We start from the raw sequence: 72,089 nt of genomic DNA on the forward strand, positions 1-72,089 counted from the left end.
GTAATAAATTAGTACTTGAGATATGGTACTACATACCAAACCGTTGCCTTTATAGTATCCCAATAAATCATTCCATTCCAACTCTATTTTTTATTGTTTAAGGTTTAAGCGCATGTGTTTTGGTAAGTATCCTTATAATCATAGGTAATTTTGTAAATACTCACAATATACAAAACCATAGCTTATTAATGAATCCTGGATTCTTTTCCTGGAAGCACATTCTGCCTTAAATTACCTACACACTCCATTTACTTTCTCACTTGAAATCCTGTGAATGCTACGTTATTTTATGATTATCTCACCTGTTTGCTAAATAAATTTCGTAGTAATTTCCTATAATCTATCCTTACTTCCACAAACTTTTAAATTCTTTTTCCTTTCTAGCATGCAGTACTTTCTAAACCTCCTTATTTTACTGCTACAGTACATTGGATTTTCACCATTCCTTTCCTTCCACTCCATTTAGCATTTGCCCTCGATTATATTTACTTTGTAAAACTTCCTCATTGCACTTATATCAAATATATAGTGCTGCTTAATAGTCCTATTTCTACAGCCTTCTTTTCCGTCATATTTATTTTCAACTACGACGAAAACTTCTTCGTGAACAAACATCTCATTATCTCTACAGAACTAATCTGATTCTACCAACACCACGTCCAGAATATTCTCTCAATAGAGCTGGTTCCATCGCTTCTTGATTCATTTACTTTTCACGGACGATTTGTTTACTATTTGTTGGATGATTGTGCTATTATATAAACTTTATTGTGCACAAGTTGTGCAATATTAGGATACATTAATCAATACAGAGGTCTATGATTGATTTCACACGATTTTTAAACGACAGTATGTGATATCGGTCACAATGTTTACCACAGAGTTCACATATGCACATCGAGTCCGGGTCGTGGTATGTCTTCGACCTACAGATTATGTGATGTTAGCCATGGACTGCCATGGAATTTACAAAGTGTCTCAGCTCCTGGTGTGTGCCTGTCCATTCTCTGTTCATCATGGCCTCTGAAGAGTAGAACTATGGCCATATCTCCTTATTTTTCTTCTCCCTCTCTAACCGCAGTTTCTTCCAGTTCTCTGTACAGGGCAGATTGAATTTCCATCTCAGGTCCTCTATTAGAAATGTTTCTCTCGCGAGTTCGTACGCTAGTCTTCACTTGGTGTACTTTGAAATTCCGAGGGCTGCTTTCAAGAATCTGGCTTTCACTTTTTCCATTCGTATTAGGTCCTTATAGCTTAACTTTTCCCATGTTATCTCTATTCGGTATGTTAGAATAGGAACGATTTTGGCTTCAAAGAGGGCTATTGCTATATCCAGGGAATGTTTGCTCAAAGACATGAAGTCGTAGATGGCTTTGGTTGCGGCAGCTGCTCGTTGTGTTGTGTGAATTCTGAATGACTGTGCTGTTGTCTGGACCGTTACGCCCAGATATTTGAAGCTGTTCGTAGTTTGTAGAGGTTCATGTTTGAGGTAAATTTTGTCCCTTGCGGAGAGGCGTCCTCCTTTCCTGAAGACCATGTGTACAGTATTTTCTGTGTTTATTTGCAGTCCGTTGTATTCAGCCCATATTCCTAGAGCATTTATTCCTTTCTGGAGTTCGTTAGTATCGTGAGAACCCATCACCATGTCGTCTGCATATATATAAATCTTGAGGGACGGAACGGAAGTTCTTATTGCTTTTACCATGTCATGTGTGGCTGCGTTGAACCGAAGGGGACTAAGGGGGTCTCCTTGTAAAACTCCGTTTGACTGTATAATTTCTTGCGGGTTTGTTACGTTGTCTGAAATTATGATGGCGTTTTTACTCAGGATGTTGTGTATCAAGACGCTTAGTTCCTTGTTTTGTTCCACCATCTGTTCTAGTTTGGCGCATGTTAAGGTCCTGTTGAGATTGTCGAACACTTTTGTATAATCGACGAATACTGCGTGGAATTTTTCTTTAGGGAATTTTATTTCCTCCTCGATGTCGTCTATGAGGTTCTTGACTGCATGTAGGGTGCTTCGGCTTTTCCTGAAACCAAATTGTTCCTCTGGGATCTTGTTGTCGATTTCTTCAGTTAGTCTTATCTTCACTAGATTCGTCAGAATTTTGAGAATGTTGTTCTCTAGAGCGATTCCCCGGTACAGGTTGGGGTCAAGTAGCTCTCCTTTTCCCTTGTTTAGCATTCTAATTTTCGAGGTTTTTCAGCTCACCGGGATTTGTCCAGTATACAGACATAAGTTCATCATGTTCATGATTGCTGGGAGTTAAACTTCCGAGGCTGCTTTGATGTGCTCGTTAAATATCCCATCCGGACCTTCAGCCTTCTTGTTTTTCAATGTTGATATAGTGTTTCTAATTTCCTCTGTTGTGAATCTTCTGAAGTCATCGTATTGTCTTGTTATTTCATGAGCTTCGTTGACCTTTGTTGGTTTAGAATGTTCGTGAAGTGAGCCTCCCAGATTGGTATCTCTATTTTCCCCATTGCCTGTGACTGTCGTGGCTTTAGAACAATCTAGGGGTTTTATTTTGCTTCTTCCACCATTCTTCTAGCCTCGAGTTCTGTGAAATCTTCTCGTTTCTTCTTTAGAAGGTTTTTATATTCTTTACTGAGTCTGCTATATGTGATCAGGTCGTCCTGATTTTGAGTGCGTTTGGCCACGTGAAGGGCTGATATGACTCTCTTTCTCTCTGTGTAGCATTGTTGATCGAACCATTTATTTGCCTTTCTCTTGTTTACTGTGGAGTTTGAGGCTTTGATTATGTCTTCTAGCGCTGTTGCAGCAGCATTTATGTCCTTTCCCTGAATCTTGTTTTCAAAGATTGTAAGCTTGTCTTTCTGCAAGTTCTTTTCGTATGGTTTGTTTCCTGTCGTGTGCCTATAGACTCTTTCAATTTGAAAGTAGTTGTCACTGGACTATGTTTCTTTATTGGTGTCACGGCGTCGGAATATAACACCTTATGGTCCGTTACTTCTAGATCGTTGCATTTGTGCAGGATTATGTCTATGGTACTACTACCATTATGTGCGAAGTATGTGTTGTCTTCTCTCTTACTAACCAGTGTAAATCCCTCTTCAGCCATCATCTGTAGTAGTTCCCTACTTCTGTAATCATACTTATCTAGCCTACAGTTTAGGTCGCCCGCTACAATGATACTTTTTCCCGTGGCCGTCTTTCCTAGCGCGGTCATCACGATTGCTCTGATGTCTTCAATCGGGGTCAGCGGTTCGATGTATAGGCCTACGAAAGTCACTCTCTCGGACTCCATTATTATGGTGTCTTCTTGTTCACAGACGCAAGATGTTCTTCCTATCGTTGGTTTGTAGGAGCAGGATATTCCTTTTGTAGGTCTTCCCCTCGGTCCTTTTTTTTTCAGGAATATGTTTTGAGTAGAAACCGGGGATTTCTATATTGTCCGTCGCGAAAGTTTCTGTCAAGATGAGTATGTCATGGCTTCTTAGGAGCTCGCCTTCAGTTAATTCTAAGGCGCTTTTAACTCCTTCAACGTTCCAGAGTAGTAGGTTAAGCTTAGAGTTCTGCACCTCTGCTTTGGGGACGAAAAAACCTGTACCTTCTAATTATGGCCTCTTCAGGCCATTCTTCTGGATCTGTGGTTATTTGAAGCTCGTTGAATGGTATGCCTACTTTGTATGCTTTTGGAGTTCCTTTGGATTTCATTTCCTCACATTCTATTATTTCCGTCACCTTTAGTTTCCGGAGGTGTCGGATAAGTTTCTCCGGAGTGGAGTTACAGTGGAGGCGTCCTATATAGAGCCACCCTTTGCGTACGGCTGCCTGAAGTGGGCCGTCTGTTGCGTCCGTTTCTTGTTGGGGTTGTTGCTGCGTGCCCACTAATATTGGGGTCATCTTCTGTTGATTCCCTCGGTGCTTCCTTCTTGCGGTCCATGTTTGGTTGTTTTCGTCGCTGGTTGATTCGTCGAGGTCTACTTCCTTTTTGTCGTTGTTTACTGAGATCTCCTCGTCTCTCTTGTCGTTAATTAAGGCTCTTTGTGTAGTTAGCGGGTTGGGAGATTTTCGCGTTATTTCTTTCGGTTTAGTTCCGCTTGGTACATTCTCAGTTGTTTTTGCTGTAATCACGGACCCAGTTAAGTGTGTCATTTAGGTTCTGATTTTCTCATCTATTAAATTTCTTAGATTTTTGGTGAGATGTTCTATCATGGCTTCCATTTTTTATATTAATTTTTGGGAATTTTTTCTTCCAGTTTATTTTCAACGACTATTTCCAACACACTTGTTACCGCGGTTGTTGAGTATCGTGTCGTAACTTCTTACTGTCTATGCTGAAAGAGTTGGCCCAGAGGCAGCTAGGTATCGGTTCTGTTATGTTCCTGCCAGAGTAGTGGGGAGAATGAATTCTCGGTGTCGCCTCCTGACAGCTGTGAGTGCTCCATTGTCCAACAGGAGTTGCTAGCGTCTTGTTCCGACATGCTGTTTCTTGCTTCGTGTCGCTAAATGTGGCTGGTTGTCCTGTTGAGTAGCTGTCGTCCACTTCTATATTTGTACTTATATCTGTTCTAACCTCATTTCGAGTTTTCTTTGCTGCCTTTTCACTTGCCTCTAAGGCTGATTGTAGTTCTGAAAATAAGTTTCGGATGTTACTTACGATTCTGTGCAGAGTTTCCTTGGCTTCCTTTTTCAGATAACTGCCTCCTTCCGCTATATTCAAAAGATGTGTTAGGGCCTTGTCGAGACGAGTTTTAGACTTCTCCGTCATCTTTTGGACTCAATATGGCGGATTTATTTTTCTGTATTCTCCGCTACACGTTAGCGCTTGGATCACTCAACGTACTCCAAAAGTGAAGTGCGACCTTACTTTGTTTAAAATCTTTGACAAGATAGCTTCTGACAACAAACAAGAATATTTTGACACTACTTGATTAAACCTACCACGTCGATTCATTCTGTAATTCACTTTCTTCGTCAATTTTTGTAGCCACGATGAACTCGCACGCAATTAGCCATGGTATTACCTTCCCAGTTAAAATGAGGAAAATCGACATCATCTGCTAGAATACAGTTCATTTCTTTGTCGTTCACCTCATGGCTGATTATCTTATCAAATAATCCGCGTCAGCGTCAAACTTTCCTGTTTTCTGTTAACTTTAGAAATTAGCTTTGTAGCAGAATTTTGTGTTTCTCATCCTTAAATTTCCATAGCTTACAAATTCCTCCTTGATCAGTATGAATGCTCCCCTTCCTATCGAGTTTGTTCCGTCTCTGGGAAAATATTAATGTTCCGGGAGAAACATTACTGGGGAGGTATTAAAGACAATGAGGTGCTACATAGTGCCTTATTTAAAATTTCTCTTTGACTATACCATATATTAAAGTGTAATACCAAAGGAATGGAAGGAATCTATGATAATACAATTTATAAAGGAAATAGTGATAAAAAGAAATCTGAGAACAAGAGACCAATCAGCCTGACCAGTGTAGTTTGTTAAATACTGGAGAGTTTAATAGCAAAGTACATCAGAGGGATATGTGATGATAAAAATTGGTTCATTAGGAGCCAGTATGGATTTATAAAGAAATTGTCTTGTGAGGCACAACTGGTAGGATTTCCGCAGGACATATCAGATCAGTTGGATTCAGGAGTTTAGTTAGATTGCATATAGCAATAGATATTTCCAAAGCCTTTGATAGAGTGGAACATGGAATGTTATTAAAGAAATTCGACGGAATAGGATTGGACGTAAGGGTTATACATTGGATGAGAACATTTCTGAATTCGAGGGTTCAGAATGTCAAAGTAGGAAATAATGTACCACAGGAAGAGAAAGTTTGAAAGGGAATTGCACACGGTAGTATAATCGGTCCGTTACTTTTCTTGTCCGACTTGTTGGCTGAATGGTCAGCGTACTGGCCTTCGGTTCAAAGGTTCTGGATTCGATTCCCGGCCGGGTGGGGATTTTCACCTTCATTGTTTAATTCTAATGACCCGGGGGCTGCTTCTTTCCCACTCCTAGCCCTTTCCTGTCCCATCGTCCCCATAAGACCTATCTGCGTCGGTGCCAGGTAAAACATGTTGTAAAAAAAGAAATAATATTAATTTGCCAAGTGAATAATCTCACAGACCGGAGTTCTTGTTCGTAGAAATTGAAGTTCGTGGTACGAACTGTTTACTCGGTGTAGTGTATCGCCCATCGAAAACTGGAAACATCACGGATGAAGGGCTACAGGATTTAATATCCAGGTATCAACATGCGATTTTAATTTTTTAATTTCGTGTGGCTATTTCTAGCCGAGTGCAGCCCTTGTAAGGCAGACCCACCGGTGAGGGTGGCGGAATCTGCCATGTGTAGGTAACTGCGTGTTATTGTGGTGGAGGATAGTGTTATGTGTGGTGTGTGAGTTGCAGGGATGTTGGGGACAGCACAAACACCCAGCAGACCTTGAGAGTATCCAACAATGGGTTGAAGAAAATAATATGAAGGTTAATGGAGGCAAGTCAACTGTTACAACATTTACAAACAGGAGATTAAAACGGAATCTAAATATACTTTGGATAAGGTAGCTTTCCCTAAAGATGGGAAGTGCAAATACTTAGGTGTGAGATTTGAAAGTAATTTGTACTGGAAGGGTCATGTTGATGACATTGTTGGGAAAGCATAGACATCGTTACATGTCATAATGAGGCTACTTAAAGGATGCAACAAAGAATTAAAAGAGAAAAGTTACTTAAGTATGGTTCGTCCATTATTGGAATATGCAAACAGTGTTTGGGATCCTCACCAAGAATACCTAATAAAATAAATAGATAGTGTGCAGAGTAAAGCAGCAGATTTGTAACAGAGGATTTCAGGAGAAGAAGTAGTGTATCAGAAATGTTAGAGGAACTTGGGTGGGAAACGTCAAGTAAGAGAAGGGAGAAAACTAGACTTATAGGATTATATAGAGCCTATACGGGAGAAGAAGCATGGGGAGAAATCCGTGAGAGTCTTCAGTTGGAAAATAATTATATCGGCAGGATTGACTACAGTATAAAATTGGAAGCAATTTTAGCAGAAGCGTTTGGGGTAAATTTTCATTCATTGGGAAGGGTGTGAAGAAGTGGAACAGTTTACTAGGGGTAGTGTTTGATCGTTTACCAAAATCTGTACAGATATCCAAGAAGAGAATAAACAGCAACAGAGAAAATAAATGAAAATATTAGAGGAAATTCGTCCAGTGCAGGCTATTTTAAGTAAGAAATCTGTGTGAATAAATTAATTCTATCCGCCGGTCTATGGAGATTGGACAGCCGAAGTAGGGGTCTGCCTGTAGGGGTGAAGTACAATGGGGACATTGAGGGCCTTGGGACCGTTACGGTAGCTGTAAATGCCCTTCAGGAACTCTGCAAAGCGGCATCCAAAGGGGCTCTGCTTAAGACGCAGCAGGTCGTTATGCTACTTAGGTTCCAAAATGGGCAAAATAAATAAATAAATAAATAAATAAATAAATAAATAAATAAATAAATAAATAAATAAATAAATAAATAAATAAATAAATAAATAAATAAATAAATAAATAAATAAATAAATAAATGCAATAAAAATTGTAATCTTATACAAGTTGTATAGTATTATTTGAAGTAATTCCACTGTATATGAGTTGATTATGTTTGTAAGTAGTACAGGGGATATTATAAGTAGAATTTTGTAAACAATGTAAATTAATTAAGGATGAGCTGTGTGTTTAATAGAAAAAAATGTCGGTGTAAATTGTATAATATTGTATTCTAGGAAAATGTCTTCTTCTCTTGTTAATTTAAAATTTAGTCCTTGACAATAATATATTTTAGTGTACCATTTTCCACCGAGATATACACCCCAGTTTCAAATAAAGTGGATTTTAATTTTGATTTTAAAAACTTTCACGTCCATAATATCACATCTCAGCTACGATTCAATTCCTCTCACACTCTTTCTTCCTTTCTTAATCTGTTTACTCTCCAGGGTTGGTATTTCCCTCGTACACAGCAAGGGATCCCACCTCTACCACCTGAACGGCAGTGTCTTGGAGCGTTAGACACATTGGGACGGAGATACAACTGGAGAGGAGGATCAGTACATCTCCCAAGCGGCCTCACCTGCTATGCTGAACAGGGGCGTTGTAGGGGGATGGGAAGTTTGGAAAGAATAGACAAGGAAGAGGGAAGGGATTGGCCGTGGCCTTAGGTTAGGTACCATTCCGGCAATTGCCTGGAGAAGAAGTGGGAAACCACGGAAAATCACTTCGAGGATGGCTAAGGTGAGAATAGAACCCCCACTACTCAATTGACCTCCCGAGGCTGAGTGGTCCGCGTTCTAGCCCTCGTGTCACTTTTCAAATTTCGTGGCAGAGCCGGGAATCGAACCCGGTCCTCCGGGGCTTGCAGGTAATCACGCTAACCACTACACCACAGAGTCGGACCTCATATCACAATACCTGGTAAAATTTTTATATTATTCTTTGCTTCTCTCCGGACATTTTGCAAGTAATTCAGGGTCAGCACCAGAGTGGTTTAAGCCTAGTTTTAATATCGAATGCTCTTCCTGGCGCAAATCCTATGTGGTTAAATTGGAGGATGGATGTGGTGCGCGCGGTGAAAAAGTATGTTCAATCGTATGAGATCATCCGGCCATGCCTTCTCCTGTATGTCCAAGAATTTGCTCATGGATTACCTGGCATTGTGTCAACTTTCTGGTTAACCTCCGATCCGAGCAGAAATAAAAAAGGTGCACATAGTTGAAAACGAGAAAGTTTCTCTGAACTAATTTCGGACATAAAGCATATCGCAGTAGAGTCAAAAAGCAATCGGAATTTTAGATTGATATACGATTTGGAATAACAATATTCAAAACAAAATTTAAAGTTACTTTAACGTAATGAAATGAAGTAACACTAAGTAAAGCTTCCTCCAAAATTGAAATATTTTAAAGATCTTACGATTATGCTAAAGTGTCTCAAATTTTGAAGGGAAGCTAAGGGATATCAGAAGAGGAGGGGAACTTACGAACTTCTGCTCATGGGCTACCCTATTGTTAGGAATGTCGGAAAAGTGAGTGGTGTAAAGGGAACGAGGATAGTGTGTCATCCAGGAATTAGATTAAGGCAGACGTTGAGAAAAGTATATGAGAATCATGAGGGAAATCAGAAGGTCAATTTTGAGCTCGGTGTACAAACAACGAAGGCACGCAGTATAAAGTACTGACTTGGTTGGCAATGTATGACGTCTGGTTACGACAGCGTAGGAGGAGTTTAAAGGAAAAGATATTGTTATCAGTAGAATATTGTGTAGTATGATAACTGACTGGAGGGTAATCGTGGATATAAATGAAGTTCTGGAAGGGATATGTAGGAAACTGGGAGTGATATTTATAGATCCAAATGAATGGATAGGAGATGGGGATCTAAGATCAGATGGTCTTCACGGGAACTGCAATGGTGCGTATAAGTTAGGAGGTTGGTTTGCAGAGTGGATACACGGGAAAGATAAGATAAAGTTAAACTGTAGAAGAACTGTAATTAAAGGAATAGATTTAAGTAATATAATAGAGATATATTAACCCGCGGTTACTCGCGCTGTTAGAATATACAAATTTGAGTTCTTTGTTTTGCTTCCACCGGTTGTCTAATCCTCAACAAGGTATCTGAGGGCATGTTTTAGTTGCGCTTTGGCGGCAAGGGAGTGGGGTACGGTGCTGGGGTGGGGGAATGTGAGCGCGCGCAGGCCCGTTAGTTTGGATCTAGCACGAGAGTAAACACGTGGTCTGACTCGTTAGGCGCGTTGCTGTTTTCTGTCACACACATTTTACTTTTATTGAAAAGTTTGTGTCTATTTTAAGTGTTTCGTTTCATATAGCTGCATAGTTTGTGAACTAAAATTAGCGAACCCGACAAGAACAGAATTTTAAGTTGGTTGGATGAATCCGACCAAGAAGACAACTTAGCAAGTGAACCTGGTGCTGTGCGGGGTAATGTTTCGGAGTATAATGGACCGACGGAAGACGAAGGCCATGACAGCAACTCAGAACAGTCTGAATGTGAAGAAGAACCCAACAACCCAGCCACGGCACCTCATGAAGAAAGAAATAACATTGAAAGTGTAAGTGGGATGGGACCTTATTTATTGGGAAGGAATCTTCTTACTAGTTGCAATGTGCATGAGCCTACATTGTAAGGAATTCCAAGGCAAAATATGATAAAACTTTGCCTGTTGTCAAAGCAGTTGCTCGTTACGCTGTAACAGTGTATGAGTCTTGAAAATTACTTTTTCCCGACAATTTAGTAGATGATATTGTACGATGTACAAATGAACAGTTGACGCTGATGAGTCGGAATTGTGCAAATGGCGCTGAGGAATGTCCTCAAACTGGTTTGTGTGAAGTGAAACCTTTTTTGAGTGTTTCATATTTGGCTAGTGTGAAAAAAGCCAACCATTTTACATTGGTTGAGTTATGGGCAGACGATGGTTCAGCTGCAGAGTTTTTTGTAGCAACAATGTCAAAAAAGCGCTTTCGATCACTTATAATGTTATAAGGTTTGATGAAAAAGGAGCATGACCTGAGCGTCTGGCTAAGGACAACAGAGCACCAATAAGGCAAATTTTTGAAGCGTTTGTAAAACTAATGCCAGGACACTTACAATGTTGGGGAGCTTGTCGCCATAAATGAAATGTTCGAGGCATTTAGGGGGCGATGCAAATTCAGACAGTATATAGCTAAGAAACCTGCCAAAATATTGGATTAAAATCTATGCGCTATTTGATGCACGGACTTTTTTACCAATAATTTAGGAAGATATCCTGGCAAATAGCCACATGGAGAATTGAATGTCTCCAGCGTTGTTGTAAAACGCTTAACCAAGCTAATTGACAAATCTGGACGAAATGTTACCATGGATAACTATTTTATGAATATTCCCCTAGCCAACGATGTATATGTAAACCATGGATTGACTGTTGTCGGTACTCAGCGTGTAAACAAGTCCCAACTGCCACTACAGCTCACTACTAACCTACGTGAACGCCCAGTAAATAGCACTTTGAGTTTTGTAAGGACCCTAACCAATGCATGGTTACATCTTACATCCCAAGAAAGTGAAAAAATGTCTTGCTTGACTCAGCAATGCACAAACAAGGTCTTGTTGACTGGTGGCCATATTAAGCCAGAACTGATCTCGTTCTACAACCTGAAGAAAGGGCGTGTTGATGTGGTCGACCACAAGAAAACTAACTACTGTGTCACCAGAGTCAGCAACAGTGTTGTATACTCTGCTAAATATTGGAGCCATAAAGAGCCAAATAATTTTGAAAGCCAACAAAGACACTCTTTTGGCTAAACGAAAATATTTGTCATGAGCTAGCTATAGAACCTCCTCATAGCCAAGACGCTCATCATTGACAAATTTGTCGGTTACACTACGACAGACGATCAGATATGTTGCCAAGATAAAATACCCCGAACCTCGTCGTGAAGATGGACTTAAAATTAGACGTGCCTACTGTACACTACGGAAAAACCGTTTTTGTCAAGCCAGGTGTGGTAGCTGCAGTCACGCTGTTTGTAAGGAGCACACTGCAATTCCAGTTATCACCTACTTCCAGTGCCGTGAGCAAGAAAATCCACGAGATGCTCAGGAATAAAAGTCCTAAGACTGTTTTATAGGCCTATAACATGTTTGAGAATGATCATCTTTCTTACACTTCATTTTAAAATGTGTTTTCAATGGTCTTTTTCTCAAATTTTTAAGTTGCAAAAAAGACCTATTAAAACTTGTCTTTCTTCATAATATTATCAATCAATCAATCAATCAATCAATCAATCAATCAATCAATCAATCAATCAATCAATCAATCAATCAATCAATCAATCAATCAATCAATCAATCAATCAATCAATCAATCAATCAATCGATCGATCGATCAATCAATCAATCAATCAATCAATCAATCAATCAATCAATCAATCAATCAATCAATCAATCAATCAATCAATCAATCAATCAATCAATCAATCAATCAATCAATCAATCAATCAATCAATCAATCAATCAATCAATCAATCAGTCAATACTGATCTGCATTTAGGGTAGTCGCCCAGGTGGCAGATTCCCTATCTGTTGTTTTCCTAGCCTTTTCTTAAATGATTGCAAAGAAATTGTAAATTTATTGAACATCTCCCCTGGTAAGTAATTCAATTCCTAACTCTCCTTCCTATAAACGAATATTACAGTAGTTGTTCCTAATAGCGTTAGCAACATTATTTATAAAGTGAAATTTGGTTTTTATAAGTTTTAACCTGTTTTTCGTCATTTTTCCATATGTTAGATTGAAGCTAATACGAGATTAACGGTGCAACACCAAACAGCGAGAGTAATCCCGGGTTAAACAGATATGACAATTTGAGTTTAATCGTGGTTGGAAGTGATAATATGAATGCGGAAATTCTCTCACGGATCTGGAGATTTACCTTAGAGACAGGATGGGAACGGTATGGGGAGGAGTGTGAAATTTGTAAGCTATGCTATAAAGATGTTAAATATAACAAATATAAAATTCTAGGCGTATGTCTCATCTCTAAATATAATAGGCAACTGGATATTTTTATGCTTTACAGATCTTGAAATGGCGGCCCTTACGCTGGAGGAGAATTATTTGTAAGACAAATATCAACGTGAGAGGGGGTTTAGAGATCTCAGTTTACCAAATGTCAAGTGGGAAGGAAATGTAGGCGACAAAAATCATTACAAGCAAATGATAAATAAGTTAATCTGGTAAGGACCGCTGAATCAAAAAAGGACCGAACCAACTCGACGGAAAAATAATCTAGACCTGCTTGTCACAAACGAAATGATCTTTACAGAGAAACTGAAGTGTTAAGGGGTATAAGAGATCAAGAAGATATTTTTCCCGAAGTTAAAAAAGAATGCTATTAAAGAGAAGGTTGTGAATGCAGGACTATGGTTGGCCAGACATGCATGGCAGAGTTTTCAATGAGTATTATGTTGGTATAAAATGGTACTTTAACACCTAAACAGCCCGTGGAATGTGTTTACTGATGATGTGGATTAGTGTGAAAATATGAATTTAGCTTTAAATGTAAGGAATAGAGAAGACCATGCATTACAACAGAGGAATAAATAGATAAAGGAGGAGGTCCAGGTTGCAAAGAGATAGTGTTGAGAATGGTTGTGGAAATAAGGAAATACTTTACGAATTTACTAGGAAATTTTTATTTAGCAAGAAATAATAAACTAACATTAACATTATTGCAAACATAATTGGCCGCCATATGAATTTTAGGGGGCAGTTGAATGATATGTATAGAGAAATGTTCCAGGTAGGGTATTTCAAGGATCATTAAGGAAGGAGGGGAGTGTATACGTGAGGACTTACAGAAGACCGAAGTATTCACTCAGCACTGTGGAAATGTAGATGGATATCAGGATAATGTACAGATAGAGAAGCCAACGAACACTGGCCAGTACCTGTGATAATAATGACATTATAGTAATTATATGACCTCAGTCAATACGGATCAACCAAGGACCAAAAATGGTCAAATACGTTGATTCCCAATAAGGATATTTACAAACAATACAAAAGCTGAAAGCTGCAGTGGGGTCTGATCGGCTTTCAGGGGATATATTAATGGCAATGGGTTGGGAAATAGTGCCATATCTGAAATACTTATTGTGTTACTGTTCCAATTCAGGTGCGATACCAAAGGAATGGAGAATTGCAATAGAAACCGAAGTGTGCAGGGGAAAGAGTGAAGAAATCATTACCAACCAGTAAGTTATATGTTAGTCCCTAAAGGAGAACTGGATCAAAAAATTACAGAACCAAGTAGAATGATAAAGTATAAGAAAACAGGGTGATAACATAATGCGGCAGTATTATCGGACCCTTATGTTTTCTTATATATTTAAATGGTATATGTAAAGGAGTGGAATCGGAGGTAAGGCTTTTTGCCGATGATGTTATTCTCTATAGAGTGATAAATAAGTTACAAGATTGTGAGCAACTGCAACGTGACCTCGAAAATGTTGTGAGATGGAGAGCAGGCAATGGTATGTTGATAAACGGGGTTAAAAGTCAGGTTGTGAGTTTCACAAATAGGAAAAGTCCTCTCAGTTTTAATTACTGCGTTGATGGGGTGAAAGTTCCTTTTGGGGATCATTGTAGGTATCTGGGTGTTAATATAAGGAAAGATCTTCATTGGGATAATCACATAAATGGGATTGTAAATAAAGGGTACAGATCTCTGCACATGGTTATGAGGGTGTTTAGGGGTTGTAGTAAGGATGTAAAGGAGAGGCATATAAGTCGCTGGTAAGACCCCAACTAGAGTATGGTTCCAGTGTATGGGACCGTCACTAGGTTTACCTGATTCAAGAACTGGAAAAATCCAAAGAAAAGCAGCTCGATTTGTTCTGGGTGATTTCCGACAAAAGAGTAGCGTTAGAAAAATGTTGCAAAGTTTGGGTTGGGAAGAATTGAGAGAAAGAAGAAGAGCTGCTCGACTAAGTGGTATGTTCCGAGCTGTCGGCGGAGAGATGGCGTGGAATGACATTAGTAGACGAATATGTTTGAGTGGCGTTTATAAAAGTACAAAAGATCACAATATGAAGATAAAGTTGGAATTCAAGAGGACAAACTGGTTCAAATATTCATTTATAGGAAGGGGAGTTAGGGATTGGAATAGCTTACCAAGGGAGACATTAAATTATTTTCCAATTTCTTTGAAATCATTTAGGAAAAGGCTAGGAAAGCAACAGATAAGGAATCTGCCACCTGGGCGACTGCCCTGAATGCAGATCAGTATTCATTGATTGATTGAATACAGGCAGTCATCTTCACCCGTGTTGCAAGTAAGCTCTCGAAGTACATTCTTTCTGATTATATTAAATACGATTACCAAGTTTGTAATTGCGTTAATAGATGACAATGCGGGTTTCAGAAAGTTTATTCCAGTGAGGCTCAACATATAGTATTCCAGATAGATAAAGCAGATACTTCAGATTCAGGCGGTCAACTGGACTGTATCGCTTTTGACGTATCGAACACTTTTGAAGGGGTGGTCACAGGAAACTGCTGACAAAAATGTTAGCTCTTCGACTAGTTAAACGAGTAGTTTAATGGGTGGCTATGTTTACGGAAAAAATGAGAGAATGAAAATAGGCAGGCATTAACTGATCCCGTAACGATTGAAAATGGGAGTTCCCGCGGGGCAGTATTATTGGACCTTTATATTTTCTGATTTGTTAAAAACACTGGAATCACGGATATTACAGGATTATGGGTGAATGCAAAGGGAAGACGTCAATGTTTTTCGTTTGAATGAAGGATGAATCTACCTCATGGGGATCACTGAATTACTTAATATATAGAAATATCTTCTTTGAGGGTTATCACTTTAACGATGTTGTAAGCTTGATATGGACATGATATATTTTGGGGTTGTATTAATGATGTAACCCGAAGTGAAGTATTGTTCCAGTGTATGGGAACCACACCATGAATACTTTATACGGTAACTGGAAGAGATCCAAAGGATAGCAGCACGGTTTGTTCTGTGCGATTTCCGTCAAAATAGTAGAGTTACGTAAACCCTGCATACTTTACGCTGGGAGGACTAGGGATTTAGGAGGAGGCTGCTCGACTAAGAGGGATGTTCCGATCTATCAGTGCGTTAGTGGCACGGAGTAATATCAGTAGATCATTAAGCTTGAGTGCAGCTTTTAATGGTTGGAAAGATCATAATAGAGTTCAAGAGGGCCGATTCGGTCAAATATTAATTTATTGGAAAATTAATCATGGAATGGAGTTACTTAATCCGGAAAAAGTTCGGTAAGTGTCCAAGTCCTTTGAAATCATTTAAGTAAAGTACATGTAAGTAATTGATAGATAATCCCTCACCTGAGCGACGGTGTTAAATGCAGATCAATGGTGAACGATTTGTGATTGATTGATTGATTGATTGATTGATTGATTGATTGATTGATTGATTGATTGATTGATTGATTGATTGATTGATTGATTGATTGATTGATTGATTGATTGATTGATTGATTGATTGATTCATTCATTCATTCGTTCATTCATTCATTCATTCATTCATATCTATAATAGTACAAAATAATCATACGATATCTAATTTCTCGTGGAAGATAGGGCAACGTGGAAAAATGGTGAAAAAGCTCAAGATAATAAAACTTGGAATCATCATTGCAGAAAATGACTCCATCACTCGGTATTATGTCGTTACAGGAAAGACATAAATGCAACACACGTACTGAAATATAAAATGTTCTCTAAGTGGTACACAATAAAACGAGTATCTATGTAATTCAATATACACAGACAATGGGCAATACGTTCCCTAATACGGCATATATTCTAGTATATCCTTATTAGTATCACCTTATGTGAACATAGGAAAGCGGTACAAGTGTCGAAAAATGATACGGAAGATCACGCGAATTCCAACTATCCCGAATACCGATCGCTTTCGTTTTAACGAACACTGATACTACACATGAGGTCACTTGACTAGATCTGCACAAATTTCGATATATGGTAATGTTATCGACCGTAAGCATTAGCAATCCTATCGTATATGAAATACGTGATACCAAGAATTATCAAACAGGGAGTGGAAATGAATTAATGCTCAAAATGTCTCAATCTCAGTGATAAATTATGCTCGATAACATAATTCAATTTTCCAATAGTGTAAAATCCTTGAACGTGAAGCCTAACTACACTGACTTAGCAAATGTCTTGGGATATTCACCTAATAGCGTGCGGGGCCTCCTCTCGCCATGCGAACTGCAGTGAGACGCCTTGGAAGTGAGTCGACAAGTCCCTGGTAGTCCTCTGCACGCAGCTGACACCAAATCGTTTGCAGAGCGGCTGCCAATGCTGGTCCGTTCATGGGGGCAGGATCCATGGCACGTCCCAGAACATCCCAGATATGCTCGATAGCGTTCATATCGGGGCTCCTGGATGGCAATGGCAGTCGTTCGACCTCCGCTGCATGTTCCTGGAACCATTCCCGGGCGACGTGGGAGCGATGTGGCGGCGCGTTATCATCTTGAAACAGCGCAAAACCGTATAGACCCTGGAAGGCCAAAAATGGGTGAAGATGGTCTTCGAAAAGCTCAACAAACCGCGTAACTTTCAAAGTCTCTTCCAGAACAACTAGGAGACCCATTCCATACCAGGAAAATGCACCCCAGATCATAACAGATACAACAGCGCCCTTTACCACACCTTCGAGGCAGGCGGGATCCATCGCTTCATGTGGTCTGCTCCATACACGGTGCCTCCCATTGGCATGGTGCAGCTGAAATCGTGATTCGTCCGACCATATCACGTTTCGCCATTTTTTCCAGTGTCCATCCCTCGGGACTGGCGATAAATTCGCTTCGTTGTGCCCGATGACATTGGGTTAACAGTGGCACCCGTGTGCGGCGCCGGCTCTCATACCCAACAGAACCCATGTTCCCACTGATTGTCCACTGAGAGACGTGTCTTGCACGGCCTGTGTTGAATTGAGCCGTGATTTGTTGCATGCTTGCCCTTATGTCACTATAGACAATCCGTCTCAGATGACGTCGGTCACGGTCGTCGAGGGTGGCCGAACGGCCGGTCGTTCGTCCGTTGTGGACGGTGACATCCGCATTCAACCATTCACGATACACCCAGGACACGGTTGGTCGTGTGAAGCCGAATTCCCGCACCACTTCCGAAATCGCACTTCCCATCCGTAGGGCACCAACCACCACACCTCTTTCGAACGGTGTCAGCTCGTGACGACGTTCCATGTTAGACCTGTCACATGCACAGCCACTGCTCACAAGGTCTGCTATACAACTGCCGCTGGCACGGGGTTGCGTGTGGTGCGCAGACAACACACCTGCGCATCAGTGCTCCTTTATCCCATGACATTTGCTCAGTCAGTGTATATGAACATATAATCATGTATCCAAACACGTATGCCATCAATGTAAGAATCACTTAGGTTAAAGACCAATTATTATTATTATTATTATTATTATTATTATTATTATTATTATTATTATTATTATTATTAAAATTCAAAATGTACCTGCCATGTCCTCATATATGATGCAAGACATGATGAGCTGGAATTTGCTTCGAAGTAGTATGAATGTGGTGATGACCGTAATTAATGTTCTATCCTAGGCTAAATTATTCTTAGGTAAAATGAAACACCTAATCTCATTGCGTTTTTAATCCTGACGGCCCGTAAGAGACACTCAGATTATTATTTGTCATATTATATAATTTTATTGAAATAAATTTCAGTCAGGCATGGTAAAATGTAGTGAATCGCAGGATAGCTGCGACCGGAAGTCTATGGAGGCATCAAGTCGCTGGATATTGTGCGACACTTCCTCGGGACAGTGAGAAAAGCTTAGCGTTACCAGAAGTTAGCACATCTCGGCACGTGTAGAAGATGCTGGACAAGAGGAATATTCAGCCAATAAGAACGCGTGGGTGTGGCAAATGTGGAGTCTGGATCGCGCGAAATCATAACCCCAGGTTAACCAACATGGACAATTGCATGAAGGAAATATCGCTATAAAGGAATTAGTTCTGTTAGTTGACGCATTTCTACAGGTCGGAAAGTGAAAAAAAATCAGGAGTAAATCTGATGTCATTTGGAGTGTGTTTTATGGTGTGTTATAAATAATATTAAGTCATTATGAATGGCAAGCACGTTGATTTGTTGCTCTTTTAAACATGCGGCAATCCCATAGCTATAATGACGTTAGCCACGCTTCCTTAGCGTCCAAAGTTTTGGAGAGCGTCACTCTAATTAAGTGAATCGCCGGGAGTGAACGTGGTTCGGTATTGCTCTGATACGTGTGCGTGAATGTTGCCACGTGGAGAGATATATAACAGTATATGGTTTTACGACTGTGAAACAGTGCTTTTAGTCGTCAAGTTTACTGAATTAACTGGTGCAGTGATAAATTGCCGATTATATTATGTCGCAGACTGGAGAATGAAGAAGAAACGCTCAGCTGTATTGCATTTTCGTGTCGGTCACGTTTCGCGAAGAACTTTCGAACAGAACCGCGAGCCGCTCTATATAACTGTATGTAGAAACCCTAATTGTGTAATTCCAAGTGTGTTTGTATGTCAGTGTGGTGGCTTAGTTCACAGCTAACAAGGGCTTGTTCGGCACGTGAAAAATCGGTCGGTGAAGAAACATCCACCTTAAGCTGATGATGATGATGATGATGCTTGTTGTTTTAAGGGGCCCAACATCGAAGGTCATCGGCCCCTCACCTAAAGCCTTCTGTGTTGCAGTGCACAGGAACTTTCATCAAGAAGATGGCGCCGCCCTACAAGAAAGAAGATTGATTCTCTGTGTTAAAGCAGTGATCAACATCGGGTAACAGCATACCCTGGCAAGGATGTGAGCCGTTGCCAATGCCCAGAGAGTCGTCCAGGATAAGACGTATGTATTTTTAGACGGCATGTTGTATGAATTATGTTTAAATACTATTGCAGTTTAGTGTAGGGATTTTTCTTTAACGTAAATTTAGCCCGACGGCATGTGTTTATTTCACATTTGTAATGTTGTAAATACGGATAAGAGAGGAATGCATGTTTTCTATTTTTATTTTACGATTAGTTAGATGGGATACTGAGGGAGTTGCTAAGATTTATTTTGTTGTTACATTGTGCATGATAATTGCTTAGTATTGTACCGTTATTCGTGTATATTAGTGAGCGGAGGATTAGATTGACAAGATCATCAAATTTCCGAGTTAAACACTTGCTACGTTGAGAGTAAATTCAACTTAATTTTGGTCATTTAGAAAGTTAGTAACAGATTGCATGACGCATGGAATTTCAGGAGATGACACGTGTGGAGCTGTATCGCAACGTTGAAGGAGAAAGAGGTCTTCCAATGTAGGTTGGAAACTGTTTCGCACAATGACTTGTATGGGAATCGAACCTTGATTCATAATGGGAAAGCCTGATGAGATTGTAAGAAATTTAAGAGGTTTTAATGCATGATGATTTATGAAGTTGATTATGCGGGCCGATTGCATGTCTGATGAAGCGAAAAGAATGATGTGCAGTGAATATGTTCCTGGTATTGTATTCTGAGAGAATACTGATTATCAGAATTGACGGAAATTGATACCAGGCCAGTGAGTCTGATGTGTGTGATAAATTATTGTAGCATGCTAGTAAAAAGCACAATTTTATGTGAGTTTCCGTGCAGTTGAGGAAATGTAAGATGACTTACAGCTTTACTTATCAGCCGTGTTTACATAGACAGCGTGAATGAGATGTTATTTCCGTGATACAACCTTGGCGAACAGCAACCAAGCCTCAGTGCAGTATTGAGTTCAAAAATTTCTTTTCAGCCCACAGCACAGCAAGAAATAGGTGACGGATGAACGCACTTTTTGGTGCGCAAATGCAGCAGAAGAATGCTATGTTTACCATTGCTTTCCACGTGTTTAATAAAGGATAATAATATGTTTCTCTTCTGATATTTATGTTGTTTGGGTATGTTGTCTTGTTGTTTGATGGGGAACAGACCGAGGGCTGACTGACCATTGGTCGTCAATCTAGTTCTCACTAGATCTTTTGGTGAACCACGTTTCACGTCGAGTCAGTGTAGTATGTAAGGTTTCCCTTTCTTTATCCGATAAAGAAATGTGAGATACTTTGCTTATTTTGTGTTCATAGTGAACCATACAGTTCATTTAGCAATAGTCTGGATTTTAGCATTAGATATTGGGATTACCTGAGACCACCCTGGAAGCCATTGTATAATAGTTTATTTTATAAGAGAGTCCAGAGGGAGCATTTCTCGTGGGAACATAGCAGTTGCATCATTATGGAAATTCCAGCGACTCATAAAATGAATTTATTGCCCAAGCGAAGCTTCTTAATTGAGAGCGGGGACGCGCACCATGTTGCGGGATAGCTAACATTTGGAGGAGAGAAGGAATTAAATTAATATCTCTGGCTACGGAATAGATGCATTGGATCTGACAATAGAATTGCAACCTGCATAATTTCTGCTAAATATTGACATGCAACGTGGCTATAATTATAAGTACATACGTTAAGTGTGGTACTTGGACGCTCTTTGTCCGGGGGAAGCCTCCAGGCGCGGGCGCGCGACGCACAGACAGCCAACACGCTAGCGTGGTAAGGCTAACTTGATTATAAATAAATGAGCGCAGAGCGCGTCAGATTCATTCATTGACTGAACTACCGCTGGAACGAGGTCGCCACGCTGCAAGCCGGCATCCAGAACAGCGTCTTAATCTTCGAGATGCCTACGCCTAGTACTATTGAATCTGAGGAAAATTTCCCCCACATCAACCCAGTACGAGCTACTGCACACTCATAGCGAGGAAGCGGTAACGAGAGCTGAAGAAGACAAGAAGTTGGCACGACATCGGGAATCGACCCGGGAACATCTGGCGTACCTGCTCAGCACGACGTCGAAGGGGACATCTTCCAACCATCTAGCAGCTGCAAGAAATGTTCTCGCAAGCTAGAATGTCTCCAGTCGTCCGCCTGTATCTGCTGCCAGCGTCGCAGCCTATCATAATGTGGTCAATAATGTCATCAATCATTTCAGGTCAGAGATTTCCAATTTGTAATAAGCATGTAAATTAACCCCTCAGCGCCGACCTCTGTACGTTGTATGGACCCTCTTTTCTTCCGTAGCCGTCGACCTCTATACGTGGTAGAGACCCATACATGGTTTCACATTTACGACTACAGCGCGAAGAGTTTTGGAGTTACTGATATGCAAATTGTTTTGTTTCCAAGAAGACATTTTCAAGTTTATCAGCGTTGTAAATAAGAATTTAAAATCCTTATAATATAGTTGTTTTTGCATGGTTAATTATTTGTCAAACAAGTCTGAGCACTAATCTCTTGTTTGCTTCATTCTTTCCAAGAGAGGAAAATAAAGAAATGATGATCTGAGAAGTTTGTCTTTTCGTGTGATGTTCTTTGCTCTATTTGTACATTGGGAGTGCGGTTTATTTATTATATTTGTCTTTATTTCTCAGCTCGTAATATTTTCGTAACTCTCCACGAGCGCTCTGTGTAGGCATCAGCAAGTGCTGCTTTCTGTCATACGATACGAGAGCCAGTTGTTCATGGTACAAATCTCGCTTGAAAGACTATGTCTCGCCCTTTCATCTGAAATATGTATCGAGTTGGTTTGTTTCGCATACAGTAAGTGTTATTCCCCTCATTCAGTTTCGTTCTGCTGCTTTGGGTCTCACTGCAGTTTCATCAGTCCGTGTGACGCGCCGCGCTCAGCCGTGGTTTGACTGACAGTAACGTGCTTGGAATACTGTGTAATTCAGACGAACGTTTAGTCGGAAGTAGTAGTGACAGTATTAGCAGCACTGATAATGAAATAGATGATGTGGTAGTGGTAAATGGTGAGAGTGACGATGAGGAGGAAACAGTACTTGGAAATTTCGTGTAAGAGATTATAGATAATTATACAGGTCAAAGGGAAGTTTTCAACGGTGAATTCTGATTGCTAAATTCTCTAATAATACTCACACAGGTCACAGAGACAAATATTGAGCAATTACCTTATCGGGTTCAGCTAGTGAAAGGTTTGTTTACAAAATACGCTCGCTCGGGCGGGGAACGAAATATTCAAGGGCGGCGCGCATCAGATAATACAGTTCCAAGGTTGCAGAAAATACATGTTATGAGGAAATTAGCACCGAAGAGTGAGAAATCCAAACCTCAGAGACGTTGTATCGTACGTTCAAAACACGGCGAAAGGAAGACATCAGTGTACTGCTGCCAGGAGTGTGACTTGGGTCCCTGTCTCGAAGAGTGCTTCGAACTCTATCGCAGGGAACTAAATTACTAAGGAAATGTGAAACAATTATTTAATTATCTGCACGTACTTAGTTCTGTCATAAGGAATTCCAAATTTTGTGAATATCGGGCTACTCTTATACTTGTAGTAACGTTTTAAGTGAATCAATGTATTTCGGTCGCGCGTAGTTGAAATCTCAGCCGGCCGCTGGGTAGGAAGCTCTTCAAATGGCTGCGACGCTGAGGGGTTAACTTCAAGATAGGAACAAGGTTGTCCGTTAGCCAACATGTAAATTTATATAAGGACATTTCTGTGTACGGTATAGCTATGCTCAGGACTCGAACTCAGTATATTATTGTACATTGTATAATCCTTGTTTGTGTGATTACATTTCTATTCGGTAGTATCATGATAGTGTACTTGTGTCTCCATTGTTCATGTAGGATCATCTTGGTCATGTTAGTGATGTCAGACAGACAGATACTGTTTATAGTGCAGCGTCAGGGCATATTTCTTTGTTGTCGTATGTAATTTGTTGGAGATCAGGATTTGCCCCCTGGAACACACCTAGGTTGACGTGAAAGGATGGGCGTGCCATTATGTTTGAGAAATATGGGCATTATGCAAGTAGCTGACTGCGTGTATTGATATAGAGAAAGCCCCAGCGCAGATTAATAATGGGTTAGATGAATTTGATACGCCTTATTATGGCCATGTGATTATAGCGCACTGAATTGTGCCCTTGTATACTTATGGATGCGCCCAGTAGTGGCAGAAATGAGATTATGTTGTATTGGTTGTGACATTGACACGATAGCGTGTAGCCCATGTATAATTAAGAGACGCTAGGGAAGCCAACTTACGAGAAGTACGATGAAAGCGAAATTTTCCTTGCAGTCAGTTTCCCCGGCAGTCAGCTGAGCGACTCATAAAAATAAGAATGGCCGCCGTCTCTCTCGTGCGTTGTGCTGGTGAGGGGTTGAAGTGTCTGACGTCACGGTCTTGGTATGCGGCAGTGTTAGCTGCCTGCGGTCTGTCGAGTGTTTTGAGGGGAAAGACGACCTTGATGTTACGCTGCTAATAGAGATATCATTTCCGTTTGTTTTGCTTCATTTTTAACATCTTGCCCGTTATGTGTTGACCCTAGGACGATGGAGTTTTGTTCCTATTTTTATATGGATATTTGATGCCTTGCTCTTTGCTGGACCAGGGATCTATACTGGGTCAGAGCACTATACATAGCGTGTTTATATTTGTTAGCTCCAGGGTTCGAGGAACTGAGGCATAGTATTTTTTATGCGTAAGAGGTTGCTGTTAGACGAGTATCTGTGCAGATATCCGTTTTTCCTTTACTCCATTGCTTACTCCGTGATTTCATGCTTGTTACAGCCTTGCTGTTTCGTGAAGGCAGTGAACTGGTAGTCGGCGGCTCAACATTCTATTTACCCCAGTTATATTTGGAAAGCTCATGTATTTGTAACTATGTTGATTTTTATGTAATAAATCCCTTATTGTAAAACTTTGAATGCAGCGAAGCTTTCTGTTATATATTTTTAGTAGGATTTTCTCTTACCCTGCACTTTTCGTATCCACTTATATTATCTTATTTCGCCCTTGTTTACACCCCGATACCCTGATTCATGTTCTACTGAGTTGCTGAGTGTGGGTACGTATCGCAAGGTAAGCTATGTGCCAGAATACACGCTTTGGTGGGCGTATTGGTCACTATAATATTCTTGGTTCGATCTCGGCGTTTGCCTGACGTGAATCAAAAGCATTATAGGGCACAATAGTAAATATAGCGTCCGGAAATGCCACTAGTATTTTTCATAATTCATATCGTGTCCCATTGCGTCTTACTTTTATTTTCATGTTAACTTCGTGACGACTTTCTAAAATTAAAAATCCGTATCAATGTGATACTTAACATCGTGTTACTCCATGCGAATCGAATACATACTTGTATACACACATGTGTAGTTTTATAAATATGAACTTTGGACAATCAGATGAAGAATATTTTTGAGGTTCACAAGTATTCAATGTTGTGCTTGAACTTTCATTTTACATTTAATTATTTATATAATTCACGTTTTAATGTCCAGTTCTTTTCAATTTTTGAGATAATGTCATTATCACCTTTATTATTTGATTTTCTTGTTTTATGTTAATATGATTCGGAGTTATTTTGTGAATAAACTCAACCTACCCCATATTATTGTTTCTCATTCGAATTATACCTCCATTTTCCTGTCATTTGCTTAAGTGAGAAACTTCGACTTTAGACTGGCCCATCGACAACCAGCCCACTTCTCTGCCCAAACCTGAGTTAGTCGGATGTATATACAAGAATGGAGGCATCGTCCTAGACGGTAACTACCCCTGGACACGGTACAATAAGTGTAATGTATACATTTTCACGTAGTTCAGTTTTCCCTTCATTATTTTAATAGAGTTTTCAGCTGTCAGCTGTCAGCGGAGAGATGGCGTGGAATGGCATTAGTGGACGAATACTTTTGAGTGGCGTCTTTAAAAGATCGCAATATGGAGATAAAGTTGTAATTCAAGAGGACAAGTTTTGACCAAATATTTATTTATAGGAAGGGGAGTTAGGGTTTGGAATAACTATACCAAGGGAGATGTTCAATAAATTTCTAATTTCTTTGAAATCATTTAACAAAAGGGTAGGAAAAGAACAGACAGGGAATTGATTGATTGAATGTTTGTAGTTGGTGTACATGATCTGCTGCTGATTATTATAATTATTCTGATTATTACCATCAATATTATAATCTTAAACATTCCATGAAATTGTCTGCATTCATATTAATACGCTTATTAATGTTACCCTGTGAAGGCGGCTCATATAAATTTGTAAATTATGTACTGTATCCGTGTATATGTACTGCAACTGAGGATGTTTGTTTCCAGGTGTTTGGTATGATGTTCACATAAAGTAAAATGAGCAGAAGTCTCCCACGATTTCTTCGACTTTAAAACGATTTATTTTCAATGAATCTATACTGATCTGCATTTAGGGCAGTCGCCCAGTTGGCAGATTCCCTATCTGCTGTTTTCCTAGCATTTTCTTAAATGATTTCAAAGAAATTAGAAATTCATTGAACATCCTCCTTGGTAAGTTATTCCTATTCCTAACTCCCCTTCCTATAAATGAATATTTGCCCCAGTTTGTCCCCTTGAATTCCAACTTTATCTTCATATTGTGATCTTTCCTACTTTTAAAGACGCCACTCACCTCTTTTCGTCTACTAAAGTCATGCCACGACATCACTTGGCTTACAGCTTGGAACATATCACTTAGTCTAGCAGCTCGTCTTCTTTCTCCCAATTCTTCCCAACCCGAACTTTGCAACATTTTTGTAACGCTACGCTTTTGTCGGATATCACCCAGAACAAATCGAGCTGCTTTACTTTGGATTTTTTCCAGTTCTTGAAACAGGTATTCCTGGTGAGGGTCCCATACACTGGAACCATACTGTAGTCGGGTCCCTGCCAGAGACTTACATGCTTTCTCCTTTTACATCCTTACTACAACACCTAAACACGCTCATAACCATTTCCAGAGATCTGTACCCTTTATTTACAATCCCATTTATGTGATTATCCCGATGATGATCTCTTGTATTGACACCTAGATACTTACAATGATTCCCAAAAGGAACTTTCACCTCATCAACGCAGTAATTAAAGCAGAAAGGACTTTTCCTATTTGTGAAACTCACAACCTGACTTTTAACCCCGTTTATCGACATACTATTGCCTGCTGTCCATCTCACAATATTATCGAGGTCACGTTGCTGTTTCTCACAATCTTGTAACTTATTCATTACTATATACAGAATATCATCATCCGCAAAAATCCTTACCTGTGACTCCACTACTTTACTCATATTATGTATATAAATATATATATATATATTTATGAAAATGTAAAAAGTCCAATATTAGTGCCTTGAGGAATTTCCCTCTTAATTATTACAGGGTCAGATACAGCTTCGCCGACTCTAATTCTCTGAGATATATTTTCCAGAAAGATTGCAACCAATTTACTCCCATTTTTGTCTAGTCCAATTGCACTCATTTTTTCCTGTGGTCTCCCATGATCCACCCTATCAAATGCTTTAGACAGGTCAATCGCGAAAAGTCCATTTGACCTCCTGAATCCAAGATATCTGCTACACCTTGCTGGAATTCTGCAAGTTGAGCTTAAGTGGAATAACCTTTCCTAAAATCGAACTGCCTTCTACCGGACCAGTTATTAATTTCGCGAACATGTCTATTATAATCACCAAGAATGCCTTCCCAAGGCTTACATGCAATGCATGTCAAACTTGCTGACCTGTAATTTTCAGCTTTATGTCTATCACCCTTTCGTTTATTCACAGGGGCTACTATAGCAACTTTCCATTCATTTGTTATAGCCCCTTCAACTAAACAATAATCAAATAGGTACTTCAGATATGGTACTGTATCCCAACCTATTGTGTTTAGCATATCCCTAGAAATCTTATCAATTCCAGCCGCTTTTCTAGTTTTCAGCTTTTGTATCTTATTGTAAATGTCATTGTTATCATGTGTAAATTTTAATAATTTTTGATCTTTAGTCTCCTCCTCTCTCTGGATATTATCCTCGTATTTTGCAGTTTCTGTTATCTATGTACAATTCCCTTTCTACATCTCCGCTGACTCGGATCGATTTTTGATACAATTTTTCCCATATTTTAAAGCAGCATTCTGCTCATCATTACACCAAAACGTTTAGTCTCTCCAAACTAGACGCATGTTTTTACTAGGCATTTCCTTACAGTTTGTGCCATAGCATTCCAGAATGCAACGCATTCACTCTCTGTGTGTTGAAACTGCTGGCTTCAGTATTTTGAACATTTCACCAGTCACATCCATGTACTTATGGTTAAGTGTTTGTCCTGGGCACTTCCCACTATTATTTACCTGACTATATACTTACTATTTCCTAGGCAGAGTGATACTTATTTCACTGTCGATCTGCATCATCGGAAGATTGCCGGTATACCCGAGTACTCATAGAATAATTTTGATTTATAAGTCAATTTTGATATAGTCTAGTATGAATCAGGTGCCCCTATCTACAATGTGCAACTGTGAATAGACTTATACTTCAAGAATGAATTTGCAACTGCTAATCCAATACTAACACAGATGTCCATTAAACGATTTGTAATCCTATTTGCCTTCTTATCTTCTCCACATTTGCTAACAACCTTATCCTATTCTTCTGAGTTCTAGTTCAAATTCCCAATTAACACTATGCCCTCCCTGCCACTGACCCTCACTGTGACTTCACTCAGCGCTGGATAAAACTTGTCTTCTTCATCCTTATCTCTTAAGAATTGAATTTATCCGAACACTGCGTTTGTGTACGCGCCCAATAGGAATAATGTTGCACATATATTTTTAAAGGTATAAACAAATCATATTAACAAAAATCCATCAGCCCTAGAAACACATATTGTATTTTGATAGTTATTTTTGTGGAGCGGAGATAATAATAATACTGAACAAACCAAGTAACACAGTAAATACATGCAGTAACAAGACTGAGTTACAAACAGTTTGGTTATATTTAAAAACCAGAGATCGACTGTTTTGTTCTGACTTACATTTTTCGCTCTACAAAATATTTCGTCCAAGTGACATTTGACACGATTTCCTGGGTTGCATCACATATGTCAATAAGAGAGAGCAGTCGCGAATTCATGCTCACTGTACCAAAGTCAGAGTAGACAAACACGATAAGGAGTGAAAATCCACTTATCTCTTCACTTACTATCAGGAGCTTTAGGGAAATGACGAAATTTGTCATCTGTGGGGAAAGAGGAGTTGGTTCCTATGCAAGTTAATGCACCAAATCCAAAAGTTGCAACAGTCTATTTCTACTCGATATACAACATTGGCATTTATGGCAAATTTTTAACGACGTGATCCATCACATCCAGATTTGTTGGGCAAAATAACCTTCAAAATGAGGTGACGTGATTACGGTTGTGCCTCGGTACGACTTACAAAACGTAAAATGCCCCATCACCCGCGGAAACAAACGCTGCTACATGACGAGGCGTTGATGGGGTGAGAAATCTTTATGGTGATCGCTGTAAGTACCTAGGTGTTAATATAAGGAAAGATCTTCATTGGGGTAATCACATGAATTTGATTGCAAATAAAGGGCACACATCTTTGCACATGGTTTTAAGGGTATTTAGGGATTGTAGTAAGGGTGTAATGGAGTGGGCGTGTAAGAGTCTGTTAAGAGCCCAACTAGAGTATGGTTCCAGTGTATGGGACCCTCACCAGGAATATTAGATTCAACAACTTGGGCAAATATTCGTTTATAGGTAGGGGAGTTAGGAATTGGAATAACTTACCAAAGGAGATGTTCAATAAATTTGCAACCTCTTTGCGACCATTTAAGAAAAGGCTAGTTAAACAACAGATAGGGAATGTGCCACGTGGGCGAATGCCCTAAATGCCGATTAGTAGTGATTAATTAATTAAAGACCTGGAAAAAATTCAAAAGAAAACAGCTCGATTCGTTCTGAGTTATTTCCGACAAAGGATTAGCGTTACAAAATTGTTGTCAATATTGGGCCGGGAAGACTTGGGAGAAAGGAGACGAGCTGCTCGACTAAGTTATATGTTCTGAACTGTCAGTGAAAAGATGGATGTGGAATTACATTAGTAGACGAATAAGTTAGAGTGGTGTCTTTATAAGCAGGAAAGATCACAATATGAAGATTTACGAGGAGAAATTGGGGCAAATACTCGTTTTTGGGAAGGGGAGTTAGGGATTGGAATAACTTACCTAGAGAAATGCTCAATAATTTTCCAATGTCTTTGCAATCATTTAAGAAAAGGCTAGGAAAACAACAGATAAGGAATCTGCTACCTGAGCGACTGTCCTATATGCAGATCAGTATTGATTGATTGATGGGGCGTTCCAAGGAATAGACTTAAAACGTAATTCAGGGGTTCTTCCAACCAGGCTGATAGAATGCATGCCAAAGTCCATTCAATGGGGCCGCGGGTATCAAGTGAAACAACTGTCGTAATGCGATCATTGGCTATACGTTTTATTTGAGCGAGAGACCCGGTGAATTCGCAGCCAAGTAAAGCGTGTGACGGGGCAGACGTCTAGGAACCGTCAGAATATATATATGCTACATGTGAACACACGTTGTATTGTTAGTACAGGTGCCAAAAGATCGGAGAGAGTAATTGGCTCCAACGACTTCACGATTTTACGGTTTCATATCAGTTTATTAGCGGTGTGTACAAGGCACCACCTACAAGTGCAGGGCTGGCATGACAATGCAAAATATTCACGACTTGGTCTGATGTACGCCTGAGTATCAGCTTACATGAATACTACCGTTATGATTCTGCAAACAGGAAAGGGATTTGTAAGAGAAAACGATGACAGGCATAACATCCCATTGTGATGAGCAGTTAATGCCAACCTCAACAAGATGCCGCATAAATGCAGACGGCAAGAACTCATTCCCCAGCGAGTATGTATAATGTGGCTGCACGGTCCTTATTCACGAGCCCTCACGCTTGTTGGTGCAACTCGAGACAAATGCTGGAGTTGTACTTTAATAATTAATTAATTAATTAATAATAATTAAGGGAGCTGTCAAAAACCACGTGGAAATTGCCCTCCACCACATGCATATGGATGAGGTTTAGTGCCGTAAAGATGGCAGCACGGTGCTCTGTTGATTAAAGATGGGAGCTGTCAAAAAAAGCACGTGGAAATTGCCCTCCACCACATGCATATGGATGAGGTTTGTTGTCGCAAAAAATGGCAGCACGATGCATTGTTGTTTAAAGATGGTCGCTGGCAGCTGTCAAAAATTCACGTAGAATTCTTCAAATTGCCCGCTACTAAGTGCATATAAGGTTTAGTGGCATAAAATGCACTTAGCTCAACACTTTTTCCTATATTTACACATATATACCCTTAGACATTCTTTTCCTCCTACTACAGCCTCCTTGTATGCCATCCATTCTCTCTCTATATCAGGGCCCCTCAAACTCCTGAAATCTCACGGGTGCACACCGAGACGCAGAGGTTCTGTGCACCGTGCATCACCCAACTCGTTTCGGTTCGGTTCGGACCAACATTTTGTCCCGGGGTGGCTCGGCTAAGCTCGGCTCTGATGGTGGAGCGCTTCAGGGCAAGGCAGACGGAGAGAGCGAGGAGTAGGGTTCAGTACTCTTCTCAACCTGGCGAATTCATGCACCCTGAGAGGCCCTGCTGTATATCATGAATCTGATACTGTCTATTCTTTTGCATCTTTTTCACAAATCATATTCATGTATTTATGTATATACTTATCCTGGAGATTTCCTACCCTTATTCGTCTGCAGACAGATTTCACTTTGTCTATCGTAGGCCTAGAGATTCTTTGTTCACTAGAGATCAAATAGTGGACAGTGCAACCAAAAATTCCAAGGAACACCCGCATATTCCTAACACATTTCTTGAATACAAAGCCTGTTATAATGTAGTGTATTATGGACCTGGTGCCTTTCCACTCCCATGTGTAACGGTTAATAGCGTTATGCTTGAAGAATGTATTCGTAACTGCTAAACCAGCGAAGTCCAGCGAACGCTTCTCGTTCGTATTGTCTTCCATACCTTTCCCAAATTTATCCATCAACTTTTCGTATCTTTCAGTTCTATTTTCTAATATCGCATTGAAATCACCCCTTACTACTATCCTGTACTTTTTGCTGACCCTAATTACGATCTCACTCAATGATTCATAAACTTGTCGAATTCATCCTCATCTGCAGCCTCACACGGTGAATACACTGAGACGATTCCTTCTGCAGTTAAATCTACCCACAACATTCGCTCGTTTACGTGACTGACATAAACTGTGTTGCGTGCAACAGTATTACTGATCAACAGTCCTACCTCACACTCAGCCCTTCCCTTCCTTACACCTGTTAAAGGTACTTTACAGTCTCTTACCTCTTCCTTGTTACCTCCCATTACCTGAATATTATTAACTAATAACACATCCAGACGCATTATCTTTGTTGAACAGGTCAATTCTACTTCATTTCTTCTTTAAGCCCCTTTAATATTGATACTTTCCCATTGAATTCCTTTCGTTCGCCAAGTTGTTTCAGAGGAGTCTCCCGCCTGTCGAGTTGAAGTATGACACCACTACCCATTGCTTAAAGCTTTCTGAGCTTGGTAACCTCTGGAAAGGAAGATGCTACACTACTTATGCATAGTCCCAGTGAGGATCTCTCCTCGAACCGGTTAGGGACCTACCGTGGATTTTAGAGTCCTATCCACCTAAACACAAGGATGGTCATGACTCAAAATATATACGAGTTGCCCACAGCCATTCCATAGTAATTGGTATCCCGACTCTCAGAACCACTTATTAGGCCACTCAGCCGTTACCTTGGTCAACGCTCTAGGACGTGAGCCACACAACGAACCACCGAGTATATATAGTGTTAGAAATATCCTCTCTGGAAATGTTAGGCGCTGTTGCAAGGAAACTATGGACGCAGCTCGTTGAGCAAAAGGCTTAATATACCATTTTTTCAAGAGGATTTTCCAAGCCGAAGCATATTTTAAAAGTATTTATCCCACTTTATCAATGTGCAAATATCAGAAAATTTGCTGTAACGTATTTCATACTCTATAGTTTATTTTTGTTGTTCTTATACGGTAGAATTGAAATCTGAAATGTCAAAACCAATTTTCAATTGGGCTTTCCCTTGATTCTATGAGAGACATATTTAAATAGGAATTTAAGATGTCATTAGTTTGATCTTTCTTTTTATTAATTGAGGATTAGCTGTAGTGAGATAATGAATTAAGGAAGAAAGTTGATGTTCGTGACAGCACAAGTACACCTCATGTAGAATTATCATTAGTGTTGTTTGGTGGATAGTAGATCTCAAACGGATATTTTCATAGTTATTTGGGAGTTCGGGCTGATGCAATGTTTTTGAATGTTCCAATTGATCCTGTTAATAACTACAGAATTGTAACCTACAAGTTACGTCCCTGATTCACTGAGTGTCCCTCGGTAGAACTTCCATGCTTCGTGACGTGACAGGACAAGATTTTCTAATGCGAATTCAGGTTGAGTTTGCTTACCAAACTCGTCCTCTCCTTCGCTACTCCTCTCTCGTATGGTAGCCCCTGTTACAGGCGAGAGCTCTGTAAATAAGGCCCTCCTAGTGTGGTAACGTTGTTTCCGCTCCCTTCCGGCGCTTGACTCAATTAGACACCACACAATTGGTGTCCAGAACGTTCCAATACACGCACAATTTATGACCAATCAGTGCATCATGTCGGTATAATTCACCCACACGGACAGAAGAAGTGAAACAGCAATAGAGAGTACTTTGTTACTGCAAACGTCGATGTACCTTTTATTCCACACTATGCAGCTGCCATGGATCTGTAGTATGAATGAGTATTCCGTAATGAGGGTAAACAAATCTCTTAGTTAATAATAACAAACTACTACCACTAGTAATAATAATAATCAAAACTGAATGGTAAGAGTTTAAGCCTTTGAATCCGAGGTCCCCGGGTTCGCTTGCCTGCTGGTCCGGGGCTTTAAATCAGGTCTCGTTATTTCGTCTGACTCTCAGACTGGTTGTTTGTGTATGTTCCTACACTCGCCTCTGGATATTCACAGAATCTACCCTACACGAACACTTACGGAATAAGACAATAGTGAGCACATGCCGGAATGGCGCCAGGAAGGGCATCCGGTTGAATAGCAGGGCGAGTCCTCATGCGCGCCACAGTTTACACCCGTGATCCCACAAGTGTGGAGTGAAAGTGGCATCATAATAATGATAAAGATAAAAATAATATGATAATAACAGAGACACAAGATATATTTATTTAAGATAATTGCCTTTGCCCTAAGTGCCAGGTATTTTGATCTATTTGCCAACAATGCCATGGAAATCATAACGAAGACGGGCACTCTGCATGCCTAGGCATTGGATTCTACACTTCTTGGTGCCATTAAAATGGACGTATTTTGGTCGGATAGGTACACAGTACAAAAAAATAGGGGAACATGTTTTTGTACGTACGCCATTCTCCACAAAACAAATACCTCACCTCCACGTATATTTCCAAACAAATCTTAATTTTTTACCGTTGAGGTATATCAAAGGACATCGATAGATTCGCGTTCATTTTCTGAGCACAAACGGAAATGTCCAAATATGGGGGAAAACAAAGTGATAACAGGGCATTGTTGGATGCGCTTGAGAACGGTTGGCTGTTGACAGAGCTCTTGCATTATTGTAGTGATAAAGTAGTGAAAACCTATTGAAATAGCTTAATTTTGTGTATATGTGATTCATTTAGTGCTGTTTATATAGTGGTGTTTAGTGCTTGTTGGTAGAAATTGGGAGTAGTGATATTTATTTAAATATTTAAATATTTAAATTTAAATTTTGTAACAAGTAATTCAGTTGGTCTTCAGTAAATTACGTTTTCTAGGTTAAGTAGGCGAGCTAGGTGTACCTTGTTTCGAATTTAGGTTTAGGAAATACTTTAGGTAACAATATTAACTTTAAAAATATTTGTAAATATCTGTAGGTTCGTTGGTTACACTTACAAATGCAGATTATCATAAGGAATAGTACCGTAAATTCTGCAGCAACTTCTCCGGTATTTCGTGTAGATATCCGTTCAAACTATCGCGAAGGTAATAATTTACTACATTAAAAACACGATACGCCTATAAACATCTATTTAAAAAGAAGTTAAAGAGATTACACGGTAATAGTTAACAGTCGTTGTATTGTTATTGATTACTGTCGCTTCTCATATTCAAATATTGCATTGTTGGCTACAGTCGTGAACAAAGGGTGTAGTGTAGTCAAGTAAATATAAATAAAAATCAGCTGACCTTGTATTCCATTTATTTGTACTTCTGAGTGGGTAGTTAAAGTATCCATAATTTATATTTCGCTCCCTCGATCTTTCAGTATTTGTGAGCGGTTAGCTAATAATAATAAAGTTCATATATCCTAGTAATTGCAGTTCACGTCCCTGGAGTAGTAGTAGTAGTTTTGATAGAAATATTTGAGAAATTATTGTAGACAACCTCGTATTTTTCAGTAGGCCTAAATAAGGACAATTTTATTCTCCGTCCCGTGGAGTAGGGAAAATATAATAGTAATCCACCAGCTGTAATAATCACATAACCACATATCAGTAGAGTTGTAGTGAAGATAAGGTATAATATATTAGATAGTATCTTGCCAGTTATATTCGTGTTTTTCTTCGTGTACGGCAATCCTTTCGATACTTAAGCATTTAACCAAACTCAGTGTAGTGTAGTGTAGATACATTGTAGTATAGATACAGTAAATTTAGATATTGCCATATCTTGCCTTCTATATTCGTGTGTTATCTTTCGTGGGAATCTATTAGACCGTATTACTAATAATAATTTGTCTAAGCATTTAGCTTCGTTGGAAATCTTTGAGTACAGTAGTTCTTGCAAATTTCATTTCTGTTGTGCTTAGTAGTGACATACGGTACGGTACCGGTATCGTATTTAGGATACGCCTGAAAGTAGTCAAAAATTTACTGTAGTGTACTGTACAATAGTATACGAGTAATATCCTATTCGAATTTAGTGTACTTATTTTATTATTGTCAAATATTTGTGTAGTACTGGTGTAGTAGAGGTATCCGTAGAAACTCTTACTAAAATACTGTTGTTGTAATTAGGATAGGCTTAATTGCAGTTTGGAATTGTAAACTATTTGTGTAGTACTTGTGTATTACTTTCGATATTCAGTAATTAACAGCAGTTTTTATCCTGTTAGGGATTGTAGGATAAAAAAATTGAGCACGACTAAGTAGTATTGTAGTGTAGTCGTATATTAATTACCTTATTGTTGTGTACTATCCCGGAAAATATATCCCTCCGTTCATTTATTTTTTGCAAATAAGTTATTTTATTTTAATTTCATTTTTTTTCGTAAAGAATGGCTAAGGAGCTAGACTGTACTTACTGCGGGTGTGGCGAGGCATTGAGGGGTATGAGGGAGGAGTTGGAAAGTTTGAGGGAGATAATTATGATTCTCACAGAAGACAGGAAGGAAGATAGGACTCCCTCAAACAATGTATAGGTTACAGTAGGTGTACAAGAGGGAGGGGAAGGAAAGGGAGGAGTTGTAGGTGGTCTAATGTTCTAAGGGGAAGGAGATTGCAGGCTAAGGGCTCTATTCAGGATCAGAATTCAGGACAGGTGTCTGTGGGAAATCGGTACGAGTCACTCCAGGTAGAACAACAGAGGGAATATGAGGGACAGGGAACTGTTGCTGAGATGTGTGGAAGTAGGAGGAAAGGAAAAGGTAGGAAAGGGAAATGTAGAGTAGAGGATAGGAAAATACTGGTGGAGCTGGGTCATGTGAAGGAGAAAAGGGAGGAGGAAGTAGCTTCTGCAGCTATCAGGAAAGATAGGGCTGACCAGGAGGGGAGGGGATCAAATGAGGTGGGTAGGGTTGAGGCCCCTGGTCATGGGGGATTCCATCGTTAGACACATGGGGAAAGTGTGTGGAGGAAAGGGAACCAGGGTAGAATGTTATCCAGGAATTAGGTTGAGGCAGATGTTGAGGAAAATAGAAGAGAGGGAGGAGGGGAAGGAGAAGGTGGTAGTGCTTCACGTTGGTACCAACAACGTAAGGCAAGCTGATATAATTTCCAACATAGTTGGAGATGTGTGGGAACTGGTAAATGCAGCAGTTTAAGAAAGCGGAGATTGTTATAGTGGAATACTGTGTAGGAGGGATACTGACTGGAGGGTGATTGGGGATTTAAATGAGACTATGGAGTGGGTATGTGGGAAACTGGGAGTGAAACTTCTAGATCCTAATGGGTGGGTGGGAGATAGGGATCTGCGCTCGGATGGCCTTCATTTAAACCGCAATGGTACGTATAAGTTATGAAATTTGTTTGGAAGGGTAAAAGGGAGGTACATTCAGGGAAACGGGATGGCCTAGGGAGCGGTGATAAGGGAACAGGGAACTAGAAATCAAGTAGGGATTACATAAAATTGTTAGTGTTGAACTGTAGAAGTAAGGAATAGAATTATGTAATTTAATATATATATATATATATTTACCGGATATTGTAATAGGAGTTGAATCATTGCTGAGAAATGATATAATGGATGCAGAAATTTTCTCAAGGCACTGTAGTGTGTATCGTAGAGATAGGATAGGAACGGTGGGAGGGGGAGTGTTCATTCTGGTGAAAGAAGAATTTGTAAGCTACGAAAAAGTTAAAGATGAGACACATGAAATTCTAGGTGTAAGGCTCATTCCTAAAAATAATAGGCAACTTGATATATTTTGAGTGTACAGATCGGGAAAGTGTAGCACTGATGCGGATTCGGAATTATTTGATGGGATAGTCAGCTATGTGGCAAACGACATGGAAGGAAATGTGATTGTAGCGGGAGATCAGAATTTGCCAGATGTCAATTGGGAAGGAAATGCGAACGACAGGAAGCATGACCAACAAATGGCAAATAAGGTAATATGGGAAGGACAGCTGATTCAGAAAGTGATGGAGCCAACCAGAGGGAAAAATATCCTGGATGTGGTGCTGATAAAACCATATAAGCTCTATAGGGAAACTGAAGTAATAGATGGTATTAATGATCATGAAGCTGTTTTTGTCGTAGTTCGAAATAAATGTGATAGAAAGGAAGGTCTTAAAAGTAGGACTGTTAGGCAGTACCAAATGGCTGATAAAGTAGGCATGAGGCAGTTTCTACAAAGTAACTATGATCGGTGGAAAACGGTAAATAAAAATGTAAAAAGACTCTGCGATGGGTTTAAAGAAATTGTTGAGGAATGCGAAAACAGGTTTGTACCTTTAAGGGTGGTAAGGAATGGTAAAGACCAACCTTATTATAATAGAGAAATAAAGAGACTAAGAAGGAGGGGCAGACTGGAAAGAAATAGAGTTAGAAATGGCTGTGGAAGTAAGGAGAAATTGAAGGAACTTACTAGAAAATTGAATCTAGCAAAGAAGGCAGCTAATCATAACATGATGGCAAGCATAATTGGCAGTCATAAAATTTTTTGTGAAAAATAGAAGGGTATGTATAGGTATTTTAAGGCAGAAACAGGTTCCAAGAAGGACATTCCAGGAATAATTAATGAACAAGGGGAGAGTGCATGTGAGGATCTTCAAAAGGAAGAAGTATTCAGTCAGCAGTACGTAATGATTGTTGGTTACAAGGATGATATCGAGATAGAGGAGGAGACTAAGGCCAAAGAAGTAATAAAATTTACATATGCTAACAATGATATTTACAATAAGTTACAAAAGTTGAAAACTAGAAAAGCGGCTGGAATTGATCAGATTTCTGGGGATATATTAAAGACAATGGGTTGGGATATAGTATGATATCTGAAGTACTTATTTGATTATTGTTTGGTCGGAGGAGCTATACCAGGTGAATGGAGAGTCGCTATAGTAGCCCCAGTGTATAAAGGAAAGGGTGATAGACATAAAGCTGAAAATTACAGGCCAGTAAGTTTGACATGCATTGGATGTAAGCTTTGGGAAAGCATTCTTTCTGATTATATTAGACTTGTTTGTGAAATTAATAACTGGTTCGATAGAAGTCAATTCAGTTTTATTAAAGGTTATTCCACTGAAGCTCAACTTGTAGGATTCCAGCAAGATATAGCAGACATCTTGGATTCTGGAGGTCAAATGGACTGTATCGCGATTGACGTGTCTAAAGCATTTGATAGGGTGGATCATCGGAGACTACTGGCAAAAATGAGTGCAATCGGACTAGACAAAATGGTGACTGAATGGGTTGCTATACTTCTAGAAAATAGATCCCAGAGAATTAGTGTAGGTGAAGCTTTATTTGACCCTGTAATAATTAAGAGGGAAATTCCTCAAGGCAGTAATATCGGACCTTTATGTTTTCTTATATATATAAATAATATGAGTAAAGGAGTGGAATCGGAGGTAAGGCTTTTTGCGGATGATGTTATTCTCTATAGAGTGATAAATAAGGTACAAGGTTGTGAGCAACTGAAACGTGACCTCGAAAATGTTGTGGGATAGACAGCAGGCAATGGTATGTCGATAAACGGGCTTAAAAGTCAGGTTGTGAGTTTCACAAATAGGAAAAGTCCTCTCTGTTTTAATAGCTGCGTTGATGGGGTGTAATTTCCTTTTGGGGATCATTGTAATTATCTAGGTGTTAATATAAGGAAAGATTTTCATTGGTTTAATCACATAAAAGGGATTGTAAATAAAGGGTACAGATCTCTGCACATGGTTATGAGGGTATTTAGGGGTTGTAGTAAGGATGTAAAGGAGAGTGCATAAAGGTCTCTGGTAAGACCCCAACTAGAGTATGGTTCCAGCGTATGGGACCCTCCAGGATTACCTGATTCAAGAACTGGAAAAAATCCAAAGAAAAGCAGCTCGATTTGTTCTGGGTGATTTCCGACAATAGAGTAGCGTTACAAAAATGTTGCAATGTTTGGGTTGGGAAGAATTGAGAGAAAGAAGAAGAGCTGCTCGACTAAGCGGTATGTTTCGAGCTGTCAGCGGAGAGATGGCGTGGAATGACATTAGTAGACGAATAAGTTTGAATGGCGTTTATAAAAGTAGGAAAGATCACAATACGAAGATAACGTTGGAATTCAAGAGGACAAACTGGGGCAATTATTCATTCATAGGAAGGGGAGTTAGGGATTGGAATAACTTACCAAGGGAGATGTTCAATAAATTTCCAATTTCTTTGAAATCATTTAGGAAAAGGCTAGGAAAGTAACAGATAGGGAATCTACCAGCTGGGCGACTGCCCTAAATGCAGATCAGTATTGACTGAGTATTGATTGAACAGTCCTCCATGGTGGATTTTATCACAGTTGGAGGGCTTCACTACGGTGTATGTGGTCCACGAGCATTTAGCACAGCTTGGCACTTACACGGAGGTCACGTTGCGGTATCAGATCCCATTCTCCAATGAGAGCCTCTTCGAGGTCTTGGAAACTTTGTGATGGAACAGGAGGTCCACGAACACACCTGTCAAGCCTATCCCACACATGTTCGTTTGGATTAAGGTTGGGACTCACCGCTGGCCATTCCATCTCTTGAATGTCCAGGTCTCGCAAGACAGCTCTGGTGATGCGCGCTACATGAGCCCTGGCATTGTCGTGCATGAGTACGAATTCAGGGCCAACACCGCATGCAGAAACCAACAAATGCTTTAGCAATATCTGCTCGATCTACCCCGCAGTGGTAAGATTAACACGGACGACGACAAGATCCGTACGGCCATCAATACTGATGCCACCCCACACAGAACCTTGTCCGAATCGGTCATGTCCTGTAGTGCTCACTACGGCATCTCCATACACGTTGACGTCCATTTCTCTGTGCCGGGGGAAATCTGGACTCGTCTGTGAACATCACCGGCCGCCATTGGCGAAGTTGCCAATTGACGTGGGTATGGGAAAACGGAAGGCGAGCTGCGCGATGTTGCTGCGTTAGACGGGGTACTCGAACAGTACATCTCGGTCGTAAGGACACTTTTCTTAACCTGTTCCTTACGCTGTGGTCAGACACCGTGACTCCAGTGTCCCTGCTGGGATTTTGTCGCAGTTTCTGGCAGTTGCTGAACGACGACACAAAGCACAGATGATCAGATATCGGCCAACCTGTGGGGTTGTCATGTGTCCATGACCCTGTCCAACCCTCCCTGTGAACTGGCCTGTCTCACTGTAGCGATTCCACAACCGTTGCATAATTGACGGAGGGACATTGAGATCCACGGACACACGACGAAAAGTCCACCCTTCATAGGTCAAAGTGATTGGCCTTGCTATTTGATCCTCGTTAATATGTCTCATGGGATGTGCTAGTATTGTGCTGTTAATTATTATTTCTCTGAGACCCTCCAAAGGTAAACAGTCCTGCTGCAGTACGGCGTGGCCCTGCTGCAGTTAACCGTCTATCCCTTGCTTCTCGTGGAATATCACAATGATAATAAAACAAACAAGACACAATAAAATGCCCTAAAAGAGTACCCCTACTGTACCAGGTCATGGAACGGGGTTTATAAGGAACGATCAGCGACCTGGGAGACGTCGATGCCCTGGTGGGCAAAGAAGCCCAACGAAAATAAGAGCTTCACCTACTGAAGGTGCTACGCAGGAAACACAGGCAGCGCTCACCCAAGCAGGGCTGCCAATAAAGCGCATGAAATGGACAAATGTCGTGAATGAAGATATTAAGCTCATATACTACAAAGATACGTATAATGGAGCAAATGTATCAGGATACAGGCAGTAAATTTACAGGGAATTCACCCATAAGTATCCTAACACCTTAGTGAAAGTACAGCGAAAAGCTGACCAATACAGAATGATTTTAAAGATCAGTTTGATCCCTCAGACGAGACTCGATATGATTGCTCGAGAAATAAAGCAGGAAAGTATGATAGTCAAGCCACAAATACTCAAGAGCCAAATTTGACCATCTTATCTCATAATCGTGAACGAATGTAGGAAGCAGACAACAGCAGGAACCAACACAACATATTCCTAGTCCTGACCCACAAAACCTGGAGAAAAACTTGAAATTGAAACTGGGGAACTTGATGAATGGAGCCAGTATGGAATTCGAAAGTATGGATCTAAACTTGAGACCGAAATTACCGAACGTTAATACTTCAAAGGAAAATGTAAACGTGATAAGCGTGATGAACAGAAAGGTACTTCCGGATTACATTCATACCGCAAACAGCCTTGAAACTCTCCACGCTGACATCTACTGTGGAGCAGTAACAGTCGTTAGAGCAATGGGAATCGACTTTAACACCCATAGATATTTGCCAGGAGAATCTGGCGAAACAATAACAACGCTGAAATGAGAGATGAGATTGAATAAGCTGAATGCTGATAAAGCAGGCATGAGGGAGAATTTAAAAAGTGACTATGATCGGTGGAAAAAGGAAAATAAAATTATAAACAGACTCTGGGATGGGTTTAAAGCAATTGGTGAGGAATGTGAAAACAGGTGTGTACCTTTAAAGGTGGTAAGGAATGTTAAAGTCCCACCTTATTTTAATAGGGAAATAAAGAGTCTAAGAAGAAGGAGCAGATTAGAAAGAAATGGAGTCTGAAAGGCTGTGCAACGAAGGAGAAATTGAGGGAACTTATTAGGAAACTGAATCTAGCAAAGAAGTGAGCTACGGATATCATGATGGCGAGCATAATTGGCAGTCATACAAATTTAGGTGCAAAATGGAAGGGTAGATATAGGTTCTTTAAAGCAAAAGCAGGTTCCAAGAAGGACATTCCAGGAATCAATAATGCGCAAGGGGAGTGTGTATGAAACGCTTTCCAAGAGCCCTGAATGTAATGTGCAGCCTTTTGCTTTCCCAAACTCGCATGGATGAAATACGTAACTTGTTTTCTCCGCACCATTTCCATGTCTGAGCAGCAAATGCCCCAGCCCAGCTGTTGACGTAGACGGGTACGTCCTACAAAATGACCGAGAGGGTAAAGGTGGGGTGGGGGCACTCACCTTCACAGTATGAAAGTAAACCAAGTTTTAGTTTGTAGAGATAACATTGTTTAAAACGAAATGCTTGCAAGGAGTGGTTTACAAGGGTATTTGACCGAAACTGAGACTGAAACTGCCAGACTATGGGTGACTTCAACACAAATTTGTTAGACTGTACAGCAGCTTCAACTGGACAGTTCCGTAATATTTTCGAAGCATGTAACACGACAATTTTATCCCTCAGACCAACCCACCACACTAATTTTAGTCACACTCCTCTCTATCTAATAATAACAAAAATTTCAGCGGAAGTCCTGCAACATGGACAAACATCAGCCCCGGATTATCTGGACATGACATAATCTACCTGTCCTACCAATTACAAAGCCCGAAGCAAAGGACGAAAATATTATCGTTCAGGGACCTCAGACGAATTGACGCAGAAAAATTAGAAGAAGATGCTCTTTCCGTGCCGTGGATGGGGATAAACCGCGCCAATAAATGAGAGGAGATGGTCTCAACATTTAATCACCTAGTAACGCAACTCTACGATCGGCACGCCTCAGTGCGTACGGGAAAAGGTTCCAGAGCTCCTAAACCGTGGATAGATGATGAAATTCGCCACTTAATGGCTAAACGAGACGCTGCTCATAGACGATACAAGCACTACCCAACGGAAGTGAACCACCAGACTCGTAAAACACTGCGTAATAAAACGACCTCCAAAATTGGAAGCACTAGACTGCGTTACGCCTATAACTTGATTAGACCTGACGTACGCCCTGCGACGATGTGGAAATCTATGAAATATTTTGGCATCAATAACCAGAAATCTGACGTAGAACTAAATGTTAACGTAGAAGACTTAAACGACCATTTCGTCTCGCCAAAGGGAATTAAACCGGTCGTGAAAGAGGAAACAATTAATACGTACGATAATACGCCATTACCACACAGAGATAAATTTTGCTTCAGTCACGTCACACCGTAATAAGTGATTGACTGAACAAAACGCATCAAGACCAAGGCTAGGGACGTAGATAATATAGGACACGAAATGCTCATGAAAATTTTCCACCACATCATCTATCCATTGGTTAATATCTTTAATTATTCACTGCAACAGGGGACTTATCCGGAACTATGCAAAATGGCCATAGTTCGCCCGCTTCCGAAAATAAGACTGGCAAAGGACGTCGGCCGATTAGCATATAATCCATATTGTCAAAAGCTTTAGAATTCATAGTTCACAAGCGGATTACGAGTACCAACGGTCTTACTCAACTCAGTCTCCTCGACAACCACAAGTCCGGCTTTAGACAGAGACACAGCACTTGCGGTGCATTAACACATGTGACGGATGACATAAAGCAAGCTATGGACTACAAACAACTGACAGTTCTAGCGTTATTGGACTTTAATAAAGCTTTCGACACTGTTGACAGAGACATGCTTGTATCCAAATTAAATATTTTTAATTTCTCCGTGAGTGTACTCCAGTGGATCACTTCTTATCTCACAGGCCGCCGTCAGTGTATACTTAATAACAACAATGAATATTCAAATAGACGTACGGTTGACTTACGAATACAACAAGGATCCATACTGGACCCCCTATTTTCTCTTTGTATATAAATGGCATAGCTTGCGGATTAAAACCCTGTAAATACCACTTATATGACTTACAGATATATATACAAAGCAAACCAGAAAACCTACATTCAGGAACACTTCACCTGAATGAAGGATTGATGAGCGTAGATATATGGGCCAAAACTCACGGATTAAAATTAAACCCATCAAAATCCAGGCAATAATTATTGGTTACCCTAAATTCTTTGCAAACTCGATCGAACAGCGTTAGGACATTCTTCCGTTTAAGTGGTACTCCCATGTAGCCAAATGTAAGAAGTCTTGGTATATTATTTGACGAATATCTGCTGTAGTCTGCCCAAACTATATATGTGTGTAGAAAAATATAGCCTACGGAACGCTATACGGTCTCAGTAAATTCATATTCACTTTCCCTTTTAAACTAAAGAAAATTCTTGCTGAATCACTCGCATTACCTCGTTTTGAGTATTGCGATATAGTTTTCAACAAACTAGGAGTAGACTGTGGAAGGAAATTATAGTGTGCTCAGAATCCTAGTGTAAGTTTTATCTCTGGACTTCGTTACGCTGACCACGTCACACCGTCTTACACACGGCTCAGGTGGCTTCGCCTGCAACAACGACGCACACTTCACACTCTTTGCTTTTTGCATAATATTCTTAAAACTTCCCAACCAGCCTATCTCCGTGATCGCATCCACCTCATCTCCACAGACCATGACAAAAATACTCTATCTTGCAGCACCATGTTTATCTCTTCCTGTACATAGAACAGCATTCTACGCGAAATCATTCACCGTTACCGCAGCCCGACAGTGGAATCTCTTACATGTGGACGTCAGAAGCATATCCAGCAGCTTAGCTTTTAAACACGCCTCTGTCGAAACACTAGGTAAACATGCATGTATCATCAAATTATGACCTGAAAACAGCTCCCCCTACCGCCTCTTCATCATTATTTCCCTCTTCCTTTCAAGATATTCTTCTTCTCTTCTTCTCCTTCTTCTTCTTACTAATAATTTTCTTCACCTCTCAACTGAAGGCGATATTTCGGTGTACTGTAGAAATGTATACACTTTTTAAACTTTCTCTTAAGCATTAGTTATAGTACTCATTATTCATATATCTTTAACGTACTCTACGTACGATGTGTATTATACAGATGATACGACTTTTTAAGTGTGGTTAATTTTATTAATACTATTACTGTTACCATTGTTAATGTTATCATATTATGGTCATCAGTAGTTATTATTAAGTGTTCTAGATTCAGACTACTTAAGTGTAAGAAAGAGAATACATCCCTAACTTTGCCAGAATAAATGAAACATATTATTATTATTATTATTATTATTATTATTATTATTATTATTATTATTATTAATGGTCACAAGGATAATGTCCAGATGTAGGAGGTGACTAATGCTAAAGAAATACTAAAATTTACATATGATGACATTGACATTTACAATAAGTTACAAAAGTTTAAAACAAGAAAAGCGGGTGGAATTGACAAGATTTCTGGAGATATACTAAAGACCATGGGTTGGTTCTATAGTACCATATCTGGAGTAATGATTTTATTATTGTTTGCTATAAATGAATAAATATATAAGTAAAAGTGTGAAAGACATAAAGGTGAAACTTACAGGCCAGTCAGTTTGACATGCAATGCATGTAAGCTTCCGGAAGGCATTCTTTCTGATTATCTTAGACATGTTTGTGAAATTAATAACTGGTTCGGTAGAAGTTCGTTCGGGTTTACGAAAGGCTATTCCACTGAAACTCAACTTCTAGGATTCCAGCAAGTTATGGCAGATACCTTGGATTCAGGAGGTCAAATTGTCTGTATCGAGACTGACCTGTCTAACGCATTTCGTAGGGTGGATCATGTGAGACTACTGGCATAACTGAGTGCAATTTGACTGCACAAATGAGTGACTGAATGGCTCGCCATATCTCTAGAAAATTCATCTCAGAGAATTAGGGTAGGCGAAGTTCTTCTGCCCTGTACCCGTTAAGAGTGGAATTACTCAAGAATATAATTTTGCTCCTAAATTTTTTCTTCTCTATAGAGTGATAAATAATAAATAATAATAGATTGTGAGCAACTACAAAATGACCTCGATAATGTTGTGAAATGGGCAGTAGGCAATGGTATGATGATAAACGGGGTTTAAAGTCAGGTTGTGAGTTTCTTCTTGTTGCTTGTTGTTTAAAGGGGCCTAACATCGAAGGTCATCGGCCCATTGTTGTGAGTTTCACAAATATTCAAAGTCCTCTGAGTTTTTGTTACTGCGTTGATGGGGTGAAAGTTCCTTATGGGATTCACTGTAAGTAACTAGGTGTTAATATAAGGAAAGAGCTTCATTGGGGTAATCACATAAATGGGATTGTAAATAAAGTGTACATACCTCTGCACATGGTTATGAGGGTGTTTAGGGGTTTTAGTAAAGATGTAAAGGAGCGGGCATATAAGTCTATGGTAAGACTCCAACTAGAGTATGGTTCCAGTGTTAGAGAACCCCATCAGGATTAATTGATTCAAGAAATGGAAAAATTCCAAAGAAAATAAGATCGATTTGTTCTGGGTGATTTCCGACAAAAGTGTAGCGTTACAAGTACCATATTGAAAATTTTGGACTGAGATGACTTGGAAGAAAGAAGACTAGCTGCTCATCTAAGTGGTATGTTCCGAGCTGTCAGCAGAGCGATGGCGTGGAATGACATTAGTAGACGAATACATTTCAATGTTGTTTTCAAAAGTAGGAGATGTCACAATATGATGATAAAGTTGGAATTCAAGAGGACAAATTGGTGCAAATATTTGTTTATAGGAAGGGGAGTTAGAGATAGGAAGAACTTAATAAGGGAGATATTCAATCAATATCCAATTTACCGGGCGAGTTGGCCGTTCGCGTAGAGGCGCGCAGCTGTGAGCTTGCACCCGGGAGATAGTAGGTTCGAATCCCACTATCGGCAGCCCTGAAGATGGTTTTCCGTGGTTTCCCATTTTCACACCAGGCAAATGCTGGGGCTGTACCTTAATTAAGGCCACGGCCGCTTCCTTCCAACTCCTAGGCCTTTCCTATCCCATAGTCGCCATAAGACCTATCTGTGTCGGTGCGACGTAAAGCCCCTAGCAAAAAAACATCCAATTTCTTTGCAATCATTTAAGAAAAGGCTGGAAAAACAAGATATAGGGAACCTGCCACCTTGGCGACTGTCCTAAATGCAGGTCGGGATTGATTGATTGATTGATTGATAGATTGATTGATTGATTGATTGATTGATTGATTGATTGATTGATTGATTGATTGATTGATTAATTGATGAAAACCTCAGACAATATATTGCTCGTATGGAGGAGAACATTAAAGGCCAAATGTCAAACAAGCTGTTAAAAAGGGTGAAGCTGATTATGTGCAGGTACCAGGTTCACACAAAATATGATGGTGAAAATGTTACTCCTAATCAGGTGATGGATAGACTTAAGCAAATATTGTTAATATTTTCATCAAGGCTTGAGAGATACAAGTAAAGTGCAAAGAGGAAACAGGATAATGCACTATTTGACCGAGCTCAGGAGTCATCCTGTCGCAGATTTAAAATGACGCAGACTTGTTCATGCATAGATTACCTGAGACAGCAGCATGTTCAAGAATTCTGATTTGAGAGGTACGTTTAGTGTTGGTTTTTAAATGTGCAACACACGCCCCACAATTCTGGGAACACTCTGTGTATGATGATAGATATAATATACCTCTGTATAGATATTGATAGATGATATCAATGTATAGGTTGTGTTAGCTTTGGATTGTTTACGATGTTGATCCTAGCAACTTAACGAACTGAATGAGTCGTTAAACTACAGTGAAATATAAGGCTACATGTTAATTAAACACTGTTATGCATTTTAGCGTTCAGTCTTCAAATCTCAATGAATTTACTAATTCTCGCAACTATGCTATAATTGTGGCCTCGTTTGTTTCTATACCTATTGCATCTTTAAGTCGTTAGAAATTGAGTCTGACCACTTTCATCATGGTCTTCATGTGTTTCTCTTGCCCTCCATAACAGAGTCCATTATTCTACTTGGTAGCCCATCATCCTCCATTCGCATAGCAGGACCCCATCACTGAAGCCTGTTAATGCATACAGTTTTATCAATAGTTTGCATTGCTAACGTAGTCTGTGTCCCTTCCTTAGTCACACCAGCTTTCACTCCCGTAATGTACAGTCGCTCAAAATGCACACCGCTGTAGAGATAGCTTCGTCCGTAAGTTGACTTCATTCTTAAAGAATTCTGTTGATGGCAACTGCGAGCTCGCTGCTTTAGGTTTGCTGCATTTAGATTCAGTCTCACTTACTGTATAACCATCCTGTGAGAACACACAACCTAAATACTTGAAATTATCTACCTGTTCCAGCTTTGGTTTCCCAAACTGATTTTGAATTCTTGTCTTAGCTACTGACATCAAATTTAGAATTGGAAATGGTAATTTTCATGTCGGACTCATTGAACCTATTATAAAGTTCCAAGATATTAGACGGCAGGCTTTCCGCTCAATTTGCCATTAAGGCTAAGTCCCCAGCATAGGCTAAACTGCTTACTAGACTTCCACCTAACTGAATCCCTCCATGCCACTCATTATGGCAGGTTAAGTAGCATTTGTTGAATGCTGCACTACACTGCAAAGTGACGTGGATACATGACACTAAAAATAGTCATTAAGTATCTGTAAACAACGGTCTGAACGTTCCACCAATCGTTCAATTCCTCAACAATAGGGACCAGATCCTTTGTCACAGAGCCTTTCGAGAACCACGGTGTTGACTTCCTCTTTGTTGGAATATCTCTTTCGCCTAAGACGGTTTTTCTGCTTGCCGAAAAGATGGAAATAACATGGTGCATGGTCTGGTCTGTATGGCGGTTGCTTCCACACCCCCGGTCGGGAAATTTGAAGCAAAGCTTGTGTGGGTGTTTTACTGAAGAACGATACTTATTTTTTTCATTCCTCTTGTCCTTTGTAGCATTGCACAGCGACGTCTGTCTCACACAGTATGAATCGGCATTAATGGTTGTGCACTTTGCCATAAACTCTGTGTACACAGCTCCTTCACAGTCGAAGAAAGCTATGGCCATGACACAACTTGTCATTTCTTCCGCGCACGGAAGGAAGTGTGTCTCCATTCCATTGACGCTCTCTTTGAGTTGTGAATTGATGCACTCATGACTCATAGCCCTTAATAATGAGGCTTAAGTAATCATTGCCTTCCACAGAGTAATGTTGATGAAAGTCCAAAGACATGATAAAATTTACGTCTTTTTGTGCAAGCGTCGGTAAGCACAGAACCCAGTGTGAGCACAATTTCCGATACTGCAGACGATCTCGGACGATTGTATGAGCAATGCCTATTGAGACGTGCATCTGCTGAACAATATCTGCCACAATAGTCACTCTGCGATTGCTATGGATCGTTTCCTATATTGCCTGGACGTTGTCGTCTGTAGTCGATGTTGACGGCTTTCCTACCCAATCTGCATCTACGGCTTTGGTCAAGTTGTTGGCACCATTTCACTACCTCTGTATGCGACAGTACATTTCGGCCATATACCGCCAGAATTTCGCGGTGAACGTCTGTGCAATCTAGACTTTGTGTCGATAAGAATCGAACTGTCCCACGTACTTCAACTTTGTTGTACGCTTCCAGTTGATGCACCATTTCACTCGCACATTGCGATGAGCCTATTATCAAAACTGCAGCAGCAGTTGAAATTTAGCTTGCGAGGCGAAAGGACGCAGTGTGATGAGCGGGTAATAAGTATACGTGTGCTCTAATATTGGAGTTTCAATTGAGCAACATAAATGTGCTATTCGCAGGTGGCAGGGCAGGTGGGAAGTGAAACCTACTCAAATGGTGAACAATACCTTCATCATCACGCATAATGTGTTATCATCAGTTGTGGTGGTGGTCCTACTAGAGATCGCGAAATAATCTCCGTAGGTCGGAATCGGTTTCTGCTTTATTTGATCTTTCTGGTCGTTCTTATTCTTGAGTTATTTCCTTTTATCCTAAGCTTGGGTACGCTATTCCTTTTTACTTTTCCAAGGCAACCGTTGCCTGGGGGAACGATTGTTCCGGAATAATGAATGTTTTTGGGGGAGCTTGGCAATTGTATTGGATTTGTGACGTGCGAATGTTCACGTTGTGAGCTTCTGTGTCATTATTTTATCTCTTTGGCTCTTGAATTATTTGGCAGTTTGTTTCCTTTGCGGGTTGTGTTGCTTGGTGATCTATGCCAACCTGTGTTCTGGAACGGTCACTTGTGTGATTTGTGGGGCGTATGTTTCGTTGATCACGGCTTCGTGTAATTTAATTTAGGGACCGCCTTCCAGTTTTGATGTACGCTTTTAATACATGGTATTTAATCTTGTTGGGCGCCCGTGACCCGACCCCGGAGAGTATCTCGAGGCCTCTTTCCAAGTTTTTTTCTCTTAATGCATAAGTTATTATTCCTAGAGAATGTGGTTTCTTATGATGTTAAAAATACTACTAAAATCTTGTAAAGGTAAAGGGGATTATCAGAGCGCATCTAAGGGTCAGTCAAATTAGTACATGGACTTTGGTGCAAAAAATTAGTTTGTAATTCATTACTTTAAAGTTTTCTTTTAAGTTATTTCTTCTACTAGAGGGCGTCCCTCGTTTTAAAGGTATTTGTTTTTTAATTTAGTTAATCAATTATTTACTGATATTTTCTTTCAACGTCTTCTTTAACCCACCAGTTTAGGGTTAAGTTAATTAATTTTTGTGAATTCATGAAGGTGCACCTTTTCATTTAATGAACTTCTTTTAATTGTTATCTGTAAGCTTAGGTCTGAGTAATTAAACACTTAATTCCTTCAAATAAGATTTCTAGGTTTTTCTTTCACGTTCTCTAACATTTACCACTGTGAAAACCACTAGTAACGACCTGTGTTGCCTCTGTAAAATGCTCCAGTCGGTGTTCTTGAGGGTAGGTATTTGGCTCCCACTTTAATGTTTTTCTTTGATGGTTTAATTATTTTCCTTGTTAACTTGTGCTAGTAATTGCCGGTATGTCTGGCACAGTTATTGGTAGCAGAGCATGGTTATTGCAATTTTCGTACCGGTAGTATTTAAAAAAACTTTTTCTGGCACAGTGGTAAATGCTTAGAATATTGAAGGAAAGGCCTGTAGCACAAAAGAGGTAAACAAAGGGAAAAGTTTTGTGAAATGGAGTGCAATTTCTTGTTTTAATATATTCTTGTTATTTTCTGTTACATATCTGCTTCACCTATGCCTCAGCCTGTATTGTTTCACCACCAACTCCGGAAGGGGGAGTTGATTTATGAGCTTCTTGTAAGGGGACAGGAACCCTGGCAGACTCATGCGGAGTGTATCTCCTTTTTGTCAGAGTGTATGCAAGTACCCATCAATTTATCCCCTCTTACTCCTGAGAAGGTGAGTGAGTCCTTCCATGATATTGATACAGCATTGCATGGAATTTGTCTTTTCAAAAGGGATTTGGCCGATCAGGCCCCCACTAATGGTCAAATCAATCGGCTAAGAGCCAGGACGTGCCATTTCATTTATCGAATACAAGATTTACTGTGTATCAAACCTCAAGCAGAAAATGTATCAGAGTGTGTCAGACTTTTATCCACGTCAACGAGTATATCCGCTGAGCTAGAAATTATACTTGCCAGTAGGGAAATGGAGGATTTGTCCATAACTAGCAATCAGAGCTGTCAAACATTAGCCGTTGGCTATTCAGGCGTTTGCTCTATTAACCAGCATTTCGTCTTAGGTCTGACACTAGACTCGTCAGAGTGGGATGTGTCAGACCCTACCCACTGATGCTGGGGTGTATGCAGGTGAACGTATCAGAAGCCTATTTATGAGGCGCAGTCTGATAACTGCATACGGGAAATAAAACTCCACAATGGAATTAATGCCCGCCTATCAATTCCAAATTGGGAATGCCCCACTACCTTTTCTGATCTTGAGGCTGCATGTTTGTTTGCGGAAGACGTTAAGCATGGGGACGCATCACGACAAATTCAATGTCCCCACCTACTAATCTAGTGAATTCGGTTCCACATCAACCTGCTAAAAACCATTTGAACCTCAAAAATGCTTTAATTTTGGTAGTAGAGATCACCTAAGAAACAATTGTCCTTCGGTGAAGCGACGTTCTGGAACTTGCTGCTATAACTGTGGTCCTAGGCAACACTCCTAAAATAACTGCCCTTCTTCTTCTCGGAATCAGGGTCAATGACCAATGAATGATCTTAACAATAATGAAATGGAAAAGGTTTAAATCTTTGATAATTGTGACACTATAGTATGTCCTCATTGGTGTAACAGGATTGCCGCTAATATTGGGTCTAATGGAACTTTTGTTCCCGTTGAAGTTAATAATGAACCCCTGGTTGCCTTAATTGATTCTGGTAGCGTTGTTAACGTCATCGATTTTGGTTGGTATGAACAAAAGAAGTCACCTTGTAATCTGCCTGATCTGTAGAGTGTTAATGTTGAATGTGTCACAGCTGATTGTAAAAAATGAGAATTGTAGGCTCTGTTATGGTTAAACTTAGAATTGGAAAATTTACTTGGAAAACCATGTGTCTGGTAACTCCTGATCTTTCATGTAGCATGATTCTTGGCACTAAGTTTCTTTCTAGTGTGGGGCTAGTATTAGATCTTCAAGACAGAAAATATTTCTTCAAATTTGCCCCTAACTATAAATTTAATTTAATTGATGACCCTTTTAAGTCTGTTAGTGTTCCTGGTGTTGCTAATCCTCCCCGACAGGAGAGTAATGATATCGATCAGCTAAAACTTAATCATTTGAGTGAGAAAAAGGCCGAGCAAATTCGTAATCTTTGCCAACAATTTCCTGAGGTGTTCACCAGCAAACTAGGTCTAACCGATGTCCTAGATTATGACATAGTGTTGACCGACAACCAACCTGTTCGATCTCCGCCTTATCGACTGTCACCTCCGCGTATGCTGGAACTAAAACAGATTATTGAGCAAATGCTCAAACAAGGTGTCATTCGGCCTTCCACCTCGCCTTATGCTTCTCCGGTATTCTTAGTGCCTAAGTCCTCTGGGGGCTCCAGAGCTGTCGTTGACTATCGTTTACTCAACCGCAAGGTGGTTCACGAGTCCATACCATTGCCTGATTTACATACTTGTTTTGGGTGGTTTACTGGAGCTAAATTTCATACGGTACTGGACCTTAACCAGGCCTACTACCAAATCCCTCTATCTAAGCGGTCCATACCGCTTACTGCTTTTATTACTGATTGGAATCTGTATGAATTCGTTCGCGTGCCGTTCGGATTGAGCTCTGGCGCAGGAGTTCTAACTCGCTTACTTGATCCTATCCTCTCAGATGTTAAATTTAATTTCGTTTTTAACTACCTTGATGATGTCGTAATTTTTTCAAAAACCTTTGAGGAACATGTAGAACATATGCGTGAAGTCCTTGAGCGCCTGCGTAAAGCTGGTCTTACTGTTAAGCTATCTAAAGTATCCTTTGCTCAACCCAGTATATCCTTTCTTGGACATGTTGTGTCCTCAAATGGAGTTTCTATTGATCAGACTAGAACCCAGGCTATTCGGGAATTTTAGCCCCCTAGAGATGTCAAAGGCATTGCCCGTTTTGTTGGAATGGTCAATTTTTTTCGAAAGTTCGTTCCAAATTTCGCTGAGGTAACTGCTCCTCCAAATCATTTGAGGCGGAAGGATGTGAAGTTCTTCTGGGGACCTTCCCAACAAGAAGCTTTTGAGAAATTGAAATTAGCCCTTTCGAACGCGCCTGTTTTGGCCATTCCGAATTTTAATCGCCGCTTCATAGTTCAAACTGATGCTTCTGGTAAGGCTATTGCTGTCGTTTTGCTTCAAGAGTATGAGCATGGATGAAGACCTGTAGCATATGTTTCTAGAATCCTCACGGAACTAGAGAGCAAGTACTCTATTTATGAATTAGAATGCCTCGCCGTGCTTTTCGCTCTTGAAAAGTTTAGGTCGTTCATTGAGCATGTTGAGTTTGATCATGAGACAAATAATCAGGCCTTGTCATGGGTACTGAATCGACCCAAAAGAACTGGGAGACTTACCAGATGGGCCCTTCGAATCTCCACCTTCAGGTTTAATGTTAATCACATTAGGGGAACCGAAAATGTCATCGCTGAGAGTTTAAGTCGAATGTTTGGTCATGAGGCTGTAGAGGGAAAATCTCATTCAAATGATCCTGTAGTAATCAACATGTTTGGAGTTAACGCTATCCTTTCTGATCTACCTTTACTATTTCATGAATTTGCTGATCACCAAAAAGCTGACCCCGAATTGAAAGAAATCATTGACAAAATTACAGGTGGAAATTTGATAAAACCTTATTCGTTATCAAAAGGAGTCCTTTGTTGTAAAGGTCGTGATGACCGCAACCTCAAAATTGTTGTTCCTAAAGTTTTGGTACCCATGATTTTTAGATACTATCATCCTTCTTATCTTGCCGGTCATTTAGGTATCTTTAAGACCAGACAAAGAATTAGGGAATTTTTCATTAGGAAAAGAATTGATCAGGATATTAGGAACATGGTCAAGGATTGTACTTCTTGTGCGATTAGCAAACCTGGCATAAACTCAAAAGTTGGTTTATTGTCTTCCTCCCAAGCTACCCGCCCACTAGAGAGACTATTTATCGATTTCGTGGGACCGTTTCCTCGATCCGCCTTGGGGAACACTCACATTTTTGTGTGTGTGGATGCTTTCTCTCGGTTTTCTTGGATTATGCCAACTAGATATACTAATTCACGGACAACTATCAGTTGCTTAAATGCTACTTTTGCTTCATTTGCCCCCCCCCCCCAAGTTTTTGGTTTCGGACAATGCTAGTGCTTTCACCAGTCACAAAAGATGCTTGTTTGAGTTGTGCATTTACCATGTCACTACTACCCCGTACTACCCCAATCCACCTTTTGCTGAAAGAATGAATAGGAACCTAAAATCTGCCTTAATCGCTTACCATCATGATAATCAGTCCAAGTTGGATACCTGTTTACACTGGTTGGCTTATGCTTTTAATTCACCCTGTCATGAATCACATGGCAAAACCCCTATGTCTCTCATGTTCTCCTATACACCATATTCTCCTATCTCCAACCTTCTTCGCATTGACGATCTCCTGCCTGAGCGGGCAAGACCCAATGATGTTCAAAAGATATGGAACGAAGCCAGGAAGAACTTGTCTGTGTCATATAAAAGGACAGAGAGAAGATACAACAAGGGTAGGAAACCTACTAAGTTAAAGGTTGGTGATCAAGTTTTCATTAAATGTTACCCCATTAGTAAGGCTTTTAACAAATTTTCGGCTCAACTCGCACCAAGATATCAAGGTCCTTGTACCATCTTAGAGTTTCTGTCACCGGTGTCAATGTTGGTGAGTGACCCTGTTGCCAAGCGAATCCGTCGGATTCACCTCTCTCAGGTGAAGCCAGGTTAATGTCCAGTGTACCGGTTGTCATTATTAAGTGAAAGTATTATCATTGTGTTTTCTGGTTCTAATTGTGAACTGTATGTGCGGACCACGTTTCGGTGATCCGAATAATTCACTTCTATTTGGTAATGTGATTTGTTTAACCAGGTAATCGTAATTCTTGCTTTGGTAATAATTGAACTACTGTTAAAAACTAGATCTAAATATCATGAGGTTTTGCCCTGGAGTAACCCTTTAAAAAAACATTGCGATAACTGTGGTGTTCATTCTTGGTTATGTATGTAAGATCAATGTGTAGCAAGGTATTCTAATGACATCTATTTTCACTGTTCCTATTAAGGTGTGGAGATGGTGTGAAAATGGTTAACAATTTCTGAGTGTACGAGTTTAACTGTTTGTTGTGAAAGTTTGTTGGACTTCTACCTGCTTACTTTCCTATTTCTGTGTCAACTTATGTAGGGGTAAATGGGTTCTATTGTGAAGTTCATTCGATTGCCGATTTGGAAGGGTAACCTGTTTGCCTAGTGCGTGGATGTTTTATCTTTTCTGTGTTTCCACTTCTGGTCCCCTGTTGTGTGTGATACACAGAGGTGAACCTCACTTGTAACTTATTAATTAATAAGTATTTACCTATAATGCCTTCTGCATCTCCTGTAGACCTTTTAAACGCTTGATACCACATCTAACTTTGGGGAAGGTTGAAATTATATCTGTTCATATGTAAACCTTGTGCACTCACTTAATGTTGTTTTTAGTTAAAGTGTTGCTCGCTTGTGGCCGTTGACTCCGAGCTGAAGTAGTTCCGTACCATAGTGAAATACTTATTTACCTGGTTAATTGTTCCTGTGCCTACCTATCATTCTAGCACATTGTTCCGTTTGAAATGCAGTTGCCTTTGGTGTGAACTGAGCGCTATCCATTCCCTTCGTTTTTGATTTGGTATGTTATGCATGAAGAAACCTTTCTTGTGGAGCTGGGTTCTACTTTTAAAAAGAAAATTTCACTGATATTTTTGCTGTTGTAGTTGGAATAAGGTGGTATGGTATTGTGTGGTTATGAGGACTTACCTGTTCACTATGAAGCATGTTGTTGAGGTTGTTAAACCTTTATCCTTTGGGCTGACACATGACTCCATTTGGTGTTCCTAATGGTATGTTTTATGATAACTTGGTTGTGAAGGTATTTTGGTGTAGGAATATGTTGTATTTAATTAACTCGTTGTTCCTGTAACTTTAGTGAGTTACTGTTTTACAGTTTTGGAGATTGTCTGGAACGATGATAGTTTGCTGCAACTTGTTGGTTTTGGGTAGTTGTTTCGCTAATGTCTTCATATCTTATGTTATACATTGTCTGCTAAGCTGATGTCTTCTGGTATTTCGTTTAAACCCTTGTTAAGCTCACTTAATTTTAACCTGCCACTCTATGGTATTCTCTTCTCAGTCAGTGTTATATTTATTGACACGGTTAACTAGTCATCTCACTGTTTGGTGGATCAGCAGTTAAGTATGGGATTAACTTTTCCTAAAAGGGGCGCTGTCGGCCTTCTGACGGATTTTTGGATCTGTTCGTTGGTGTGCTTTCCTCTTCACTGTCTTATGCGCTTCTTAGCATGCTGCATCATTATCTACCTTTATTCTTCTTATATTTACCTGACCTCTTGTAGATATGGAGGAAGGTACCTGTCCGCTGTGTAAGGACAGGGTGGTTGTTACCACATATCTTTAGTCCGGTTAACTACCGAGGCCCTATGGGCAACAGGTAGATTGTGCTGCGGGTGACATTGATCGTAACTCCCTTGATTATCTGATTTGAAGGTATGTTAAAACTTTTTCTTTGAAATTAACTCAGGTATTCTCGGGGGAGAGTAATTGTGGTAATTATGTGAAGCTGGATGGTTTTGTGCCTTATAACTTTTGTGTTCTACTGAGATGCTTCTTCTTGTCTTCCTTCTGTTCCGTTTTTTCATGGAGTCTAAGGTGACTGGGTAGTCATGTTAAACTGAAACTGTAATCTATTTTGGGGTTGATTCTAGTGGATATACCTGTTGTTGATGACAAACCTATCCGGACCCCACCATCTTATTATACGTAGAGGTCTCCGATAGTGTTTGGCCCATGATCGTTCTAGTCTAAAAATGTATATTACCTTAACGATGATCTTATTTATTATCCTAACTTATAATTCTCTGTATTGTTGATTATTCAAACATTACTGTTGCCTAGTTCTCCTCCTTTTAAACAGGTAATGTATTCTGCATCTGAGTTGTTCAAACTTAGTTATGGTGCAAAATTGATAAATGTTCTTTGTAGTTGAGGTTGAGATATTGGGAATTATTGAGATAACTGATTTGTTGATCCGCACAGCTAAAATTTTACTTATTTTGTAATTCTATTTTCTTTAAACCTTTCTGATTAATTCTTGGAAACCTATTTCGTTGGTCATCGGGTTTATTTTGGGTCATGTTATGTTTGTGGTTAGTGTATTACTACTTGGGACACTACTACTACTCCTTTAAACTGAAGTATCTGTGCATTTGTGTATGCCAGCGATCGGGCGTAAATTACTATTTCCTTGAATCTTGTGAAGTTTGGATTCGTATGGTAAGTGCGAAACTTAAGGACGTTTTGGTGTATTTTACTATACATCATTTATAGGCTTGTAGTGTTTAAGTTACTTAATTTTATGTTTTCCCTTATGTTTCTTGAGCGTTTCTACTATTTCATCATGTGTTGGTGCGCTCTGTTGATGAGTCGATTGATTAGTACGTTGTGGGCTGTGTAAGTTAATTTATGGTAATGAACGTCATGCGGTGACTTATTTTCCTATTTTGTGTCCTGTATTCATTTTTTCCTTTTCCCCTGGGTTATTTGTGTTTTGTCTGACTTGAGGTTTAATACAAAACACGAACTTGCACTACTTTAGCGCTGAGAAGAAAATTAAAATTGGAAAAAAATAATTTAGGATACCTATTCGTGAAGAATCTGATGGTTATGTAAAACTAATTACTAAAGATGGTGATGCCGAAAACGGCTAGGTGTTAAATTGGAAGGTATGTATCCGGACATGAATGAACTTTGGTAATTAATTAATTTAAAACTTTAACAAAGGTTATATTTTCTTTTCAAGATCAAGAAATAACAAGTATGACAGGTACTCAGTAGCATATCAACAAATTAAGAATGTACAATTACAATTTGTTAATGGATTTGGGCTTCGAGCCCCCAGACACGCAATCCTTGAGCAATGAGCCCAACTTCACATATGAACAACGTTCAACAAAGGGGCAGAAAACCCCAACCATGCCAAGGAGCACTAGCTCCCAATTACCCAGTTAAGCCTGCTCGAGGCCCACAGAAACCAAATTTAAGAAAGAGCAACCCGCTCTCAAAGTTCAAGCCTATTCAAAGGCCACACCAAACTCTACCTTCAAGCTGCCCTCCAGGCACACAAGAACAGGGGTAAAAATACCCAACCTACTGAGGCCTACTTTGGTAATTATGAATGGTGAATAATATAGATGAACTTTAATTTGCTTTGCAACATATTGAAATTAGTAACCTCTGATAAAAAAAGGTGTAGAAATGAAAAGGTATTATACTCTGTGAATGCAAGGTGGGTTTGTGTGTAACTGTTATATTAGATGATTTAGCTGATGAACTTTGCTCTGTTATGGTGTGTAATGACTGATATTAATGTTTGAAAATGGATCTAATCTGGCTATTCTAGTGGTGTATTAAGATAGTTTCGGTGCAGTGATCATTATCTTAAAAGGATTTATTATTTGAAATTTAGTTTGTGTCCGCATCACTGCACGTGGAGGGAGTTTATCTTGGGTTTTCCAGGGGGAGGCTGTGCCGGTTGGCCTTTCCCTACTACATTTTAGGTCTGGGCTAAATGCCATTGAAATCTATGTCACTTGGAAATCTTTTTCCTATTTTCTTTAATTGTGCGCCTCCATTTCCCCATTATCTATTGGTTCTCCTCAAGCTTGCTCGAGAGCGTGTCCGGTTTTAGGCTCGTTCACAGGACGATCCGCTTCTTCGGCGTGCCGTGTTGGAAGGCGCGTCAGTTCATCGTCGTCGGCCATGATCTCTGGAAGCCTTGTGTTGCAGGTCTGCGTAAGGGCCTTAACCATCATAAAATGCCTCCGTGATATTAAATGGATATGGGCTAAGGCCCAGATGTGTCTTATTTTTAAATTTTAATTATTTTATTTTTACCTGGATTAGACGCCTGTTTTCTTTCTGTACCCGAAAAATGTAAGTAACGACATTTTCTACTGACGCCATGGAGTTGCTTTCTTCGCATTGACAAAATTAAGTTTCATTACATTCTTCCCTTTAACTTCTCGAGTTGCATTTCGTCGCCTTTAAAATTTTAACCAAAATTGTGGAACTCCAAGTGTACTGTGACTACCTTTTCTTGTCGATATCCATTGGAAATGAACTCGAAATTTAACAAGATTTATTTTAAAAAGAGATTATAGATACCAACTTTCATGCATGTAACATCCTCAGTGTTTGAGATATAAGAGTACTCATAAAAATAATTCCTCTCATTCTTTTCTTCTTTTCACCCGCGTTGTGTGGCATTTCCGAAAACAAAACAAAATACATGTTAAATTATTGTAAAGGATATACCAAATTCCAATTTTCACATCTGTAACCTGTTCAGTTTTAGATATATACTCTAAATCTATTTTTAAAATTCACCCGGTTTTTCAATTATTTTCACCACTTTAATTGGATTTACATAACAATTTACTTATTCTTTTGTTTCTAAAACAGATTAAAATATACATTTTAACGTCTGAAATATCTTCAATTTTAGACATATAAATATCCTCATAAAGTGAATTCAAATCTTATTCGTTTATTTTCACCTATCCATTAAGTCAATTTCCCGAATACAAATAATATACTATTCCTTATTTTTAGAGGAGATTCCATAACAACAATTATCCCGTCCGTATTATGTTAAGTTTGTGAGGTATACTAATTTTAAAAGTTTAAACTGATTTTTCAATACATTTAACCCCATCAAGTGATTTTTAAAAAACAAAAAATATCTGTCTCTATATTTTTAAAACGAGATTCCATGTACCAATTTTCGCGTCTGTAACACCCTCAGTTATTGAAATATAAGAATCCTCGTAAAAATAATTAATCTCATCCTTCACTATTTCCCCCAACACCTATCTGGATATTCCTAAAACAAAAAATACGTGCTTCTTTATTCTTAAAGGACATTCCAAACACCGATTTTCACGTCATTCAAACTGTGACGTTTTTGAGATATAGATGTGCTAATTTAAAAAGTCACCCACTTCCAACCCCTTAGCGACGTGATATCAAAAATTCTTCCTTAGTGAGCATCTACACTTTAATATAAATATACCACCAAGATTGTCAGCCTCCGCTGCGTAATGGCTAGTGTTATTAGCTCGGTGGCCAGGGTTCGATTCCCGGTACAACGAGAAATTTAGGAATGGCAGGAAGGGTGTCATGTGGGTTAAATGGCGCATGCAGCTCACCTCCATTCCGGATGCACGACGTCGGGATGAGAACACGAGTTTAATTTACTATCCACAAAATTTCGTTTCTTTATGTCCAGTAGTTTTAGCTCAGCGATGATCAATCAGTCAGCCAGGACAAGTTACTTTATATATAGATGAGTAAAGAGCTGGAATCGCAGTTAAAGCTCTTTTCAGATGATGCTAATCCGTATAGAGTAATCAGTAAGTTACAAGATTGTGAGCAACTGCAAAGTGACATCGAAAATGTTGTGAGATAGACAATAGGCAATGGTATGATGATAAACGGGACTATAGGTCAGTTTGTGAGTTTCGCAAATAGTGAAAGTCCTCTCCGTTTTAATTATTGCTTTGATGGGGTGAAAGTTCCTATTGGGGATCATTGTAAGTATCTAGGTGTTAATAAAAGGAAAGATCTCCATTGGGGAAATCACATAAATATGATTGTAAATAAAAAGGTCAGATCTCTGCTTATGGTTATGAGAGAATTCAGTGGTTGTGGTAAGGATGTAAAGGAGAGGGATTATAAGTGTCTCGTAACACTCGAACTACAGTATGGTTCCCTTGTACGGGATCCTAACCGGGATTAGTTGATTCATGAAATGGAAAAATACACAGAGAAGGGCAGTTCGATGTGTTCTGGGTGATTTCAAACAAAAGAGTAGCTTTACAAAAATGTTGCAAAGTTTGGGCTGGAAGACTTGGGAGAAAGGAGACGAACTGCTCGACTAAGTGGTATTTTCCGATCTGTCTGTGGAGAAATGGCGTGGAATGATATTAGTAGGCGAATAGTTTTGAACGGTGTCTTTAATAGTAAGAAAGATCAAAATATGAAGATAAAGTTGGAATTCAAGAGGACAAATTCGGGCAAATATTCATTTAAAGGGATGGGAGTTAGGGATTGGAATAACTTATCAAGGGAGATGTTCAATAAATTTCCAATTTTTTGCTTTCATTCGCGAACAGGCTATGAAAGCAGCAGATGGGGAATCTGCCACTTGGTCGACTGTCCTAAATGCTGATCAGTAGTGATTGATTGATTGATTGATTGATTGATTGATTGATTGATTGATTGATTGATTGATTGATTGATTGATTGATTGATTGATTGATTGATTGATTGATTGATTGATTGATTGATTGATTGATTGATTGATTGAATTTCTTCCTAGTTGATAAGTTAATTTCAATTTGCACGTGAAATTTTTACAAATATGAAGTACGAATTCCTACCATTGCATAGAATTTGCGATTGCGACGTACCACAGTATACATTGAACCCAACTGGTTCATGTCATTGGCATATAATTGTTGTAGTTCGACAGAAGTAATATTATATGAGGTAGAGTCTATATGGGAAGCAGTAAGTATTGTACCGGTTACGACCCGTACATGCATATTTTTGAGGGTTAATTGTATTTAATCATCACGCGTATTACTCCGTGCAAGCCTGGTTTGTTTACATTCAGCGAGACGAGCAAGCAGGCTGAGGACAGCTGTATGTGTGACGTAGCTGCAGGGGCTAGATAGATCACCCGCCTCTCATGCCACGTGCAGCTGGCCTGAACTCGTATGTTCTAGATTCAAGCGTCACACCTTCCCGAACACTCGACGGAGAAGAAATTTAAAACTCCTATAATAATTATGGTAGCGACTCGATCAACATGTAATTTTAAAGGGAATTACATAAACGTCGCAATGCTTGAATTTCAAGAAAATCCGTCCAGGGATTCAGGAGATAACTAGCTTCATGGCATATGTGACGTAGATGTCCCCAAACCAAATATAAGGAGGGCTCCATATAGCCTGATATCTCAGTCAGTCAGTGACAGTCGAGTAGTTAACGTGGCCTTACTCGCTGCCATTATCGTCGGAAGCTATCTTCGTGTGGTTATAGTCTCACTGAGGATCTCTGAATTCTTCTAAGTCTTGATAAATGGGACTTGTAATATTTACGAGTGTTGAGGAACGAATGTCTTTATAAATGGGACTTGTAATATTTACGAGTGTTGAGGAACTCTGAATTCTTCTGTCTTTATAAATGGGACTTGTAATATTTACGAGTGTTGAGGAACGAATTCTTCTAGTCTTTATAAATGGGACTCTAAATTTTCTCCAGTGATTTTTGTTCAAAGACTTGTAATATTTACCAGTGTTGGACTCTAACTGTTCGTCAGTAATTTTTCAAAGACTTGTAATATTCACGTGTGATGAACTCTAAATTTATTCGAAGTTTCCATGAGCATAGACTAGTGATTTTTGCCACTGATTACTTAAAGACTTGTAAATTTTGCCATTGATGAACTAGAACATCATTGAAAGTCTTCATGAACACGGACTTGTCATTTCCATGAGTGTTAAAGAGTGAATTCTTGAAAGTCTTTATGAACATTGACTAGTGATTTTACTAATGGTGTGAAAACTAATTATTCAAGGTTTTCATGAACTTTAACTTATAAATTCTGCGAGTGACGAAGAACACATTTTCGGAGTTTTGTGGGCATCAACCTCATTGTACTTGGGTAATGTGATTACCCTCAACATCGTCAGGAACCATCGGAGGTCATCACGAGCATCGGGAATTTGAGGCGTATTCCATGCAACCAACCTGGATGGTCCGTCCGCATCTTGACGGAGTACTTGGGCATCTTCTGGAACGTGTTCCAGCCGGTGCGGCCCTGTGAGCTGGAGACCCGGGCCATTTAAAGGACAATGTGGAAGACAACCCCTATCTACCATGAAGTGATGTTCAATTTAATATGCATTACATGAATAAACTCTCATCAAATCAGATTCAAACTTTTCTTGTAGATAGGACCCTGCCTCCTGTACCAAGCCCTAGCTAATATTCATCCAGTTTAGCCCTGAGAACTATTCCATGCTTACGTTGAAAATAAATCTTAAAGTCGGACTCTTCTACTGGTACAGAGAGGAGGGTAATATACGTGGCAGCCTACACGTTGGGGCTCGATAGCTAGGTTAACAGTGCTATCAAGTAATAGACAATCACAACACCCTGAACGTGGTGTTTTTTTTACAAAGTGAAACTTGTGATCTGGACGTGGCAAACAATTTGTGTTTTATGTGTTCTTGTCATATGGTTGATTTTCTTTGTGTTGATATATGCTGAACTGAGTGCTTTTGAATTTTTAAAGTCACTGGTATTTCAATTTATGATTGAACATTTCTAAGTGTCATATTTTGAGGTATTGAAATTGCCATAAATATGGACAATATACTCGCAGAAATTGAAGCCCTTAGGCTTAATATGAATGAGGTTAACGCCAACTTAGAGACTAGGCTTACTGCGACATGTGCTAGCTTAGAGAGGCATATTACCGAAACAAATACTAATCTTTCTAGCATAGCTGAGGCTAATGTTCAGACTAATGCTAATCTTGCCAATGTAGACCAACGTTTAAATAACTTAGCCCAAGCAAATGATGAATCTAATGCCACTCTTGCCAACTTAGACAGGCGATTATCTGAGGCTGACGCCAGGTTAGATAAGCGCTTACATGACGTGGTTCAATCCCAATTCAATGAAATGAATGCGAACTTAGAATCTCGTTTTGATAAAGCAAGTGTTAGAATAGAAGAAATATTCCCTGAGTCCCATAAGAAAATTGATGACCGATTCACTGAAATTAATTCTCAGCTTACTCGTAATGTCGAAGAAATGAAAAACACTGTTAAAAACCAGGTCATTGAAATTGTTAAGGAGGATTTGAAAAGGGTTCTTCCTTCAGTCCAACAGCTTTCGCAGGACATTGAGGATTTCAAGGCCGAATTTCAGGAGTCACATGGTCAGCTCTTGCAAATGCAGGCTAAAATTGTTTCTGTCCAAGATGCTCTTAGGGACACGGTTAAGAATAACATTTCCAGACTTGGAAACGAAGTTGCTTTATTAAAAGCTAAGCAGGGCGAGTTTGACAAGCGGTTCACTCAGCAAGCCGATAATACGACCACACAAATTAGTCGTATTTCTAAAGATGTGGGTGAACTTAAAGTTGAATTAAAGAACGATGTCAAACAAGTCGAAGGAATAGTCCAACTCCAGTTGGGGGATGTCAAGAGTAATCTCGAACAACTACCCACTAAGGTCGTTAATCTTGAATCTCGAGATACGTACAGACCTATTCATAGTTCGATGGAAGGTGTCGGAGAGACATCATACCAGACAACTATCGTTAAAATCCAAGAGGAAAATCCTCCTAAATTCTCCGGTAAAAAATACTACACGGCTAAAGGGTTTCTGATCAATGTAGCGGAATATTTTCAAGAGCACAAGATTAGTGAGGATAGAAAACTAAGAACAGTGGCCCGATTATTAGAAGGCAAGGCTCTTTCCTGGTATTCCGTGTTCAAATCTAATTGCAAGGTATACTCTGACTTTGAGAAAGCTTTAATTGAATGGTTTTGGAACGCAGAAACTCAACACGTTATCAAATTTCAACAATATTCGAGAAGGTATAAGACCTCCATTAACATCTCTCGATACGCAGATTTTTTATTATCTCAGTTGAAGAAGATGCAGTACTTAGACCCTCCTTTGCCTGAGAAGGAACTCAGCTCATTATGTTACAGTATCCTTCTCACGTTCAAGAGATCTTAGTAGCAGCGAACATTCAGAACTTGGATCAATTACAAGCCGTATTACGACGTCTTGATACTGCTCATGCGCAGGGTGCTTTGAAACCGAGCAAGAGTAAGGACGTAGCCGTTCATCCAGTCCAGATTAACACTTCGGAACAACCGCGACAAAGTGCAGAACGACCGGATAGAAGGGAAGAGAGAAATACTCCATCTTCACCTACGCGGTATAGACGGTTTAGGAAACGCCCATACCGTGGCCAGATGCCCTACCAAACCAAACAAACTAGGTTAAAACAAGAAAAAAAACAAGAGTAGAGACTCAAACAATTGTGACTTGCACAAACGGTGGAAGGAAACGCAGGACTACCTCCATCAGACGAAACAAGATGGTCATCAACCTGGGGCGACTTGTCTTGAATACCAAGAGTATCATCAAAGAAACAACACCTTTGGTCAAAACCCAGAATCCACAGGTGCTGTTGCCAAAAAAGCTTAAAATTTTCAGAAATAAGATTGCCTGAAAATGAGGAGGTCGGGTCATTTCATGTAGACATAATAAATTATTGGCACATTGATGACGACTTAGTATTTGAAGACGAATTAAACTTTCGTCAACATGTTCAACGAAGTTTACCCATCATCAATATTACCATTGGGGAATTCCAAATATCATCGCTAGTGGACTCGGGAGCGCAAGTTTCCCTAATCTCTGACAAGCTGTTAACATTGATCAAGGATCGATGTAACCTTCTCATTTTGTCGGTAGCACAAGTTAGGATTAAGGGCATTATTCCTGACAGGAATATCAAATGTAAGCAGCAAGTCCTCCTTGAGTTTGCTATCAACGAAGAAGTGTATGAACATATTTTCCTGATAGTCTCGCCTATGAAGTTTAACCTTATCTTGGGTTCAGACTTTCTGTTTAAATATAAGGCTACCATTGACTATTCTGCCAACACTATTCTTCTATGTAGGATTGGATCTGTAGAGTTACAGCTGGTAGACGGTGAAGATTTTAGACTTCAACGGATTGATTTACCCCGTACACAAGTCGATGGTGTGATTGGCGACGCCGCCCCAGTCGACAAGGTACTGAAAGAAGAGGGTGATCCCGAAGATGAAGAGGGACCCGTGTCAAAGGAAGAGTGTAATCCCGATGAAGAGGGACCCATCGATGGAATTTTAAATGACAAAGGGCCCTATTTTTCCCATACTTCTCCAGTGTAACTGAAGCCCCAGATTACCACCCTAACATAGCAGCGGCGGAGGATAAAATATATCAGTTTTATCCGGACGTCTTCGATGAGAAGCCTGGAGAGATTAAGAATTTTAAACACCACTTCAACATCGAGGATACTTCGCCCTATAAACGCAAGCCATACCCGGTGCCTGAGACGTACATGGATGAAACCAGGACACTAATTCGTCAGATAGAGGCTGAGGGAATGATCTCAAAGTACGCTCACCATAGTATGGAAACCCAATGGTAATCTGCGTTTATCTTTGGACAACGGTGCTTATCAAATCACTAGACTAGATGGCAGCCTTGAAGGCATCTACAATGTTCCAATCTCAAAAAATTCTTTGAGTGAAGAGAGACTAAAAGGAAATCCTCATAGTATTTTCTTTTTCCCTGAAGAGGAGGGATATGTACCGGTTACGATCTGTACTTGCATATTTTTTGAGAGTTAATTGTATTTAATCATCACGCGTATTACTCCGTGCAAGCCTGGTTTGTTTACATTCAGCTGGACGAGCGAGCAGGCTGAGGACAGCTGTATGTGTGACGTAGCTGCAGGGGCTAGTTAGATCACCCGTCTCTCATCCCACGTAAAGCTGGCCTGAACTCGTATGTTCTAGATTCAAGCATCACACCTTCCCGAACATTCGGCGGAGAAAAATTTAAAACTCCTATAATAATTATGGTAGCGACTCGATCAACATGTCATTTTAAAGGGAATTACATAAATGTCGCAATGCTTGAGTTTCAAGAAAATCCGTCCAGGGATTCAGGAGATAACCAGCTTCATGGCATATGTGACGTAGATGTCCCCAAACCAAATATAAGGAGGGCTAAATATAGCCCGATATCTCAGTCAGTCAGTCAGAGTCGAGTAGTCAACGTTGCCCTACTCGCTGCCATTATCGTCGGAAGCTATCTTCGTGTGGTTATAGTCCCACTGAGGAACTCTGAATTCTTCTAAGTCTTTAAAAATGGGACTTGTAATATTTACGAGTGTTGAGGAACGAATTTTCCTAAGTCATTATAAATGGGACTTGTAATATTTACGAGTGTTGAGGAACGAATTTTCCTAAGTCATTATAAATGGGACTTGTAATATTTACGAGTGTTGAGGAACTCTGAATTCTTCTAAGTCTTTATAAATGGGACTTGTAATATTTACGAGTGTTGAGGAACGAATTCTTCTAAGTCTTTATAAATACATACATACATACATACATACATTATCATTATAGACTGTTATGCCTTTCAGCGTTCAGTCTGCAAGCCTCTGAGAATTTACTAAACGTCGCCACCATCCTCGATTTGCAACTAGTGTTGTGGCCTCATTTAGTTATATACCTTTTATCTTTAAATCGTTAGAAACCGAGTCTAACCATCGTCGTCTTGGTCTCCCCCTACTTCTCTTACCCTCCATAACAGAGTCCATTATTCTCCTTGGTAACCTATCCTCCTCCATTCGCCTCACATGACCCCACCACCGAAACCGGTTTATGCGTACAGCTTCATCCATCGAGTTCATTCGTAAATTAGACTTTATCTCCTCATTCCGAGTACCCTCCTGCCATTGTCCCCACCTGTTTCTACCAGCAATCATTCTCGCTACTTTCATGTCTCTTACTTCTAACTAATTAATAAGATATCCTGAGTCCACCCAGCTTTCGCTCCCGTAGAGCAAAGTTGGTCTGAAAACAGACCGATGTAAAGATAGTTTCGTCTGGGAGCTGACTTCCTTCTTACAGAATAATGCTGATCGCAACTGCGAGCTCACTGCATTAGCTTTACTACACCTTGATTCAATCTCACTTACTATATTACCACCCTGGGAGAACACACAACCTAAATACTTGACATTATCGACCTGTTCCAGCTTTGTATCACCAATCTGACATTCAATTCTGTTGAATTTCTTACCTACTGACATCAATTTAGTCTTCGAGAGGCTAATTTTCATACCATACTAATTGCACCTATTTTCAAGTTCCAAGATATTAGACTGCAGGCTTTCGGCACAGTCTGCATTAAGACCAAGTCGTCAGCAAAGGCCAAACTGCTTACTACATTTCCACCTAACTGAATCCCTCCCTGCCATTTTATACCTTTCAGCAGATGATCCATGTAAACTACGAACAGCAAAGGTGAAAAATTACAGACTTGTCTAACTCCAGTAAGTACCCTGAACCAAGAACTCATTCTACCATCAATTCTCACTGAAGCTCAATTGTCAACATAAATGCCTTTGATTGATTTTAATAATCTACATTTAATTCCATAGTCCCCCAGTATGGCAAACATCTTTTCCCTCGGTACCCTGTCATATGCTTTCTCTAGATCTACGAAACATAAACACAACTGCCTATTCCTCTCGTAGCATTTTTCTATTACTTGGCGCATATTGAAAATCTGATCCTGACTGCCTCGCTGTGGTCTGAAACCACACTTTTTTTTCATCCCACTTCCTCTCAACGACTGATAGCACCCTCCCTTCCAAGATGCCAGTGAATACTTTGCCTGGAATAATAATCAATGAGATACCTCGATAGTTGTCGCGATCCTTCCTGTTCCCTTGTTTATAGATAGGTGCAATTACTGCTTTTGTCCAATCTGAAGGTACCTTATCAACATTCCAAGCTAATTTTACTACTCTATGAAGCCATTTCATTCCCGCCTTCCCACTATACTTCACCATTTCAGGTCTAATTTCATCTATTCCTGCTGCCTTATGACAATGGAGTTTATTTACTATCCTTTCCACTTCCTCAAGCATAATTTCACCAACATTATTTTCCTCCTCTCCATGAGCTTGGCTGTTTGCAACACCACCATGATGATTTCCTTTTACATTGAGAAGATTTTCAAAATATTCCCTCCACCTCTCCAGTGATTCCCTGGGATCTATTATGAGTTCACCTGAATTACTTAAAACACTGTTCATTTCCTTTTTCCCTCCCTTCCTAAGATTCTTTATTACTGTCCAGAAAGGGTTTCCTGCTGCTTGACCTTGCCTTTCCAGGTTATTACCAAAATCTTCCCATGACTTCTTTTTGGATTCAACAACTATTTGTTTCGCTCTGTTTCTTTCATCTACGTACCGATCCCTGTCTGCCTCGGCCATTGTTTGGAGTCATTTCTGATAAGCCTTCTTTTTACGTTTACAGGCTGCTCTCACTTCATCATTCCACCACGATGTTCGCCTTTTCCCATCTTTACACACAGTTGTTCCTAGGCATTCCCTTGCTGTTTCTACTACAGCATCCCTGTATGCCACCCATTCACTTTCTATATCCTGAACCTGCTTACTGTCTACTGTTCGAAACTTCTCACTAATCATATCCATGTACGTCTGTCTAATTTCCTCGTCCTGGACATTTTCTACCCTTATTCGTTTGCAGACAGATTTCACCTTCTCTACCCTAGGCCTAGAGATACTTAGTTCACTACAGATCAGATAGTGGTCTGTATCATCGATAAATCCGCGAAAAACTCGTACATTCCTAACAGATTTCCTGAATTCAAAGTCTGTTAAGATATAGTCTATTATGGATCTGGTACCCCTAGCCTCCCATGTGTAGCTGTGAGTAGCCTTATGCTTGAAGAATGTATTCGTAACAGCTAAACCCATACTAGCACAGAAGTCCAGCAAACGCTTCCCATTCCCATTAGCTTCCATATCTTCCCCACATTTACCAATCACCTTTTCGTATCCTTCAGTTCGATTCCCAACTCTCGCATTGAAATCGCCCATTAGCACAATTCTATCCTTACTGTTGACCCTGACCACGATGTCACTCAATGCTTCATAAAACTTGTCAACTTCATCCTCATCTGCACCCTCACGTGGTGAATACACAGACACAATTCTTGTCCTAATTCCTCCCACTGACAAATCTACCCACATCATTCGCTCATTTACGTGCCTAACAGAAACTATGTTGCGTGCAATGGTATTCCTGATAAAGAGCCCTACCCCAGACTCAGCCTTTCCCTTTCAAACACCCGTCAAGTACACCTTATAATCTCCTTTCTCTTCCTCATTATCTCCCCTTACCCTAATATCACTTACTCCTAGCACATCCAGATGCATCCTCTTTGCTGACTCAGCCAGTTCTATCTTCTTTCTTCCATAAGCCCCATTAATATTGATAGCCCCCCATCGAATTCCATTTCGTTCGCCAAGTTGTTTCCAAGGAGTCCCTCGCCGGTCAAATGGGAGTGGGACTCCATTACTCCCATACGTCCGAGGCGTGCTTAATGTGTTCTGAGATCGGTAAATTCATTAAGCAGGATGCTGCCCTACTTGCACATAGTCCAAGTGAGGATCTCTCCTCTAACGGGTTATGGACCACCGGTGGATTGTATAGTCCTAGCCGCCTGAGCACAAGTAGGGCCACGAATCGGAATATGTCCGAGATGCCCACTCCCATTCCATAGCAACTGGTATCCCGACCCTCAGGACCACTTACTAGGCCACTCAGCCGTTGCCCATGGTTCACGAACTAGGACGTGACTACAGTAACCCACAAACATGAACCATGTCTTTATAAATGGGACTCTAAATTTCCTCCAGTGATTTTTGTTCAAAAACTTGTAATATTTGACCACTGTTGGACTCTAACTGTAATATTCAAGGGTGATGAACTCTAAATTTATCCGAAGTTTCCATGAGCATAGACTAGTGATTTTTGCCAGTGATTACTTAAAGACTTGTAAATTTTGCCATTGATGAACTATAACATTATTGAAAGTCTTCATGAACATGGACTTGTCATTTCCATGAGTGTTGAAGAGTGAATTCATGAAAGTCTTTATAAACATTGACTAGTGATTTTACTAATGGTGTGAAAACTAATTATTTAAGGTTTTCATGAACTTTAACTTATAAATTCTGCGAGTGACGAAGAACACATTTTCGGAGTTTTGTGGGCATCAACCTCATTGTACTTGGGTAATGTGATTACCCTCAACATCGTCAGGAACCAGCGGAGGTCATCACGTGCATCGGGAATTTGAGGCGTATTCCATGTAACCAACCTGGATGGTCCGTCCGCATCTTGACGGAGTACTTGGGCATCTTCTGGAAC

The sequence above is a fragment of the Anabrus simplex genome, chromosome 2 (assembly GCF_040414725.1).
Source record: "Anabrus simplex isolate iqAnaSimp1 chromosome 2, ASM4041472v1, whole genome shotgun sequence".
Classification (NCBI taxonomy): Eukaryota; Metazoa; Arthropoda; class Insecta; order Orthoptera; family Tettigoniidae; genus Anabrus; species Anabrus simplex.